At 43.5% G+C, this 71,773-nt stretch overlaps 1 protein-coding gene across 1 annotated transcript; it reads right to left on the reverse strand.

The window, feature by feature from the left end:
- Positions 1-5,940: 5,940 nt before the first annotated feature.
- Positions 5,941-23,816, reverse strand: LOC119739454 (syntaxin-16-like). Its single transcript, XM_038214417.1, has 9 exons — positions 23,578-23,816; positions 20,365-20,456; positions 18,836-18,888; positions 16,694-16,800; positions 16,292-16,454; positions 14,876-14,988; positions 13,072-13,215; positions 8,526-8,606; positions 5,941-6,377 (listed from the first exon to the last, which is right to left on the reverse strand). Exons 1-9 carry the CDS (start codon positions 23,656-23,658, stop codon positions 6,273-6,275), a joined length of 939 nt encoding a protein of 312 aa, XP_038070345.1. The 5' UTR covers positions 23,659-23,816; the 3' UTR covers positions 5,941-6,272.
- Between the last annotated feature and the right edge of the window lie 47,957 nt (positions 23,817-71,773).

Genomic DNA, 71,773 nt, shown 5'->3' on the forward strand with positions numbered 1-71,773 from the left:
AAGAAATGTACAAATGGGTATTTTAAATTTTGTAAAAAGTGTAAAAAGTGTATTTATAAACAACAGCTCTGCAGATGAATTGATGTGTACATGTATAATTTATTCACATTTCACAGAATTCACAATATATTATTTATATATCGTATTTACACATTATATTTAATTCAGTTAATTTTGACAAATCAAAACGAGCCAGTTTATTTAATGGAACACTGTATCATTATCCTGTACTGTTATAAAACAAAATCATTTTTAAACTATAAAATGAGTCTAAAACATAAAAAACCCTGGTGTGGACAAATTTCTATACAAAAAATAATGAAAACAAATTTAGTTTTATATTTGGTTATATCAGTCAACAATTTAGTGGATGCTGGATGTATTTTACACAAAATTCCTCTATTAGACCATTTGATGGAAATTATTCATTTTGACAGCCAAAAAGAAAACCCAAAATATGTCATTCATTTGCTCCAAGCCAAATATTTCTCATTAATTTTAGGCTTGTTCGGAGTAAACAGTACCTTTCATTTAAATTGTACCTTCTATAATAAAATTACAAACTACTAATCACAATTTCTTTGTCAAGTTTTTCATTATTTTGCTGGAAAAGCATTCATCGTTCAGCAGCACATACGTTCAACAGTTCTGACAAAGTTTTGGACAAGTCACATCTCTATAAGGTAAACTCTTCAGCACAAACTGTCCTGATATTCTCACAAGACAGTAAACGCTGTGTTCTCTTTTTAAGACATTATTCAAACATTTGAAACTAGTTATTGGTTAACTTCATATTTCATATAAAAATACATGAACATGCATTTTTTTACAATGTCAAATGATGGCCAATACAAGAAGTATTAACATGACATGTTTATAGGTGGGTTATGCAACGTGGCTGGTGGTTTTTAAGTTAACAAGCTGACATGGGGCTACGAACATGCAAAAAAATGACTTACTTGATCCGAAACTAAGCTAACATACATGTATGCACAACTTTTGCTCATTTTGAAGACTTGCCGAATCAGAGTTTTTCTAATTATTTCTAGCAGTGCCTGGGGATGATGTAAACACGGAGCTATATAGCCTATGATTAAAGGGCATTATGGCCTGAAATCACGAAAATGTCATGTTTTGTTTTTTTTATTTATAACTATTTCAAAGGTCTGGTTGAAAGGAAACAAACCTAATGTCTTACTGTTCCCAAGTAAAGACGGAAAACCCCGTTTTTGTACATCAGACGCAATGGACATTTTGTGGGATACCCATACGTATTTCAAGTCGTGTCTATTCAATGCAGCGTACACGGAGTATGTGTGGTGCAAAATCCACACATTACAAATTCACAGAGTGCATTGGGAACTACGGTGCGGCTGGATCACAACTAGCACCGAACAGCTTGATTTTTCTGGATCAAAAAAGTGACCCCCGAAAGTTGTTCTTGCATGGTTCTCGCAAGAATAACCCCCCAAAAAACGCTCAGTGTTTAAAGGATGGTTGTGTGGGCGTTTATATTCTACTTTTAAATACTCTTTCTATTTCATGTCATTTCATTTAAAACACATTTTGTAGCCCAATTGGGTGCATTCCAGGCCATAATGTCCCTTTAAATTAACTTAATGACCAATCAGCAAGGGTTATTCTTTTTAAATAAATACTGAACATCAAAGAAAAAAAAATCATGATTGGCAAATAACAAAACCCAAACCAGTGCATTAATTAGTACATACAGTTCCTTTGGAACTCCAATTACATGCAGGTTTACAGATGCTAAAATCAAGGTATTTAATTTACCGTACCCCTTGCTGTTAATTAAACTAAACTTACGTCTACACCCAAGTACAAACATATTTGCTGTTTGTATAGAACGCAACCAATTACATTTACAATTGTAACCAAAAGGGCAGCATTAGATAACCAATGACATTATTGCACAATTCTATGCCGCGGATCGTTTTAAAGGTCATGCACTGCCAATGTCCGAAGAGATTTGTACAATCGAATTTTGTGTCAGGAAGATGTGAATTTTAATACTTGTATTTTATCTTCATCTTTACATAGAGTTCCACCATGCGAGACAGTTATTGTGTTACCTAATGCTATTTAAGATTTGAATCAGCTAACTAATCCTGCCAGCTCAGGGCAAGTTCGCGCAAGAACTATTGTTGACCATTGGTTGACCATAGTTCGACTAAAGTTAGCCCGAACTCTGTCTAGTCGACGGTGGTTGACTACGCTAGGCGACTATTTGGAACCAACCTACTCGGGCTGGTTGCATCGCTGGTAACCAATAGCCGTACCTATTCATAACGTACAGCAGGGTGCCAGGGTCCAGAAGTTTTGCGATGACATTTTGACCAGCGTTTGACTAGAGTCGTTCGCACGTTGCTATTAGTGCGCATGCATAAGGTACGTCACAAATCAACCACTAGTCGGCTAATGGTCCTTGCCCGAACTTGGTCACTGTCGTGAAGTGGCCGAGACATCTGCACATTTGTAAGCAGAAGGATATGGGTTAAAAGTCCCACTCGAGTAAGCTTGTGATTTTTTTTTCTCACAAGACCTCACGTTTCAAGTGCACAACTGAATATTAACCCTAACTCTTTCGGCATTTTTTGCTAGGATGCAACTTCAATTCTGCAAAGCTCTCCATTTGCCTCCATGTAAAAATTGCATACAGCCTCAATCCTGCAAAATCCTTTATTTCTTGAATGTGGTCCTTGGAGGGGTGACCCCTGCCTCAATCCTGTCAAAACAGGCAGAGCCAGTGACATCCTGGAGCAGTGCGGAGGATGAACAGTATCGTCTAAGCCTAAATTTATGCACGGCTGAGCATAAACAACACAAGGTCTGGCCCAAGACCTTGACACAGTGCATCCTCCAAAATCAGCCACACCTTTTTGCCATATAGCCTCAATCCTGCAAAATCCTCCATTTTGCAAAGAGGATTTTGTAGGAATTGGGAAAGCTAGGGTTAACATGTACTGACAGAGTTGGGAATTTTTACAGTCGTCCAACTATAAATACCGATTTAAGGTGACTTTCTTTTGATAAATTTTAACCCCAAAGAATTCCTCGCCCGTCTCCATTTCATCCAAGACTTGAACTGTGTCTATTCCTCATCCACTTAAATTTTTCTGATACATAAAAATGTTTCAGAGACCCACTTTCTTGTAAAAAAATGTTTGTAGAAGTGCAGGTTCACTCGGTAAAACACTTTCTGTGTTAAGTCCCCAGGCAAAGCACTTAATCCCAGCTGCCTTTTTACACTCTGTAGTTAAAGCAGCCAACGGGACACACTTAAGATAACCTCTGATGGACTTGAATCTAATGGAGGAGCCAGATTCAATTACTTAATGCCATGGCAACCAGGAGCAAAGAGTTAGCTCAGACCATAGAGAATGGACACAGGTGCTCAGATATATGGCTTCGGGCACAGTTTACATGAATTTCTTTAAGAGTCCAAGAAATAACTATGGTAACATTTCATAACTGAATGTTTTAGTATAGACCTTTAGCGTGGCTGCCATCTTAGAGATGTAGTGCTGTTATATCACGGACATTTTCGTTCATTCACTGCGAGTGTGACTACTTATGGGTGCGTTTGATTAGCTGTTGCCACGGGTCAGCCCTGTGCCGTTAAATTAGCTCCGACGTCATTCTCCGGGCTCACCCGGGTCAGCCACCACAGACCCTGTTCGTGGAGCAGAGTCAGTGGTGGCAATACATCATACACACGTGTTGTTCATTTCTAGAAACGGACAGGGGAAATCTCAAGTGGACGTAAAAATTAGCTTTATTTGAAGTCTAAAGGTAATCATTCATTGAGTTCATTGTGTTTTTGAGGCTATAATTCCAGCCCAACTTTTTTTGAATTTTGCAATCGACTGAAAAGCAGTAAATCTCAAACTAAAACACAATCCGAAACGGGCGTTTTGTCAGTGGCTACGGCCGTTTCTACGAATACCACGTGAGGATCATGATGGCCCGCGGTTGAGCGTTCGATTAGCCCGGCTGTTGTTGCTAACCCGTCTGCCTTTACCCCAGTCAATCCGGGTGAGCTACTCGAACGCACCCTATGATATTAACAAGAAACCTCTATGAAGTATGATGGCTGGTCTCGGCAAAGAGTCTACATTATATACAATATAGGCAATGCGTTAAATTTCTATCGTGCAACATGCGACTGGGGTTTGCCTTCAATGAAGAAATACAGTAGTATATAGCGAACGTAAACGTTTGCTGTTTTTGAAGTGTTTTCTGTTTTGCACTTAAGTTGTTTAATGCATACATGTACATGTACAGTACGTATATTAATTAACCAGGTACAAGTCTGTATTAAAAAGGTTACATTCTAATTACAGTAAACTCCGGCTAAACTGACATTGTACAACGCTTCAAATCGCTAAAGTCGGCTGTCTGACTTAAGTCCCGATTGTCCGTAATGCATTTCCATTGAATTTTTTATTTCTAAGTCGGCTTTTATAAGTCGCCATTTCGCTCAAGTCGTCGTGGGGTTTGCCTTCAATGAAGAAAAGCATTACAAAATCCTTTGTGTAAGTCCGCATTCAACAAATCACGCATTGTCATCGACTTCCTGCACTGCGGTTGGCAAAGTGTCGAGTGGAAAGTGGTTTCGCACAGCCCATGATCGCTGTGTGCATCGGTGTCGAAAAAGGGTGTCCTACTGCATACATCGCATATGCATCGTGAGCATATCAATACCAGTACCCCCTCTAGGCTGTACGCATGCGCGCTGTCCATTTAGGGGGGTCGTCTTATTGAATGACTGGTGCTGTGCTGCAGTCAATGCGTGCGTACCGGACCACGCACACATTTAATTTGTTACTGTGCACGTACATATGTATCGTGGTCTCCACTATCAATACCCCAAACGTGATGATACAATTCGAGGATTAATTTGCTGGATTCAACTCAAGCATTAAGGAGATAATCCAGGGTAAATCGAAGCCAATTAGTGCAATGAATCATGTGTGCAAAGACCATTCATGTAAGTCGGCAAAATGATGACTTACAGCAGATATCGGCATTCGCGTTAAGTCGTCACCAATTCTCGGGTCCAGAGAGTGCCGACCTAGCCGGAGTTTACTTGTAGTGTAAAACGATGAACACTACACAAATTACATGTTGTGGGGTTCCCTTTTTCGAAGAAGTGATGGAAATGAATTAAAACACTGCTGTTCTTTCTGGAATGCATTAGGCAAGGAATGAAGTTTTGTTTAATGTTATTGAGGATGTTACATGGCGAGGCGTGGCAGATCTGAACATGCAGAGCTTAAACGAACATACCTCTTAAATTCTGCGCATCCTATTGGTCACGCTGCGAACCAGGGTTGGGGAAACGCTAAAGGAAAGTTGAAACAATCTCCATGGTAACCAAGATGGTCCAAGCTTGCATCCTTGAGTAAAACTGAGGAACAGTTTGTTGTAGCACGTCATCACGTCAGGGTCTTCTTAGAAAAGTTAACAGCTTTGGATCGCAGGACGAGTTCCAGGTGATTTTAATTTGGTGAGTTGATCTTGCATCACGATGATAATAAGAAGGTTCTCCAAATTTTGCGCAAAATCTCTGGGCGTGAAGCACGCGTTGCAGCATCAGACATCACTGAGAAAAAGCATCTTTCGAATTTTTAATACTGAGTATAATAACAATACAACAGAGGATCGGTGTCACTACGGATTCTGTTCCCACACAAAACGCAGTCAGGGGGCAGGATTTTTCCAAGAGACGTGCTGGTGTTCTTAATGTGAAATCCTCACGGGGATCACATAAATCCTTGTAGAATGAAGCACACAGGTAAACCACACAAAAAAATGGCGTGCATTTCATGTAGACTCTTTTCCAGGCGCACCTTGACAGAATGCAGCACCACCTCGTAGAGGAGTCTACAAAGGACCATCACACAGTAGACTGACCACTGAAAGTGTTAATCATGCTTGTCAGCAAGTTTACTCTAACAGCAGTTTGAAACTTTGAATTCCGGCAAAAATTTAGCGGGCCTGACGTTACGATCGTAGCTTAATCTTTATCCTCACGTGGAGTGCTGTTAAACATCTCAGCAAAACATATTTTAAACTACTCGACATATCCAGTTAACATGTTCTCAGAAAGAAATAATGTGCAGCTGACAGTTTAAATCTGATCACATCTTCATCATGCATTGTATCATCTTCGGAAGTTAAATGTTTTTAGCTGTAGACTTTGGCAAGACTGGTTCTCCTTGTTGATCTGAGCCGGGAGGGAGCAGGTATCACCTAAACTTGGTCGCAATGAGGATGATGATGAGAACGATGAGGATGACCGATAAGATCATGATGATCAACATCTTCCGATTCTTCTTTTGGTACTTCTCGGCCTGAAATACGGAGATAAAGAAAAGAAGTGGAGACAGTTTTGGCACAGTGGTACTTTCCTCACCTTCCACCTCTGTGACCCGGGTTAGATCTTTTCCTAGACAGACATGTGGCTTAGATTTTCGGCCCCTATCTTATAAAATGTGTTTCTAGTTTTTAATGACTTTAACCTTCACATTTTTTTTTTCTTTGTCAATTCTCAACGGGTCTCTTCTGGTTTGTGAGCAACACAGTGCCTTGGCGCTTTTAACAAATCCTGAAAAAACAACTGGAGACTTTGGTCTTTTAAGTGAATGATTAAATCATTTTAACACAGCGTCTTCATCAACCTGCAACAGGGGTTCAATTCCCCAAGTAACATATGGATTAGATTGATGTGGATTGGATCCCTACATGTTCCTGATTCCACTGGTTTCTCTTGAACATTTTTCTTTGGTTTTTCTTCCACCTCTCAAACTGTAAAAATGTGTCCATTTGTCTATAAGTTTTGTCAGGTCTCTGAGCTACAGTGCAATGTTGAGGCATTTGGTATCATTTAAAATAAAGAATTCAACAACAATAATTATTCAAATTAGGTTTTTGCCCTGCACCGACGTTTAAACACTGTATACTCAGTGTGTTACCTCCCGAGTGAAAGTTGGAAAAAATCACTCGGGTGGGACTCGAACCCACGACCTCCTGCTTTCTAGTGCAGATGTCTTACCACTCGACCACTGAGCTAACTGGATCGGTTGGCTGGTTCGAATCTGATGTACATAGCAGCAGGTACCGCGTAAACAATTATAAGATGGAATTTTGCGTCGGGGTGATATAAATCAAATTAGGTTTTTGCCCTGCACTGACGTTTAAACACTGTATACTCAGTGTGTTACCTCCCGAGTGGAAGTTTGAAAAAATCACTCGGTGGGACTCGAACCCACGACCTCCTGCTCCTCCTTTTTTCCCATCTTTCACTCGGGAGGTAACACACTGAGTATACAGTGTTTAAACGTCGGTGTAGGGCAAAAACCTAATTTGATTTATATCACCCCGACGCAAAATTCAATCTTATAACAATAATTATTACAACGATCTCCACAGTTAACAAAACCACTTCTAAATTTTTCAAATGAACCACACAGGGGAAATGACTTGGTGAACTATAACAATTGAAAAGTTGAACAAAGAAATTGACTGGAGCGGGGCTTGAACCTGCGAGTTCCCAATAACCGTTCCGGTGCTGTACCAACTGAGCTATCCAGCCCTATGTTGTCGGTTCCCCAATTAGTCCACATCTTTGTTCGAGGGGCGCTAGTCAGAAGCCATAAAGCAGTACACCATACAGCCAGGGATCAAGCCCAAAGTCACGATACAAACCTGGGAAATGGCAAAAGGGGCGTGATCCCTGGCTGTATGGTATACTGGCTGTATGAATCCCTGGCTAAATGGTATACTGGCTTATGGCTTCTGACAGCCCCCCTCGAACAAAGATATTGACTAATTGGGGGACCGCCAACATAGGGCTGGATAGCTCAGTTGGTAGAGCACCAGAACGGTAATCCGAGGGCGTTTTCGAATCCCTGTTCTTGACAACACTTGGGTTAACCCGACACGAGAACAGCGGTCTCGAACGTGACGAACAGACCCGAGAGGGCGTTCGCAGATCAATTTTTTCAGTCCCCGGTTGATGGAGGGTTCGGCGAGGTGCAGCTTGAACAAAATGGCGGACTGTGCAGATTCGTTTTTTTTTTTTTTTTGCTATAAATACCCTAATGATTGGAATAAGAATACCATTATAGTGCAGGTCTGCAATTTCATCCCAGCATTTCCGGTTTTGCAACAGTCGTCCTCGTTCATTTGGAATAGGCCTAAGTACAATTCAGACGATTGTCGGCCATTTTGCATTGCTTTATATCGATGCGACACGCACCCGCGCGTTCGTAACAACCAGCTCGAGAACACGTTCTCGTGTTACACGCGTGTTGTCAAGAACAGGGATTCGAAAACGCCCCAGAGGTCGCAGGTTCAAGCCCCGCTCCAGTCAATTTCTTTGTTCAACTTTTCAAAACCACTTCTAGTTCAACCACTGCTGAAGTTGGAGTGAGCATGGGTGATGTTTTCAATGACTTCATAACTGTAGTACCCAGAGCCGTGCAGCCGGTATATCCTACCTTTTGGAGTTGTTTTAAACCTTGCTCAACTTTGGTAGCTGTCTTCTCAATGTTGTAATCTATTCTATCTAGTACTGTGCCCTGGTCAAAACAACAAAAGAAAAATCAAGGTTTGTTTTCTGTCTCTGTACAATCACATATCAGTGAAACGGAAAAACATTTAATATCCCTGTTCAACAATGACCTCAAGCAAGTTACAGTCAAACACCAGTCAGTTAGGAACAGCATGCCTGCAATTATGTCAATGTACATACACTCAATATTTAACAACTGTTCACTGCTGTGATATTTTTTACAACCGAGGGAAACATGGCGCCTGAATCGGACCAGTGCCAACCCTCTTAAGACATACCTTGCCATTATGGTTTGTTGTAAAAGGACCAGTACTGACCTGACTCTGGCTCTGTACCGTCTTGCCGTTATGATTTGTTGTAAGAGGACAAGCACTGGTCCGATTCAGGCTCTGTAAAGTCTTGCCTATATGATTTGTTGTAAAAGGACCAGCACTGGCGCGATTCAGGCTCTCTGCAGTCTAGCCGTTATCGTTTGTTGTAAAAGGACCAGCACTGGCCCGATGCAGGCTCTGTACTGTCTTGCCTTTATGATTTGTTGTAAGAGGACAAGCACTGGTCCGATTCAGGCTCTGTACTGTCTTGCCTTTATGATTTGTTGTAAGAGGACAAGCACTGGTCCGATTCAGGCTCTGTACTGTCTTGCCTTTATGATTTGTTGTAAGAGGACAAGCACTGGCCCGATTCAGGCTCTGTACTGTCTTGCCTTTATGGTTTGTTGTAAGAGGACAAGCACTGGCCCGATTCAGGCTCTGTACTGTCTTGCCTTTATGGTTTGTTGTAAGAGGACAAGCACTGGCCCGATTCAGGCTCTGTACTGTCTTGCCTTTATGATTTGTTGTAAGAGGACAAGCACTGGTCCGATTCAGGCTCTGTACTGTCTTGCCTTTATGATTTGTTGTAAAAGGACCAGCACTGGCCCGATTCAGGCTCTGTACTGTCTTGCCTTTATGATTTGTTGTAAGAGGACCAGCACTGGCCCGATTCAGGCTCTGTACTGTCTTGCCTTTATGATTTGTTGTAAGAGGACCAGCACTGGCCCGATTCAGGCTCTGTACTGTCTTGCCTTTATGATTTGTTGTAAGAGGACCAGCACTGGCCTGATTCAGGCTCTCTGCAGTCTAGCCGTTATCGTTTGTTGTAAGAGGACCAGCACTGGCCCGATTCAGGCTCTGTACTGTCTTGCCTTTATGCTTTGTTGTAAGAGGACCAGCACTGGCCTGATTCAGGCTCTCTGCAGTCTAGCCGTTATCGTTTGTTGTAAGAGGACCAGCACTGGCCCGATTCAGGCTCTGTACTGTCTTGCCTTTATGATTTGTTGTAAGAGGACCAGCACTGGCCCGATTCAGGCTCTCTGCAGTCTAGCCGTTATAGTTTGTCGTAAGAGGGCAGGCACTGGCTTAAAGGGAATATACATCATTTGCTTTTGCTGTAATTTTCAGAAATGGATGGAATTGGGGGGTTGGAAATATATAGCAAATATAGTTACACTGACTTTTTGAGGTTTTGGGTTCGAAAATGCTATAAAAACCAAGAAAAACAATCATTTTCCTGTAGTCTGGTTCCCTGACTCCATATAAGAAGAAACAGAGCAGTTTACATACATTGGGGAATTGTAAGGTCAGGGAACCAGTCTAGCTGGCTTGTCACCCGTTCATAGGTGTGTAATCGATTGCAAACAAGTGCGATGGTCAATTGGGGCCAGTATTTGAAGAAAAAAACAGTTTTTTTCCAACACTGATCGGCCGATCAGCGTTGGAAATTGATACAAAAATAGCACTTTTCTTGAAAATGACAGTATACCAGGTGCCATGATTTTACAGGATGCTTTACACTGTCATTCACTAACAGTCCAGCAAGGTATTTCAAAATGATTTGGTAGTTTTATTTTTTGATGTTTGCAAATGTTGTATTTTCCCTTTAACTCAGCCTCTGTACCGTCTTGCCGTTATGGTTTGTCGTAAGAGGGCCGGCACTTGCCCGATTCAGGCTCTGTACTGTCTTGCCGTTAATTATGGCTTGTCGTAAGAGGGTTGGCACTTGCCCGATTCAGGCTCTGTACCGTCTTGCCATTATGGCTTGTTGTAAGAGGGCCGGCACTTGTCCGATTCAGGCTCTGTACTGTCTTGCCGTTATGGTTTGTTGTAAGAGGGCCGGCACTTGTCCTGTACCGACGTGCCGTTATGGTTTGTTGAAAGACGGCTGGCACTGGCCCGATTCAGCGATTCAGGCGCTGTACCGACATGCCACTATGGTTTGTTGTAAGAGGGCTGGCACTTGCCCGATTCAGGCTCTGTACCGTCTTGCCGTTATGGTTTGTCGTAAGAGGGCCGGCACTTGCCCTGTACTGACGTGCTGTTATGGTTTGTTGAAAGACGGCTGGCACTGGCCCGATTCAGCGATTCAGGCGCTGTACCGACATGCCACTATGGTTTGTTGTAAGAGGGCCGGCACTTGCCCGATTCAGGCCCTGTACAGTCTTGCCATTATGGTTTGTCGTAAGAGGGCCAGCACTGGCCAGACTCCGGCTCTGTACCGTCTTGCCATTATGGTTTGTCGTAAGAGGGCCGGCACTTGCCCTGTACCGACGTGCCATTATGGTTTGTTGTAAGAGGGCCGGCACTTGCCCTGTACCGACATGCCACTATGGTTTGTTGTAAGAGGGTCGGCACTTGCCCGATTCAGGCTCTGTACCGTCTTGCCATTATGGCTTGTTGTAAGAGGGCCGGCACTTGTCCGATTCAGGCTCTGTACTGTCTTGCCGTTATGGTTTGTTGTAAGAGGGCCGGCACTTGTCCTGTACCGACGTGCCGTTATGGTTTGTTGAAAGACGGCTGGCACTGGCCCGATTCAGCGATTCAGGCGCTGTACCGACATGCCACTATGGTTTGTTGTAAGAGGGCTGGCACTTGCCCGATTCAGGCTCTGTACCGTCTTGCCGTTATGGTTTGTCGTAAGAGGGCCGGCACTTGCCCTGTACTGACGTGCTGTTATGGTTTGTTGAAAGACGGCTGGCACTGGCCCGATTCAGCGATTCAGGCGCTGTACCGACATGCCACTATGGTTTGTTGTAAGAGGGCCGGCACTTGCCCGATTCAGGCCCTGTACAGTCTTGCCATTATGGTTTGTCGTAAGAGGGCCAGCACTGGCCAGACTCCGGCTCTGTACCGTCTTGCCATTATGGTTTGTCGTAAGAGGGCCGGCACTTGCCCTGTACCGACGTGCCATTATGGTTTGTTGTAAGAGGGCCGGCACTTGCCCTGTACCGACATGCCACTATGGTTTGTTGTAAGAGGGTCGGCACTTGCCCGATTCAGGCTCTGTACCGTCTTGCCATTATGGTTTGTCGTAAGAGGGCCGGCACTTGCCCTGTACCGACGTGCCGTTATGGTTTGTTGAAAGATGGCTGGCACTGGCCCGATTCAGCGATTCAGGCACTGTACCGACATGCCACTATGGTTTGTTGTAAGAGGGCCGGCACTGGCCCGATTCAGGCTCTGTACCGTCTTGCCGTTATGGCTTGTCCTAAGAGGGCCGACACTTGCCCTGTACCAACGTGCCGTTATGGTTTGTTGAAAGACGGCTGGCACTGGCCCGATTCAGCGATTCAGGCGCTGTACCGACATGCCACTACGGTTTGTTGTAAGAGGGCCGGCACTGGCCCGATTCAGGCTCTGTATCGTCTTGCCGTTATGGTTTGTCGTAAGAGGGCCAGCACTGGCAAGACTCGGGCTCTGTACCGTCTTGCCATTATGGTTTGTCGTAAAAGGGCCAGCACTGGCCTGATTCAGGCTGTGTGCCCTATTGCCGTTATTGTTTGCCGTAAAAGGACCAGCACTGACGGGGGTGTCATGCATCCTTAAGAATGTAAACACCATGTCCCAGATCACAGCAATCAACAATTGTTTTGTTCTTTCATGCCGCCAAGCCAGACAGAGTCATAGAGCTATATTAAATTACTAGAGCGCTAACTTCGTGTACAAAGCCTGCTGGGCGCATCCATGTTTGTGCACAAACCTATGGAGACCTAGAAATTTTGTACGGCTATTTGCATATCTGCGTTTGTATTCCATACCGGTGCGTTATCGAAGCCAATACGCCCAAACCCGAAACGCACGATCAGCAAATGAGCGTGTCATTTTGCTCTACGCAAACAGCGCAACGCGTGCGCGTATTCGCTGCAGATGCTTTTTGCCGTCATGTTTTTTTGAACCGCCAATGACGCGCTTAAGTTGTTTGCTTGTGTTCTACTTGCGCGTTGCATGTACACTTTCAAAATTCAATCCATCTAATTTCATTATGTTCTACAAACACGCACATGAATTCAAAATGTCTGCGCCCAGGACGGCTTCAAAGCGTCTCTGCGCGCAAGAATGAGGAGTTAGCGCTCTAGTAATTTAATATAGCTCTATGGACAGAGTCTAGTTGTGACTCATCCACAAAAGTCAAATTTTACGATTAAATCATCTGCTTACCTGCTCTACCACCATAGAGGCTAGGTCTCTAAAGATCTCATTCAAGTCTACGATGGACTGTACAATGTGCGTGATTTCCTTTTCCCTCTGTTGGACAAATGCCGAGTTCTCCTCGACCATCTGCATTTGTACATCGGTGAATCCCTGTGTAACACAATAAAAAACATTAGGCAGTTAAACACCTTTAGTTTCCAGACAGATTGTCTCTTTGGAAAAATACCTCCACAACGCTGAAAAAAACCAAGAGAGAGGCAAAAACAAATGTTGTGTCACAATTGACCTATCGCCGTTTGCAAGTTAGCCACGTCCCTTAGACGACCCTAGGGAGTTTTGAACACTAAAGTTGGTTCCGCGTCCATTTGTATATCATGTAATTTGAAAATATTTCACAAGCTGCGTTGGCACGATTCTCAGGCGATTCTACCGCGATAGGTCAATAGGTGGGGGCAGGCTGATGTCATTCGATGAAAACATCTATTCATTTGCACACCAGTTTTCATCGGTTGCTATGTGTTACCATTCAGCACTCCAGACTCAAGCACCATTGAGTTTCAAGAACATAGGTCTGGGAGCTAGATAAGCCAATGTAAAAAAATCCGGATGTCCGCACCCAACTATAGACACGATTTAATGTTCTGCACAAACCCCTCCTCTGCAGTCTGGTTCCCACCTCCATCAATTCAGTCTGTATTTACAGACTGAATGATAATAGAATGGCAGGGAACTAGTCTAGTTGCCTCATCTGCAACCTCGTTCCCATGGGTACGAGATCTTGCTGCGCCATGTTGTTTCCCATCATGCCTTGCGGGATCTCAACCCCGTGAATTGTGTAATTTAAATGTGTCAAAATATGGCACATTATAATTAGGCTGCAGTTTATCCGTTTTACGCGCCGACGCCATCTTTAAAATGTTGAAAGTTGTGTTTTTGAAGAATCAATGCTTTCAAACATAAGGTTTGGACGTTGCGTTATTTAGCAAAGATTTGTATTAAAGGTACGTACCCCTTTCGTCCCTTTACAACTGCAGATACAGGGTGTTTTTTTAGCGAAAAACGAGGCTGCCATAATCCATATCATACAGGCATCGCGCAGTTTTGAATATTCGTACGTGACGTGATGTGCAAAGCACCCGAGCGCATTATGGGCGCGCCCGGTGTGCAATCTTTGAAATGCCCGCGCAGTACGCTCTGAATAGCCAGTCAGCATCGTTTACGTGTACATCACGGCCAGGGGTTAGTGAAGGAACGTGCACGCGCCCATGGAGTCGAGGCTGCCTCATCTGGTAAATTATTTGAACAAGGAGTGTAACCTGGCAAAGTGCCAATATCAAGTGCTAAAGGTTCACACAGGATATCATTGGTAGGTGTCAAAGTGCCCTCTCTTGTCAAACACAGAGTCTACACAATATATTTCTGTAAGGCAATATAAGCCGTGTCCAAATTACTTGGCTACGGCTTGAAATTACACACGAGTCAATGGGAAGTGGCTGCAGCCGCTACCATAGACTCGTGTGTAAATTCAAGCCGCAGCCAAAATATTTTGGACATGGCCTAACCCATATCATGGAGGTTTGCAAAAAACTGGCTTTGTTCCAACTTCGGCTTCATCGCTGGCTTCAGGATCATTTAGAAGCTCTTAATGTCCAAACCAAATACTCAGAAACGCAGGCCTCATATTACAGAATTCAATATTCCTGAAGCACACTGTTGATCCACACTGCGCCAGAGTTGCCCCAGTCAGGGGATTAACTTTCCCGAGGCCAAAGCTGGAATTGTGCCTCGGTTTAAAAAACAGCAAACTCACCCTATCATACAACAGATCGTCCTCCATGATGTCCTCTTCTGTCATGATTGCACTGCCAGGAGAAAGGTTGGTGTCGAAGAAATGTTTGGATCGCTCCTCTCTACTCTTCATTCCTGCAAATAAACACCATAAAACAAGGTTAAAGGGAATGTACACGTACATAATTTGTTTTTACTGTAATTTCCAGAAATGAACTATTTGAGGGGTTATAATAGATCAAATATTAACTATGACACTGACATGTTTGAAGTTTTGTGTTCGAAAATGCTAGAAAAACAAAGAAAACACAAGTTTTCAAGTAGTCTGGTTCCCTGACTCCACAAAAAGATGAAATGGATCAATTTATAGATGCCGGAAAATTGTAAGGTAAGGGAACCAGTCTAGCTGGCCTGCAACTGTTCATGAACATGTAACCAATAGCAAACCAAATTTGGAATGAAAAAAATATGGTAAATTTGAAGCAGAAGTTGAACAATAGTTAGCAGGGGTGTGAGTGACCACTGAAAAAAATAGCTGAAAACGGCTGAAAAAAAGGTGTAAAAAAGCTGAACTTTTGAAATCTCTTATACTTTTGTACACAGCAAGTGAGAGAAAAAGCTGAAAAAATGCTGAAATCCAACACACAAAAAAGCTGAAATCAGCTTTAAAGCTGAAATTTCACACCCCTGAGTTAGGCTTTTCCAACGGTGGTCGGCCGACCATCGTTGGTAATTGATACAAAAATACCACTTTTCTTGAAAATGATTTCACACCATGTGCCATAATTTTACAGGATGCTTTAGACTGTCATTTACCAACATTCTAGTAAGGTATTTTATACAAATTTGGTAGTTTTGTTTTTTGATGTTTGCAAATGTTGTATATTCCCTTTAAAGTTTTATTTTTGGAGCTACATCATCAATTCTGAGATACTTCAACTCTTACTACACGACAGGTTCTTATAGACCAATCCAGGTTGCCATCTTTTTGTGATTACTGGCTTTCCACCATTACTGGGACTCTCCAACGAGTATAAATGGGCACCGGTGTCATATGAAAATCTGAATCCTATGAAAATCTGACTCCTTTTTCCTATTATTAATCCCTCGCACATGACAGGTCACTCTCCTATAAATAGGCCTAATAATAGGCTATTATCAGCTTACGCATGCGCAATACTACCAACAAGTCCATATTTCATGGAGTTGGATATTCACGCTACACCGGCATTAGCTGGTGAGTAACCTGTGATGGACTAGCATCCAGTCCAGGGGGAATAGAAATATTCTTAGTCGTTTCATTCGTTTTAACCAAAGATAGATGCCGGCCTGATAGGCCACGCTGGCCCTTGCCAGACATAACTTCTACCACTACATTGACAAACAGAAGCAGAACCAGTATTTGAAACAAAGAAAGTACAACCGAAACGGCACTCACGTTTTAGATAACTAGACTGTGATTTCCTAAAGTTGATGGAGAGTTCTTGTAGCCTGCCAGCTAACGATCCCATGATGTTCTTTGTGACTTTCTGCTCCTGACCCGACGCTGATCTGCTCTTGCCGCCGATGGCTTGAATAGCCCTTTGACACCTGTGGAACATCTGTGGACAGGACAAAGGATCGATTTAAAGGTCATGCGCAACATTTGCAAACATTTAAAAATGAAACTACCAATTATTATGAAATACCTTACTTGATTGTAAGTAAACAATAGTCCCAAGCATCCAGTGAAATCGTTGCACCCGGTATGTTGTCATTTTCAAGAAAAGTAGATTTTTTTAAAATTATTTTCCAACAATGGTCCGGCTGAACCATCATTGGACAAATATATGTGTTTTACCTGTGTGATTTCTTGAGTGGCAATTTCAATAGCATGTTCTTCCTCCATACTGTCATCTAACGTTGGTCTGGTTAGATGCTTGTCATGCAAGGCGGCTAGTTCCTTTACTGAAAACAAGAAAAATGGGGGAAAAAAATAACCTATTAATACATGTGAACCTTTGGTCGAATCCCACTCATCCTAAAGATATCCTGAAGTGAATAATAATGATCTACAGACTCTGTGCATGAACAGTATTGATGAGTAACTACTCACGGAAAACAGTCTGCATTACAAGGACTGTTTTGTGGGGAAGTTTCTTAAAGGGAATATACATCATTTGCTTTTACTGTAATTTTTTTCAGAAATGGATGGAATTGGGGGTTGGAAATATATAGCAAATATAGTTACACTGACTTTTTTGAGGTTTTGGGTTCGAAAATGCTATAAAACCAAGAAAAACAATCATTTTCCTGTAGTCTGGTTCCCTGACTCCATATAAGAAGAAACAAAGCAGTTAACATACATTGGGGAATTGTAAGGTCACGGAACCAGTCTAGCTGGCTTGTACCCGTTCATAGGTGTGTAATCGATTGCAAACAAGTACGATGGTCAATTGGGGCCAGTATTTGAAAAAAAGCCAATTTTTTCCAACGCTGGTCGGCCGACCAGCGTTGGAAATTGATACAAAAATACCACTTGTCTTGAAAATGACAGTATACCAGGTGCCATGATTTTACAGGATGCTTTACACTGTCATTCACTAACAGTCCAGCAAGGTATTTCAAAATGATTTGGTAGTTTTATTTTTTGATGTTTGCAAATGTTGTATTTTCCCTTTAATGTTTAGGAAACTTTTGTCCGAGTTGTGGACATTGCCACTGTCACTATTGCCTTGAATGCAAGGCTGTGTATGTGCTGTATCAGCTTGCGGGCATCTCTGGCCATAGCTTAACGGGCTCCATGTCCGCACACACGGCCAACCCGAATCCGTTGTACAAACAAAGCCCACAATGCATTCACACGCGCAGTACTGCCCCATATGGAGCCACAGCCTGTCTCCCCCAACAGCCTTGATTCGACTGTAACTTACTGGTTTTGCTGTTAGGTTAATGAGAATGAGCTGCTTGTGATCGAACAGGATCTGATTGGCCCTTGATTGGATATGCCGCGCTGTTTAAAAACATGGCCTGGGCCACGTCACGCGCGCACCGACGTTGGGTTTCCAAACCAACAATTATTGATCTGTGACGTGATTGGCCGTTGAGAAACGTACATTATTCATACCTGGATAATTTGCATACCCACTCACCCCTCCCCCCTAATTTTCATGAATTTCCGACGTAAAGTCAAGAAAAACATAAAACCTTCAGGTACTGAATAAGGCCAAAAAAAATAAGTCTCCGTTTTCTGGTATGCGCGCGCGTCGCCGTAGCCATGCGCGTCGGCAAAATGAAAAATTTTTTTTTTTCAATGAAAGATGATGTCTCAAAACCGCCAAACTCACTGATTTGACTGGAATCCTGCTGCTGCACAATTTTAACGTGTTTTTAGATTGGGTTATGGTCGAGAATAAACTTTATATGGCCTCTCTGGACTCCCATATATTTGCACTAAGTTTAGTCGGGCACCATTTGCAGTCATCAGCCGACATTTGAAGCAAAAAAATCAGGTAAAAAAAAAAAAAAAGCCGCGTCGCCGCACCACTTTTTGGGCAAGCTCCATACCAGAAACCGGAGACTTTTTTTTTTTGGCCCAAGCAAGGCTGTGATCCGAGGTGACTCGCACATGTACATGTACACCCAAGTTTGCACAGGCTGGGACTCTCACTATGGGGGCAGTGCATGTGCATGTACAGTACAGTCGACAGTGTATACATGTACCTACAATATGCACTGCAGGCTTTGTGCGTGCGATGGATCGGGGTTTCGCCGTGAATATGGAGTCGGCCGGGTAATAAGCTAGCTATGGCATTCGGTGCGCGCACCATGATACAGCTCATCTACAGCATTGCATTCAGGGCAACTGTCCCTACTGCATCTTTGGTCCCCACACTAACTATCACTTATTAGGTGTGTGGTCCCCACAAATACGGAACGAGCATCGGTGTGTAGATACAACATGCACAGACTAGTTCAGTGATTGGGTCCCCTTGTTACTTACTCTTCTGTTGTATTCTTGTTGTATCGTAAGAGATTTCTTCAACAGCATCAACCCTAAAACAGTGGGATAGAAAGGCAAAGGGAACTTTTAAAAAGGTCATCCTTCCAAGCTGTCTGCAAAAAATGCTTATGCTGAATCGTCACCGTTTTCACGAAGGGGCGAATTTCATGAAAATCGTCTGTTTTTCAAAATTTGTTTTTTGTGTGAAAATTAATAAAGATATCAATATCTAGAACCTGGTGAGGCTATACTTTCAAAAAATTAATTAAAATCTTAATTAACCTAATTAACGGATGGGCGAATTTGCCAAAAGTGCCGTTTTGCATTTTCACGAAGGGGCGAATTTCCGCACTCTAAGGTATTAATAAATTTTCAGTAAATAAATACATTGTAATACAATATATCACGAAACGGCGAATTCCATGCGCGTGCAATAAAACGTTTTCACGAAGGGGCGAATTTCAAGGCGCATGCGCAGTGGGGCAGAATCTGCGCGTACTGTACAAAAAATGCATTGACTCAGACCGCAGAAGGGCGAAATCTGCGCGTAGTCACTTTAGCGTTTTCACGAAGGGGCAAATTTGCTAACTGGTCTTTTTTTTCGTTTTCACGAACAGCCACTTCTCTTAAATGATTAATTCTGCAAAACTAATCACTTATTTTTCTTAAAGTTTGCTACATTTAGGAAGATTAGAAGCTCTTCTTTCCTCTGATACCAAAATCTTGCATATTTTATGCATCTTTAAGTTCAAATTGTCAAATGAAAAAGGACCAACTTTAAACGCGATTATCTCGAATGTTTGTTTAGACAGCGAAATACTAAATTCGCCTCTTCGTGAAAACGGTGACGGAATGGTGAAACTTAATCACCTGAATTTTACAAAAGATGATATATTTGGTGGGATTTTGATGGAAGTTAGTAAAGCGAGTTGGGTCTGCTTTTGTTGGGATTGGGGGGGGGGGCAATATATGGATCCTGCAGAAAACATATGGAGAGACAAAAAACAAAATTTAAACCATCCTTAAATTGACTTCAGAGGTGTATATTTCTATCAATGTAGAACACTTCCTGATATATACGATTCTTCACATGCGGTAACATTTAAAATACAATCGAACCGGTACAGTGCTTCAAGTTCTCAATTCCAGACAGGTTCCTGCCCCCTCCCTTGCCCCCTCCACTGTCCAGCGCACAAAGAAGGGACTGGGAACCAGCCTACTCAGCTGTATGGGTTTTACACCTACGAATGAACGAATAGCGCAGCCTATAATATGTTACTCGAACGTTCATCATGGGCGCATCAAACACACATGGAGATGGTTGTACGACACATGTTTTTCTTACGATCACAATGAGCATTTGCTCATTATTGAATATGGCATTTACAGGATGCAGCATTTTGTGGTCAGACACCCACAACGTAAAAGCATCTAGCTCGTTAGGTCTAGGTTTAATATATTTTAAGATGGCTATGGCGAGCCAAGTTGCTCTACTGCATAGCGCCCTCTATTGTCCACTGGATATTTACCATTCTGGCGGGATGGAGATCTTGGTAGCACCAATGACAGCATCCGGATCGCTGGAAAGGCCCGAGACTAAAGCCATCCGATCATCTGGAACCTACGAAAGTCAACAGGGAGAAAAAAAATCATTACAATACTGCCCACCGTATGTTTAAAATCAATAACAATTGCATCCTCAATGTACACATAAACGGAAGTTTGGTTAATCAGTAACTGAAATACATGTAGAGGAACAAGTGTGGGGTGGTTTTTTTTGGGGGGGGGGGTGGCAGTTGTAACGTTAGCAGCTGCCGCAAACATTGAATTTATTGATTGAAATAATAACATGAGCCAAAAGAAAATGCAGGAAGTGGGAATTTTAAGGAAAAGGAGGAATTTTTTTAAGAATCTCTGTGGGGGACGAAAATACACTTACAGGGTTTTATCAAAAAAAGGAAACCCAGGTGTAAATGTAAATTATATAAAATCTAATAAATATTTTCAAATAAGTTAACGATCATGTGAAACACCAATTTGTCCTCTTTCCAATGACACTTTGAATGTGTGTCTATGGCCACGGATGACCAAGCATTTGTTGTTATTGTGTCAAGGGTCAAAACCTGCACTGGGCCAAGTTTGAGCAAAAGGGTAACTGCTATTCTGGGCATGTGGAATGGCCTAATTCAAAGAAAGCAGACATCTTTTTTTTTCTTTAAAACAATTTGTTCAATTTTTACAGTGATTTAACCACTCTCATTGTTGAAGTTAACCCCTAATTGCCCAATGCCTTCAATGTGGCCTCCACCTCTTTCCACACAAAGCTCTCTGCACGAAGTCTAGTCCATTTCAACCTTTGCGTAACAAACCAGCCAGCAGTTTTAGCCAAGTCAAACTTGGACCAGTACAGGTTTTGACCCTTGACAGCATAACAACGAATCCTCAGGTCACCCATGGCCACAGACACACAATCAAGGTTTTATTGGAAAGAGGACACATTGACGTTTCATATTATCTTTATCTCATTTAAAAATATTTATTAGATTTTCTATAATTTACATTTACATCTGGGTTTCCTTTTGTTTTGATACACCCTGTATAATGTTGAGGTCAACATTTGCATTGTACGTTCAACGTTTACCCTCAACATTCTTCTAAAATGACACGTATAGGCCTACATCTTTTTTAATCGGATTTGACATACATATTCAACTCAAATCCCAAGGGGCATTTTCGAATAATTTAGTATGCGATTATTCCAACTTGGACTTGATTGAATATTTGAAATGCGCTGGCCAAGGTTTACTGGCCGACGTGTGGGATTTGCCTGCATCTGCGCTTGTCAAAAATTGACAAAGAGCTTATCAAATAAGGCCCAAAAAAATGGTTCTGCTTCCGATTACATGGCATTTAAAAATAGGGTAGGTAATTAGGGACTTTTTTTGGGGGGGGGGGCCAATTTTTGTGTGTACGATCATATGGAGGTGTTTGTGTGTAGTCAAGGGTAAAGGTACATGCAGTAATTGATGATTTAGGGGTATTTTCCCCAAAAACAAATTAGGGTAGGGGCTGTTAAAATAGGGTAGTAAAGCAGAACTATTAAAAAAAAAAATCGGCTAAATACAAAGAACATCATTTATGTATTTTTCGAGGTAGTGGAATTGCTGATATTTGACATATTTTAAATAAGAAATTTGAGCCAGTGTTTCTCACGGAAGCTTTGAAATCATGTGAGAAAAGTGGTTTTCTCCAAAAGTGTTGCATTTGAAAAAATATAAAAACATGCAACTAATATACGATTAAAATAATATTGTGGACACTTTTATCCATCTTCTTGAGACAAGTCGCATTTTGGAATATTTTAATTCAAAAACTGCTGTTCGTATATTTCAATATTCAGTACATATTTGGTACAGCCCTAGAGAGGCCCTTTTATCCCCAAAATATTTCAATGTGCAAGCACCCATGTTTTGTACTTTAACTTTCCAGGGAGAGCAGGTACCCCACGTATCAGTTTCCCATCCCCCCCCCCCCCCCCCCCCCCCCCCCCCCCTTCTTGCATTGCACCCAAGGAACATTTTGGGGTTTGGTCAGGTTTTTCATGTGGATTATGACTTTATTATTTTACACCATAGGTGGGGGTTGTGTCACTTCAAAACTGACAATCCCCACTTCTTGGGTGCGTCAGCCTGTTGGGGGGGGGGGGGGGTATAAAGGAGGTAGAAACAATTGATAGGCACATTACTTGCAAATGGTGCCAAGTACAAAAGACTTCGGAAAAAAAAATCCATACTGGAGTACCACTTTTTTTCAATTAATTTTCAAGCGCCAAAAAAGTTGCATCCTTTATGGTTATTGCCTCCACTTTCCCTCCTCTACTCTCATCTTCTCCTTTCCTTTATTCCTATTTATTAGTCAGTCACTTACTTCATCGAGATTCAAACCGCGGACACTTACTTGAAACACGAGACTCTTAACCGCTAGGCCGCGCATGATCGCTGTTGCAATAATCAATCTTTGGACATATTTGAAGTATCCATTGAAATAAACTAAATATTCATGAGAAAATGAATATTCATAATGACGTATTGCACTATCATTGGCCGGTTCATGCGTTGTCATGGTTGTCGATGTCATGCGTATAACGTAACGTACCGCTGTCTTCCAGACACTTCAATCAGTTTTGACCGGCTGCTTCAACTTAGTTCTGCACGACGTGTGCATCCAAAATGTGCTCTAAAAACATATTTTGCCTAATTTTTTTTCGCATTTACACAGCTTCCTGCAATCCTGGATTCTTCTTGGGTGAAATCACAAGCATGACAAGGTGAGGTGAAAATTGATGTGTTTGGTGGCAGGTAAAGTGGTGATCCAGTATGGATTTTTCCCCGCCCCTACAGGGAATAATGCCCCTATCAATTGTTTTCCGACATTGGACCTTTGGGCAGCGTGGGAGGGGGAGGAGGAGGGGGGAGGAAAATTGATAGGCGCATAACAAAAACACAGACAAGAAGACAAGATTTTAAGAAAGAGTATACACAGTAAGTCCACATGCTTGTCAAACACCACACAACACGCCACACGTCTAAGATAATACGAAAACAGTGCATGCGGCAGAAGCGAGTGTGGTGCTTGAGTAAAAGCACGGGACTTACCGTGCATTCGTCGGCGCATGCGGCCGTGTTGCCGCCGCTACATGACCCGCGGCCAACCCGGCCCGACCCCGCTTGATGAATACTCACATTCTCGGAAAAGATGTGCCGACTTTGGCTGGCATTGTTTCGCATCAAAATGAAGATTTCCGTCAAACTTCGCGTCGCCATTGTGACACAGGTTGTTCTCCTTTAAACTGAACGATGGCAACTGCCGATCTGTTGTGAAAATACCGATTTTTTTGAATGAAACTTTGATGCCAGCCGGTCAAAAATGGATGTTTTTGGTCGAAAATGTTTCTGCAGTGAATGTTGAGTCAGGAGCCGTCTTTCATAGGCAGGGACAGATACAATTTAAAGTCAGGGAACCAGTCCACGCGTCTCCGCATCACATTTTGATGAATAGACTTAAACCAGTCCTTTGTTTTCTGTAAATCAACTGTGCAGGTTTTAAATAAAAATGCCAGACAATCAAAAGTGATATTTAAGAGTTTTGTTTTTCATCCTGTAGATGGTGATTTTGGGTTTTGCTTTTTCACTGGTAGAATAGTGATAATGTTTTTGGTTTTACGAAATAGACAATATAATAGTGCAAAGAATATTATGCCTTTAATGCATGCGCCCAACGCAGTGAGGTGCAGTGCAGGGGGGGGGGGGCACCACCACCCCCAGATTTACCCAATTAAGTGCCCCTCTTGCGCACATAAATATGCCCCGTCGAGCATAAATGTGCCCAAAGGCTTGCGATGAAAACAAAATTAGCCCTAAAATTTCGGATAATTTGTTTGCAGTAACCATTTCCCAAATTGCTATATAGAGAGTTCTGATATGAACGAGGAATATGAAAACCAATCCCCGAAACCCTTATAACGAGACGGACCTGAAAATGGGCACATAATGCGTTTAGTTTGCAACTGCACCCTGTTGCCCGCCCCCCCCCCGGATCTGCCCTTGCACCAGAGAAACAATCGCTGGGCAATACTAGTCTTTTTATCCGTAATCAGATTGTGTTCATATATATATAAATGTTAGGAAATGTGCTAGCATTTTTTCATATAGTGTTTAGCGACTATTAGAATTACAGTTCACATTTAGCATCACCTTTTGCACTTATTTCTCAATTCACATTATAGGAAATCAACATAAATTATGTTGTTTTTGAAAATAGAACTGCTCACGTTAATTCTTCTCTAATATTATTAGAGAAGTTCTGTTTTCAAATTTATAACTAATATTTGGGATGAGATGAGTCGTATATCATATGTGTTTAAAGTGATTACAAAAACACTTAAGAACAAATTAAATAGTTTGTCTGGCTTGCATGGAGATATAGGACCGCTTTCATTATTGGAAATGCCTAAAAAATAATGGAGTTAGATAAATATCCATTTAACGACCTTTTTGTGGTTAATTATAAGATATTTTCGTTTATGAAACCTGAATGAACTGAAATGCTAGAGTAGAAGTTCCTTTAACATCACTTTTATTTGCACCGCCTTTTATCATTATCATACCAAATACAATATATACAAATTGCTTCAGAGAAAAAAGAAAACAAAGTAGTGAATTTCATCTCATAGAATATTAGTTATTACCCTTTGAAATGATCTAACATTTCTTCGTGCAGAAGATTGTCAACAAATAACATGAGATTCATGTTTCACAATTTGTATTGCCTTTCGCACCAACTTCAAACATTCCAATTTATAACATTTCAGGAAGAAATTGAACGTAGTGGAAGTAGCGTAGCCAGAATTGTTTTCAGTGGGGGGGGGGGGGGGGAGGGGGGGGCAGGACAGAGGGGTTACGAGCATATGAGGGGGCACCATCAACATGTTACCAAACTTTCCAGGCCACCACAAAAAAAGTGCTGCAAATTCGAAAGGGGGGGGGGGTCTGGACCTCTTTTGATGCTGAGGGCGCTCTTTTTCTTATCAAGTAATTCACATTTCATAAAGCCGTATGATTATTTTATATTTTTTAATTTTTTTTTTACATTTTATGTATTTAATTGTAATATCTTTGGGGGTTTTTTTGCTGCTGAGGAAGCGCATTAGATGATATGACGTCATCTCCGGCCGAATTTCGATTTACTCTTCTGATAATGACCTGAACTATCAGCACAAAAAAATATTTGAGGAATATATTAAAATTTTGTGTGATAACACACAGACTCGGTGTTAAATTTAGATCGATTTACCAATTATGTATTAAGTGCATATTCTTTTTGCACAAAAATGAAGCGGTAATTTTTTTTCTTGTAAACTTTAGAGAGAAAATTCGAAGTGTTGCACAAACAGTTCTTTTGTCATAAATGTTCTAATGTTCAAATCATTGTAAATCTGTATGAAGCAACAGTTTGATTTGATATTTTGGTCTTTTTTTCCAGCTCAATAATAAATATTCTTTTTGCACATTACAAGGGAAACATTAGTTCAGCGATGAAATTATGGAAAACATTTCAAGCACGTACTAAACTGTACATTATAAAGCACATGTGTTGTCTTGATTGCATTAATTTTTTTAAATCGGGAATGATCGCCCTGCCCCCCCCCCCCCCCACCCGTCTTTCCAAGGTGCCCCGCCCTTCTCCACTGACGCCACCAGTAGGTACTCGGTCTCCAAGGCCACCTCGCGCACTCTGATTGGTTGCTTGATGCTATTCATTCTGGTTGCGGGTAAAGCGATGCAAACTTGAGCAATATTTCTAGCGCAGTTTCTTTTCCTACAAAAACAAACAGGTTAGCTTTCTCAACATTGACCATGTACGACTGCTTTCTTTTTTTTCCTTCGAAAAAAAAATGAAAACGGCCATAATTTCTTCCACATCATTTATGGTCAGTTGCACGCCTAGACCGCGCAATTCTCTAACAATGAAATGACCTCATCGATACATTTTTTAATAACAATAAGACACGCGAGGTACCAACTCTGCCTCCGGTAATCGCGTCTCAAGGTGCCCGCGTATTCAACTGAATTGGTATACCGTGGATATTGGAGAAAATTGTGGCGATATCGATTACGTTCAAGGCGCACACTTACCCGAACCTGTTATTCAGTGCGGCGTTCTGATGAGATTCTCCATTTATATTTTAGTCGTCAGAGACGAAGCTATTGTCTAGTTTGACAGTCATTGTTCAAACGCAGCAGCGGATCGAGAGGGCAGATGTAATATAAGACACAGTCTCGAAACAAGCACTAGTTGATTATTGGACGACGATATTTAACGTCGTCTTGCAAAAGCTGAAAAATGACGCCTTTGATGGCATTTGCGATCGTTCTCGTCGGTGTTGGAGTAGATGCATTCTGTCCTGACTGGGAGTGGTTTAATGGTACAGGCTTCTGTCTGACAAACGAACTGATGGAGTGGGCAGAAGCTAAAATTGACTGCACTGGCACAGGAGGCGGTTTATGGGTCCCTGGTTCTGAGAGTGAGCAAGATTTCATCTATGACATGGTCAATGGAGAGGTTGGAGCCAATAACCATTTGTGGATCGACTGCTCCATGTCACCATCGGGCGAGTGGGTTCATTCTGATGGTACTCCGTGTGAGAACACTAATTGGTGTTATGGTTGTCCAAGAGGTTACAGCGAACATTGCTCGTGCTGGCGAATGTACGACCGCATGTGGGTTGATAACCCGTGTGGGAGTGTTTTTCACGCTCTTTGCGAATTCCATCAGTCGACGGCCAAGTCGATGCCGATTCTACTGTTAACCCAGCCCATACCCAGTCTACCGTCAACCCAGTCGACACCGAGTCTACTGTCAACCCAGTCGATACTGCGTCTACTGTCAACCCAGTCGATACCGAGTCTACCGTCAACTCAGTCGATACCGAGTCTACTGTAAACCCAGTCGACACCGAATCTACTGTCAACCCAGTCGACACCGAGTCTACTGTCAATCCATTCGACACCGAGTCTACTGTCAACCCAGCCCATACCCAGTCTACTGTCAACCCAGTCGATACTGAGTCTACCGTCGACCCAGTTGGTGTCAATAAGGTCGCTACCCCGTCGATGTTCTGCCTGGAGACCAACGCTGATGGCTGCCTCACATCCCAATGCCTGACCGGTCACGTCATCAAGGAGTTCTCCACCACCAAGGGTGTCATCGCGTGTGGTTCGGCGTGCCGGGATGAGCCTCGATGCCGCTCCTTTAATCTGCGACAGGTCAGCCGCGGAGAGAAGATATGTCAATTGAATGACATCACTCGCTATGAAGCGACCGAAAACGACATGGCATCTGACAAATATTGCTCTAATATCAACATCTAAATATTGCATTGTCTTAAGCACGGTTCATACTCGGCGCGAACGCGAATTCGTGACGTCATGGCAAGTATTCGCGCTGCGAATTCGTAAAAGTTGAACACATTTCGTCTCAAGGTGCCCGCGTATTCAACTAAATTGCTAGGTATACCGTGAATATTGGAGAAAATTGTGGCGATATCGATTACGTTCAAGGCGCACAATTACCCGAACCTGTTATTCAGTGCGGCGTTCTGATGAGATTTTCCATTTAAATTTTAGTCGTCAGAGACGAAGCTATGGTCTAGTTTGACAGTCATTGTTCAAACGCAGCAGCGGATCGAGAGGGCAGATGTAATATAAGACACAGTCTCGAAACAAGCACTAGTTGATTATTGACGACGATATTTAACGTCGTCTTACAAAAGCTGAAAAAAATGACGCCTTTGATGGCATTTGCGATCGTTCTTGTGGGTGTTGGAGTAGATGCATTCTGCCCTGACTGGGTGGGAGTGGTTTAATGGTACGGGATATTGCGTGACTTACGAAACAATGACATGGGCAAATGCTGAAACTACCTGCACTGGCACAGGAGGCGGTTTGTGGGCCCCTGCCTCTGAGAGAGTGAGCTAGATTCCATCCATGGTATGGTCACTGGAAAGGCCGGAGCCAACGAATTGTGGATCGACTGATTCAAGTCATCATCCGACGAGTAGGTTCATTCCGATGGTACTCCGTGTGAGAACCCTAACTGGTGTTATGGTTGTCCCACAGATTTCAATGACCATTGCGCATATTTGCGCATGTACGACGGAATCTGGTTTCCTTTCCAGTGCGCGCATGACCTTAAGGCTATTTTGTAAACTCGATACACAATCTACTGTCAACCCAGTCGATACCAAGTCTACTGTCAAACCACTAGATGCCGAGTCTACTGTCGACCCAGTCGATACCCAGTCTACTGTCGACCCAGTCGATACCCAGTCTACTGTCAACCCAGTCGATACCCAGTCTACTGTCATCCCAGTCGATACCGAGTCTACTGTCAACCCAGTCGATGATTTAAATGACCATTGCGCATATTTGCGCATGTACGACGGAATCTGGTTTCCTTTCCAGTGCGCGCATGACCTTAAGGCTATTTGTAAACTCGATACACAATCTACTGTCAACCCAGTCGATACCAAGTCTACTGTAAACCAGTAGATGCCGAGTCTACTGTCATCCCAGTCGATACCGAGTCTACTGTCAACCCAGTCGATACCCAGTCTACTGTCAACCCAGTCGATACCAAGTCTACTGTCAACCCAGTCGATACCGAATCTACTGCCAACCCAGTCGATATCGAGTCTACTGTTGACCCAGTCGATACCGAGTCTACTGTCAACCCAGTCGATACCCAGTCTACTGTCAACCCAGTCGATACCCAGTCTACTGTCGACCCAGTCGATACCCAGTCTACTGTCGACCCAGTCGAGTACCGAGTCTACTGTCGACCCAGTCGATACCCAGTCTACTGTTGACCCAGTTGGTGTCAATAAGTTCGGCGCCCCGCCGGTGTTCTGCCTGAAGACCGACGCTGATGACCGCCTCACATCCCAATGCCTGACCGGTCACGTCATCGAGGAGTTCTCCACCACCAAGGGTGTCATCGCGTGTGGTTCGGCGTGCTGGGATGAGCCTCGATGCCGCTCCTTCAGTCTGCGACAGGTCAACCGCGGAGAGAAGATCTGTCAATTGAATGACATCACTCGCAATGAAGCCGGCAAGAACGACATGGTGTTTGACAATTATTGCTGTAATATCAATATCTAAGTATTACATTATATCTAAACATTCTATGAGACTAATTTGGCGACAGCCATTTTCTGAGGTGGAACCAGGATCGAGCGAGTCGCTCTCAGGTAGTACGCATGCGCTCTAGTGCTCCTTCGACCAATAGGGTTACTAGTCTGGTTCTCAGACCAAAAGATTCTGACTATTCCCGATGAATCTTTAGGTCCGGTAGCCTCCGGTAATACATTGTATTACAATTTAGGTCACGTGACTAAAACGGGAGGAATTCCTCTTTTTTCCGAAAATTTCCGAATTTTACCGAATTCGTTTCGTCGACAATCGGATAGCGCCCGTCCCGCCCGAGTATTTCCGAATATAATATAGGTTTAATTAACTGCTAATTGCTTATTAAAAAATTTTTTAAAATGAGTTGATAATTAATATTCATTGCTTTCATTTAGAAAATTTGAAACTCAACGACGATTTTGTGCATCAAATATACTCGGATCGTATCCATGGGCGAACTTTTTGCTGCGTCATGTACAATTTTGAATTTGACGACCGTTACTGAGATTTTCCAAAACTCGGTCTTCATTCGGCTCCGCCTGCTAACAGTGCTTATTTGGGTGCCTAATTTTGAAGATTCCAGATCAACATTAGTCAATGTTATCTTACAGAAACATCAAACTGTATTATCATAACTGTATGATATTACGAAGCAAGTGATTTACTTAAAAATTTGATCAGATCGAACATTAAAAGCTAAAAGTGATAAAGCGAAATCGGAAACGAAGCCGAGCTTTGAGGAAGGGCCATCAATGTCGTCATGTTTATTTTTAGCCACGGAGGCTGCCTGACCTATTAAGATTCATCAGGAATAGTCAGAATCTTTTGGTCTGGGAACCAGACTCTAGGGTTACCAACATGAGCGCGCCATGCGCGTGGTTCGCTGGTACCCCCCCCCCCCCCGCCCTGCAAACAGGACGCTGGGATACTCTGATGAATTCACGCTCTGATTGGTTGGAGTTTTCGTCACCAGTGACCTGCGCGTCATCAAGGTCATGAATCTCTAAGGTTTGAAACGGCCGTTAAGACTGATTCATTACTCTTTTATTCCAGTTTAGAGATTTTTTTTTTCTCGTTGAAAACTTGATGAAATTCTGTAAAACCTGTGTTGTAAATTTACAATTCCCGTCACTCGCTCAGGCTCCGTTTCGAATCACGAACAAGGGCGGATCCAGGGGGGGGGCAAAGGGGGCCATGTCCCCCCCCCCCAAAAAAAAAAAACGAAACCAATTTTTTTTTTTTTTATGTGACATCGCAATAAAGGCAGGCAATGAGTACACCACCATCTTTTCCTCAAAAAAAACATTGGTTAAAGTGGTCAGAAATTGCCTCAGATCGCACCACAGAGCATCTAGAATCCAAAATTTTTCCGGGGCCCTTAAGCGGGCCCCGAACCCCACGCGGTAATTTTTTTGACCCACTTTTTTGGGGGACCAAAAAAATTTTTGGCCCCCCAAAAAATTGTGTTCTGGATCCGCCCTTGATCACGAACGGTCGGATTGCATTATGCGACGCTCAAAATGTTGTCCACATGGTCCGCAATGAAACAGAAATCACATCCGGTATGGAATGTGCGCAATTATGGGAAGTTTTCGGACAGCATTTGCGCACATTGTCTAACTGCGATCTTGAACAGCTGCAGCCAGATGCTTTATAGGTCATAGGCCACTTCCTTCCAAGGGCGGATCCAGAACACAATTTTTGGGGGGGCCAAAACATTTTTGGATTCTAGATGCTCTGTGGTGCGATCTGAGGCAATTTCTGACCACTTTAACCAATGTTTTTTTTGAGGAAAAGATGGCGGTGTACTCATTGCCTGGCTTTATTGCGATGTCACATAAAAAAAAAATGTTTTCGGTTTTTTTCGGGGGGGGGGGCATGGCCCCCTTTGCCCCCCCCCCCCCCCCCCGGATCCGCCCTTGCTTCCTTCACAAGATTCTGTGAAGCTCATCAGAGTATCCCAGCGTCATGTTTGCAGGGCGGGGGTACGAGCGAATGCGCTTGGCAGCCTCGACTCCGTGGGCGCGTGTGCATGGCGCAGCAAATCGTACCCATGGACACGAGGTGGTGCACGTGGGCGTGGTTCCACCGCAACAAAAAAATGACTTCTAATTTTGTTCGCCAATTAGTCCATCAGATAAGACATATTTGGCGAAAAACTCATTATTGAGACGCAACCCTGACGCCAAGTTAAAAATGCCGCGTCAATATAAAACACCTTCGGCGAAGCTTTTAATTTTGGTAATTATGGCCTAAGTACAATATAGCAAATGCTTCAAGGGCAATGCTGGGATGCAATTAAGCTAATTCAGATTCGTTGCCAAACGGTTTCCATATAACTGCAGTTTAATCGGTATTTTACCATGCAATGCACTTTCCTTGAGTTGGTATTAAATGTAGGCTTTCATGGCGACTTAATAATCAGTTAATTGAACAGGAAGATTAGAACGGAAAGGCTGCTGATATGACTTAAAAGAGGAAAGTAAATTGTTGCCTATGGTTTCCATTATGTTGCTATATACACGGTGAGAATTTGGCGATCAGCAGATCACTCCTAACACAGACGTTCGTCAAGACAGTATGGTCTTTTTAGTATTTGACACGCACGCCTAACAACGCCGCACACCAATTCACTGCTCAAAACATTTCTTCGATTGATTCCTGTTTTAAAAGCAAAGTGTCGTAAGACATTTAACAAACAATTAACTACGAACGATTTGCAACTCAAGCCAGTACATTGCATTCAACCTACAGTAATGGAAACACTGATGTCGCTTGTGATCGTACTCGTCGGTGTTGGAGCAGATGCATTCTGCCCTGACTGTGAGTGGTTTAATGGTACAGGCTATTGTGTGACCAACGAACGGATGGAGTGGGCAGAAGCTAAAATTGCCTGCACTGGCACAGGAGGCGGTTTGTGGGCCCCTGGTTCTGATAGCGAGCAAGATTTTATCTCTGACATGGTCTCTAAAGAGGGAGGCTCTGTCTACTACTGGATCGACTGCTCCAAGTTATCATCAGGCGGTTGGGTTCATTCCGATGGTACTCCGTGTGAGAACGCTAACTGGGATTCCGCCTTTCCACGGGGTTACCAATGTGCGTTTTGGTACTCATTTAACCGCAATTGGTATGATCAGCCGTGTTCTAGTGAATATAGGCCTAATGCTATTTGTTCGCTGTGTCAAGATGTCAACCCAGCCGATACTGAGTCTACTGTCAACCCAGTCGATACCGAGTCTACTACCAATCCCATCGATGCCGAGTCTACTGTCGACCCAGTCGATGCCAAATCTACTGTCAACCCAGTCGATAGCGAGTCTACCAATCCCATCGATACCGAATCTACTGTCAACCCAGTCAATACCCAGTCTACTGTCGACCCAGTCGATATCAAGTCTACTGTCAACCCAGTCGACACCGAGTCTGCTGTCGACCCAGTCGATATCAAGTCTACTGTCAACCAAGTTGGCGTCAATAAGGTCGCTGCCCCGTCGATGTTCTGCCTGAAGACCGACGCTGATGGCCGCCTCACATCCAAATGCCTGACCGGTCACGTCATCAAGGAGTTCACCACCACCAAGGGTGTCATCGCGTGTGGTTCGGCGTGCTGGGATGAGCCTCGGTGCCGCTCCTTCAATCTGCGCCAAGTCAGCCGCGGAGAGAAGATCTGTCAATTGAATGACATCACTCGCAATGAAGCCGGCAAAAACGACATGGTATCTGACAAATATTGCTCTAATTTCCAAATCTAAATACATTGTCTAATAATAAGTTGTTAGAAAAGTTGCTATATTAAGGTGGAAAACGCTAAGGACTTTTGTAGGGATTTTGTTCAGAAGAAAACAAAGTAACTGAAAGTTCAATTCTGCTGAGAAAAAAAAATAATATTAAATTTTTCTCACTTTCATTTGCGAGAGAAGTTAATCGATATATCTTGAACGCCTTTATTCGGTAGAAGTTCAATTCTGCTGAGAAAAAAAAAGTAATATCAAAATGTTCTCGCTTTTGCGAAACAAGTAAATCTTTCAACATATCTTGAACGGCATTCTAGAGAAACCTTTGAAGCAAGGTCGCTCGGGAATAGTGGATGAACTGGCAAACGCCAGGCGCTGGGAAAACAGTTTTAATTTTAATCATAAAATTGTTCATACATGTAAAAGTTTTGAAATTTGCTAGCATTTTTCCGTATTGTGTTAACCATTGTGAGAATTCACATTTTGCATCTCCTTTTTGCATTGTTCCGTATTGTGTTAACGATTGTGAGAATTCACGTTTTGCATCGCCTTTTTGCACTTATTTTTTTCAATTCACATTTTAGAAAATCAACTTATTAAAGTGATTTCAAAAACATTTAAGATTAAAATATAGTGTGTCTTGCTTGCATGGAGATATAGGACCGCTTTTATTTTGATAATGCCTAAAAAAACCCAGTAAGCTAAACATCCATTTAACAGCATTCATGTAGATAGTAATATTAGGTATGCTCGGATCGTTCAGGAAACCTGAATGAATTTGTGCTAGTGTAGACGACCTTTGAAATCACTTTAAATTGCAACGCCTTTTATTATACAGGGGTGAGTAAAAAAAAGCACGAAACCCAAATGTCAGGACAATTGTTTTGTAAAGTTCTGCATGTAACATGCGCTTCAAAATCTAGTATATAAAAGCCCAATTCATTAGCTTTTTTTAGTACAAGAATCATTCAAATCACGCATGTAATTTTCAAGTAGAGGAATTTTAAACACAACCACCGTTTTAAGGTTCTGTCCACAGATCACAACAGGGGTAAGCGGGTTTTTTTCTTCAGTTTTTCAGCAAAACGAAAACAATTCACACACATCCCTATGTGAAGTGTTTTCGTTTTGCTGAAAGAACACTTACTTTTTTGTGATCCGTGGACAGAGCTTTAAAACGGTGGTTGTGTTTAAAATTCCATAACTTAAAAATTACATAAGTGATTTGAATGATTCTTGTACTAAAAGAAAGCTGATGAATTGGGCTTTTATATACTAGATTTTGAAAGTGCCACATGCAGAACATCACTTAAACAGTGGTCCCGACATTTGGGTTTCGTTTTTTTTACTCACCCTGTATTAGATAAGATAATAAATGCCAATTACGATGCAATATAAACATTGCGTCTAAGAAAAAAACACGAGTATTACATCTCTCCGACAATAAAACTATCATTGTATATTATTGGCTATTATCGTTTGAAAGTATTTAACATCTCTTCGTAGGAGGATTTTCATGTGTTTCATCACTTTTCGCACCTACTTAAAGATTTGAAATTTTTAAATGTATGAAGAAATTTAACGTAGTGGTGACAGTAATTTTAAGCTGTTTTAATTCTTTAATGATAAAGTTACAGTTGGATACGAGGAGAGACATTAACCTTGACGATGTATCCCATTACATGTCGTACAACACCAAGTCAACATCGAGCTAGTTTTCATTGTTCAAACTCTGTGTTGCCTTTTTGCTTAATTAAACAATGTGAAGTTATAAGAAGATTTGAAATGAGGATTGATGTGAACGGTTCTATTGCATATGACGAGGGGCATTTCGCATTGACGCTGTGCCAAATTGCAGATGTTGTGCACTTAACTCCAACAAGTTCCTGGTCAAATTTTCACAGAAACCACACAGGGAAACTGACAAGTAGGTGCATTATAATTACAGGGTGAGTCAAAAAAAGCGGAACCCAAACCCCAACAAATATATTTCATATTTAAAAAAATATGTAGCACCAAAAATAATAAGGACTGGAAAGCCGATTTCATCAGCTACTTTTAGATGAAAAAAATACTGAAATTGCTCAATCCGTTCAAAGAATATCACCATTTAAACGCAATGACCCTGAAACATGTTTCGTCCAAAAAAACAATTTTTTTGTGTTTTGACTGTTTGGAACAACAAAGAAAATGACACAGAATACGTGTTTCAACAACTGTAGTACACAACTTGATTAGGCCTAACAACCCTGGTTAGGCAAACAATATGATTTATAAAATCTACTTTTTTTTCAAAAGACGGGTCTTCAAAAAAGGACTTTGTTGCATATTGTTAATGTTTAAACTGAGGTTTTATCGCTGGTGATGCGTGAAGACAATATTGTGACGACGATTCTTGAAATCGCAATTTTTTTGGACGAGACAGGTTTTATGGTCATGGTGATATTCTTTGAACGGAATGACCAATTTCACTAATTTTTTTTCATCTAAAAGTTGCTTATGAAATTGGCTTTCCAGTTATTATTATAATTGGTGCTTTATTTTTTTTTTTAATATGAAATGTAATTTTTGGCGTTTGGGTTCCGTTTTTTTTTTTTTTTTTTTACTCACCCTGCATGTAAAGGTTGAACAAAGAAATTGACTGGAGCGAGGTTTGAACCTGCGACCTCCGGATTGCCGTTCCGGTGCATTACCAACTGAGCTTTCCAGCCCTATGTTGACAGTTCCCCATTTAGTCAATGTCTTTGTTAAAGAGGCGCTAGTCATGCAAAAGCCATAAATCTGACGATGCAGGAACTTGGAATAAAGTGTTACTTCACATTACTCTTTGCACAAAATAACACTTAAATATTACTTTTTGTTAATAATATAGGAATGGAAAAAAATAGCAACGACGACTTTGCAGTTCTCGTCGAGGGCAGATCCAGAATACAATTTTTTGGGGGTCCAAATTTTTTTTGATCCACCCAAAAGTGGGTCCAAAAATTACGGGTGGGGTTCGGGGCCCGCTCAGATGCTCTGTGGTGCGATCTGAGGCAATTTCTGACCACTTTGACCATTTTTTTAAGGAAAAGATGGTAGGGTAAGCAGTGCCTGCCTTTATTGCGACTTCACTTTAAAAAAAAATGGGTTGGGGGGGGGGCATTGCCCCCGTTGGTCCCCCCCCCCCCCGATCCGCCCTTGGGTCTCGTGCAATAAATAAATTGTCAATAATTTATGGACAATATCAAACGCGCACGATGTTAAAAAGAGGAGAAATTTCCAAAGGTAATGGCAATTTGTCCCAAAGCTGTCAAATATCATCTTCAGGTCAATCTAAAGATAATCATGTGACAAATCACGTAATCCCCCATATTAATGTCTGCAAAAAAGTTGTAAAAGGGAGTATACAGGGCGAGTAAAAAACATGAAACCAAAATATCGGGACTATTGTTTTAGCGACGTTCTGCATGTAACACTTTCAAAATCTAGGGTATAAAAGCCCAATTCATAAGCTTTCTTTTAGTACAAGATTCATTCCAATCACTTGAGTATTTTTCAAGTTATGGAATTTTAAACACAACCACCGTTTTAAAGTTCTGTCCACGGATCACACAAAAGGTGTGCGTTCTTTCAGCAAAACGACAACAATTCACACGTATCCCTATGTGATTTGTTTTCGTTTTGCTGAAAGAACACTTACCGTTTTATGATCCGTGGACAGAACTTTAAAACGGTGGTTGTGTTTAAAATTCCGTAACTTGAAAAGTACATAAGTGATTTGGGTGATTATTGTCCTAAAAGAAAGCTGATGAACTGAGCTTTCATATCCTAGATTTTGAAAGTGCTACATTTAGAACTTCACTTAAACAATGGTCCCGACATTTGGGTTTCGGTTTTTTGGACTCACCCTGTATAGCTGTAGTATTTAAAATATCCTCGTGTGTATATATATCAGGAGTGTATGTTTAAAACATTGTGAAGTTTTAGCTAAATAAATTAGAATCGATATCCAGACGAAAGCTGCTTTTTCTATAGTCACTGAACATTGACTGATACTTTTACTGATTGTTTAGTTAGTTAGTTAGTTATTTGGGTTTTTTATGATAATTATTTTTTTATTTAATTATTTCGATTATCATTGTTTTTGCTGAGGACGCGCATTCAGGCGCGGTTCTAGAGCCTATATTTTAGGGGCGGGGGGGGGGGGGGGGGGCTAGCATGGATGGATTTTTTGCAGGGAGGCGAACTGAAATGTTGATAGGTTATTTTCTCCGGACGGCTTAGGCCTCCGAAAATCAATAGGGGGTGGGGGTACTTGTACCATATGTTCAATGGGGAGCGCTGATAAAATCTTACAATCATGCATTATAATAGTGTACAAATGCCCCTTCTCACGACTATTTTTTTAGGGGAGACAGATCGCATATGACGTCACCTAAACATGTTGCTACTGCCACTACTGGGGGACTAGACATATTTTTTTTGGGGGGGGGGTTAAAGCCATCCTTGCGCCCCCCCCCCCCTCCCCCCGTAGAACCGCGCCTGCGCGCATTAGATGATCTCCGTCTTCTTCTAAATGATAGAGGAAAATTTAAAGCGTTGCACAAACATTTATTTTTGTCGTAAATGTACGGACGTTCAAATAATTAAGTTTCAAAACGTATGTAGCAGCAGTTTGATTTTTTTTTGCCTCGAGGATAAAATATTCGTCTAGCACATTCTGAAGAAAAATTGTCTTGATGGCATTTTTTTTAAAACTTGGGAATAATCAACACCCCCTTCTACCCCGCTGCCCGCCCTTCTCCATTGACGTCATTATTAACAGATAGCTATATACTCGGTATCAATGGCCATCTCGCCCATTCTGATTGGTTGCTTGATTCTTTTCATTCTGGTTCTTATATTAAAGCGAAGCATCCTTGACCGATATTTCTATCGCAGTTTCTTTTCTTACAGAGACAACAGGCTAGCCCTGTCAATATAAGGACTCCATCATTTTTTTCTCCACAAAATGAAATCGGCCATTCATCATTTATTGTAAGTTCCACGCCCAGACCGCGCAGTTCTCTTACAGTGAAATGACTTTATCGATTATTATTTTATTTTAATTTAATTGAACGGGCAGGTATCGTGGCTGTTGGAGAAAATTGTGGTGATATCGGTCACATTGAAGGCGCACAATAACCTGAACGTCTTAGGCGCGTTCTGATGAATTTCTCCATTTCAACTCGATCGTCATAGACGAAATTATTCGTGTCTACTGTGACAGTCGTTATTCAAACGCAGCCGTGGCTCGAGAGGACATAAGACACAGTCTCGAACCGAGAATAGTTGATAATTGACGACGTTATTCTTGCAAAAGCTGAAAAATGGCGCCTTTGATGTCGCTTGCGATCGTACTCGTCGGTGTTGGAGCAGATGCATTCTGTCCTGACTGGGAATGGTTTAGTGGTGTAGGATATTGTGTGACCAACGAACGGATGGCGTGGGCAAATGCTAAAGCTACCTGCACTGGCATAGGAGGCGGTTTGTGGGCCCCTGGTTCTGAGAGTGAGCTAGATTTCATCTATGGCATGGTCACTGGAAAGGCTGGAGCCAACGAATTGTGGATCGACTGCTCCATGTCACCATCGCGCGAGTGGGTTCATTCCGATGGTACTCCGTGTGAGAACACTAACTGGTGTCATGTTTGTCCAAGAGATTACACTGACCATGATTGCGCATGTTGGCAAATGTACGACCGAATCTGGCATGATTTCCCGTGCGCTCATGACCTTAAGGCTATTTGTAAACTCGATACACAATCTACTGTCAACCCAGTCGATACGAAGTCTGCTGTCGATACCGAGTCTACTGTCAACCCAGACCCAGTCGATACCGAGTCTATTGTCAACCCAGTCGATACCGAGTCTACTGTCAACCCAGACGATACCAGGTCTACTGACAACTCAGTCGATACCGAGTCTACTGTCAACCCAGTCGATACCCAATCTACTGTCAACCCAGTCGATAGCGAGTCTACTGTCGACCCAGTTGGCGTCAATAAGGTCGCTGCCCCGTCGATGTTCTGCCTGAAGACCAACGCTGATGGCTGCCTCACATCCCAATGTCTGACCGGTCACGTCATCAAGGAGTTCTCCACCACCAAGGGTGTCATCGCGTGTGGTTCGGCGTGCCGGGATGAGCCTCGATGCCGCACCTTTAATCTGCGTCAAGTCAGCCGCGGAGAGAAGATCTGTCAATTGAATGACATCACTCGCTATGAAGCCGGCAAAAACGACGTGGTATTTGACAGATATTGCTCTAATTTCCAAATCTAAATACATTGTCTAATATAAGTTGTTAGAAAAGTTGCTATAGTAAGGTGGAAAACGCTAAGGGCTTTTGTTAAGATTTTGTTCAGAAGAAAAGAAAGTAACTGAAAGTTCAATTCTGCTGTCACAGTGAAAAAAAACCTAATATTAAATTTTTCTCACTTTCATTTGCGAGAGAAGTTAATCGTTATATCTTGAACGCCTTTATTCGGTAGAAAACGTTGAGGCAAGGTCGATCAAGACATTTTGGATGAACTTACGAACGCAACCAGAGCAAGAGAGGATCCAGAACACATTTTTTTTGGGGGGGGGGCTAAATAAATTTTGGTCACCTCAAAAAAAGTGGGTTAAAAAAATTACAGCGTGAGGTTCGTGGCCCGCTTAAAGGACCACGAAAAAAAATTTGATTCTAGTTGCTCTGTGGTGCGATCTGAGGCAATTTCTGACCACTTTAATTAACCCTTTTTGAGAAAAAGATGGTGGTGTACTCTTTGCCTGTCTTTATTGCGACGTCACTTAAAAAAACAATGGGTTCGGTTTTTTGGGGTGGGGGCATGGCCCCTGTTGCCCCCACCCCTGGATCCGCCCTTGCACCAGAGAAACAATCGCTGGGCAATACTAGTCTTTTAATCCGTAATCGGATTTTGTTCATATACATGTAAATGTTAGGAAATGTGCTAGCATTTTTTTCATATAGTGTTTAGCGACTATTAGAATTACAGTTCACATTTTGCATCACCTTTTGCACTTATTTTTCAATTCACATTACAGAAAATCAACATAAATTATGTTGTTTTTGAAAATAGAACTGCTCACGTTAATTCTTCTCTAATATTATTAGAGAAGTTCTGTTTTCAAATTTATAACTAATATTTGGGATGAGATGAGTCGTATATTATATGTGTTTAAAGTGATTACAAAAACACTTAAGAACAAAATAAATAGTTTGTCTTGCTTGCATGGATTATAGGACTGCTTTCATTATTGATAATGCCTAAAAAATAATGGAGTTAGATAAACATCCATTTAACGACCTTTTTGTGGTTAATAATATAAGATATGCTCGTTCATGAAACCTGAATGAACTGAAATGCTAGAGTAGAAGATCCTTTAACATCACTTTTTTTTGCACCGCCTTTTATCATATCACACCTAATACAATATATACAAATTGCTTCAGAGAAAAGAAAACAAAGTAGTGAATTTCATCTCATAGAATATTAGTTATTACCCTTTGAAATGATCTAACATTTCTTCGTGCAGAAGATTGTCAAAAAATAACATGAGATTCATGTTTCACAATTTGTATTGCCTTTCGCACCTACTTCAAACATTCCAATTTATAACATTTCAGGAAGAAATCGAACGTAGTGGAAGTAGCGTAGTCAGATTTTTTTCAGTGGGGGGGGGGGGGGGGCAGGGCAGAGGGGTTACGAGCGTATAAGGGGGCACCATCAACATGTTACCAAAATTTCCAGGCCACCACAAAAAAAGTGCTGCAAATTCGAAAGGGGGGGGGGAAGGGTCTGGACCTCTTTTGATGCTGAGGGCGCTCTTTTTCTTATCAAGTTATTCACATTTCATAAAGCCGTATGGTTATTTTATATTTATAATTAATTTTTTACATTTTATGTATTTAATTGTAATTTCTTCGGGTTTCTTCTTTTTTTTTGCTGCTGAGGAAGCGCATTAGATGATATGACGTCATCTCCGGCCGAATTTCGATTTACTTTTCTGATAATGACCTGAACTATCAGCACAGAAACAATATTTGCGAAATATATAAATATATTTGAGTGATTACACACAGACTCGGTGTTAAATTTAGATCGATTCACCAATAATGTATTAAGTGCATATTGTTTTGCACACAAATGCAGCGGTAATGTTTTTTCTTGTAAACTTTAGAGAGAAAATTCGAAGGTTCTTTTGTCATAAATGTTCTAATGTTAAAATCATTGTAAATCTGTATGAAGCAACAGTTTGACTTGATATTTCGGTCTTTTTTTCCAGCTCAATAATAAATATTCTTTTTGCAGATTACGAGGGAAACATTAGTTCAGCGATGAAATTATGGAAAACATTTCAAGCACGTACTTAACTGTACATTATAAAGCACATGTGTTGTCTTGATTGCATTTATTTTTTAAATCGGGAATGATCAGCCTGCCCCCCCCGTCTCTTCCCAGGTGCCCCGCCCTTCTCCATTGACGCCATCAGTAGGTACTCGGTCTCCATGGCCACCTCGCGCACTCTGATTGGTTGCTTGATGCTATTCATTCTGGTTGCGGGTAAAGCGAAGCAAACTTGAGCAATATTTCTAGCGCAGTTTCTTTTCCTACAAAACAAACAGGTTAGCTTTCTCAACATTGACCATGTACGACTGCTTTCTTTTTTTCCTTCGAAAAAAATTGAAAACGGCCATAATTTCTTCCACATCATTTATGGTAAGTTGCACGCCTAGACCGCGCAATTCTCTAACAATGAAATGACTTCATCGATATATTTTTTAACAACAATAAGACACGCGAGGTACCAACTCTGCCTCCGGTAATCGCGTCTCAAGGTGTCCGCGTATTCCACTGAATTGGTATACCGTGGATACTGGAGAAAATTGTGGCGATATTGATTACTTTCAAGGCGCACACTTACCCGAACCTGTTATTCAGTGCGGCGTTCTGATGAGATTCTCCATTTAAATTTTAGTCGTCAGAGACGAAGCTATTGTCTAGTTTGACAGACATTGTTCAAACGCAGCAGCGGATCGAGAGGGCAGATGTAATATAAGACACAGTCTCGAAACAAGCACTAGTTGATTATTGACGACGATTAACGTCGTCTAGCAAAAGCTGAAATATGACGCCTTTGATGGCATTTGCAATCGTTCTCGTCGGTGTTGGAGTAGATGCATTCTGTCCTGACTGGGAGTGGTTTAATGGTGTAGGCTATTGTACGACAAACGAACTGATGGAGTGGGCAGAAGCTAAACTTACCTGCACTGGCATAGGAGGCGGTTTGTGGGCCCCGGGTTCAGAGAGTGAGCAAGATTTCATCTATGACATGGTCAATGGAGAGGTTGGAGCCAATAACCATTTGTGGATCGACTGCTCCATGTCACCATCGGGCGAGTGGGTTCATTCTGATGGTACTCCGTGTGAGAACACTAATTGGTGTTATGGTTGTCCAAGAGGTTACAGCGAACATTGCTCGTGCTGGCGAATGTACGACCGCATGTGGGTTGATAACCCGTGTGGGAGTGTTTTTCACGCTCTTTGCGAATTCCCATCAGTCGACGGCCAAGTCGATGCCGATTCTACTGTTAACCCAGCCCATACCCAGTCTACCGTCAACCCAGTCGACACCGAGTCTACTGTCAACCCAGTCGATACTGCATCTACTGTCAACCTAGTCGATACCGAGTCTACCGTCAACTCAGTCGATACCGAGTCTACTGTAAACCCAGTCGACACCGAATCTACTGTCAACCCAGTCGACACCGAGTCTACTGTCAATCCATTCGACACCAAGTTTACTATCAACCCAGCCAATACCCAGTCTACTGTCAACCCAGTCGATACTGAGTCTACCGTCGACCCAGTTGGTGTCAATAAGGTCGCTGCCCCGTCGATGTTCTGCCTGAAGACCAACGCTGATGGCTGCCTCACATCCCAATGCCTGACCGGTCACGTCATCAAGGAGTTCTCCACCACCAAGGGTGTCATCGCGTGTGGTTCGGCGTGCCGGGATGAGCCTCGATGCCGCTCCTTTAATCTGCGACAGGTCAGCCGCGGAGAGAAGATATGTCAATTGAATGACATCACTCGCTATGAAGCGACCGAAAACGACATGGCATCTGACAAATATTGCTCTAATATCAACATCTAAATATTGCATTGTCTTAAGCCCGGTTCACACTCGGCGCGAACGCGAATTTGTGACGTCATGGCAAGTATTCGCGCTGCGAATTCGTAAAAGTTGAACACATTTCAACTCGGGAGAATTTCGCAGCGAACGTTTCATGACGTCAAATTCGCCTCTCATTCGCATTCGCGTGGAGTGTGACTACCAGGCTTATTCGGTGACAGCCATTTTCTGAGGTGTCACCAGGCTGGCGCGAGTCGAGCTCAGGTATCGCACGCCGTCCGGGTTCCTCCGATCAATAGGGTTACAAAAATGCACCGTAAACACCTTGTCTTTAAGAACAAGTGCGGCATAAACGCCGACGTGGTTCCACCACAAATATGGCTGCTAATATTATTCGCCGTATTAGTCCATTAGAGAAAATGGGCGAAAAAAACTTATTATCGAGACGTCACACTGACGCTGAGTTAATTTAGCTTCAGATGTAATATAAAACACCTTGAGGTTTTCATGATCGGTGAGGCTTAAAAATTTTTGTAATATGGCGGTCCTATAATCGCAATAAGCGCATTAGATAATGACGTCATCTCCGGCCGAATTTCGATGAGCTCTTCTGATAATGACCTGAACTATCAGCAAAAAAAAAATATTTGAGAAACTCTGAGTGATTACACACAGACTCGGTGTTAAATTTAGATTGATTCACCAATAATGTATTAAGTGCATATTGTTTTTGCGGAAAAATGCGGCGGTAATTGTGTTTCTTGTAAACTTTAGAGAGAAAATTCGAAGTGTTGCACAAAAAGTTCTTTTGTCATAAATGTTCTAATGTTAAAATCATTGTAAATCTGTATGAAGCAACAGTTTGATTTGATATTTTGGTCTTTTTTTTCCAGCTCAATAATAAATATTCTTTTTGCACATTACAAGGGAAACATTAGTTCAGCGATGAAATTATGGAAAACATTTCAAGCACGTACTAAACTGTACACTATAAAGCACATGTGTTGTCTTGATTGCATTTATTTTTTTAAATCGGGAATGATCAGCCCTACCCCCCCCCCCACCCGTCTTTCCAAGGTGCCCCGCCCTTCTCCACTGACGCCATCAGTAAGTACTCGGTCTCCATGGCCACCTCGCGCACTCTGATTGGTTGCTTGATGCTATTCATTCTGGTTGCGGGTAAAGCGAAGCAAACTTGAGCAATATTTCTAGCGCAGTTTCTTTTCCTACAAAAACAAATAGGTTAGCTTTCTCAACATTGACCATGTACGACTGCTTTCTTTTTTTCCTTCGAAAATTTTTGAAAACGGCCATAATTTCTTCCACATCATTTATGGTAAGTTGCACGCCTAGACCGCGCAATTCTCTAACAATTAAATGACTTCATCGATATATTTTTTAATAACAATAAGACACGCGAGGTACCAACTCTGCCTCCGGTAATCGCGTCTCAAGGTGTCCGCGTATTCAACTGAATTGGTATATACCGTGGATATTGGAGAAAATTGTGGCGATATCGATTACGTTCAAGGCGCACACTTACCCGAACCTGTTATTCAGTGCGGCGTTCTGATGAGATTCTCCATTTAAATTTTAGTCGTCAGAGACGAAGCTATTGTCTAGTTTGACAGTCATTGTTCAAACGCAGCCGCGGATCGCGAGGGCAGATGTAATATAAGACACAGTCTCGAAACAATCACTAGTTGATTATTGACGACGATATTTAACGTCGTCTTGCAAAAGCTGAAAAATGACGCCTTTGATGGCATTTGCGATCGTTCTCGTCGGTGTTGGAGTAGATGCATTCTGTCCTGACTGGGAGTGGTTTAATGGTACGGACTACTGTCTGACAAACAAACTGATGGAGTGGGCAGAAGCTAAACTTACCTGCACTGGCACAGGAGGCGGTTTGTGGGTCCCTGGTTCTGATAGCGAGCAAGATTTCATGTATGACATGGTTAATGGAGAGGTTGGAGCCAATAACCATTTGTGGATCGACTGCTCCATGTCACCATCGGGAGAGTGGGTTCGTTCTGATGGTACTCCGTGTGAGAACACTCATTGGTGTTATGGATGTCCAAGAGGTTACAGCGAACATTGCTCGTGCTGGCGAATGTACGACCGCATGTGGGTTGATAACCCGTGTGTGAATGTTTTTCACGCTCTTTGCGAATTCCCATCAGTCGACGGCCAAGACGATGCCGAGTCTACTGTTAACCAAGCCCATACCCAGTCTACCGTCAACCTAGTCGACACCGAGTCTACTGTCAACCCAGTCGATACTGCATCTACTGTCAACCCAGTCGATACCGAGTCTACTGTCAACCCAGTCGATACCGAGCCTACCGTCAACTCAGTCGATACCGAATCTACTGTCAACCCGGTCGACACCGAGTCTACTGTCAATCCATTCGACACCGAGAATACTGTCAACCCAGCCCATACCCAGTCTACTGTCAATCCAGTCGATACAGAGTCTACTGTCGACCCATTCGATACTGAGTCTACTGTCGACCAAGTTGGTGTCAATAAGGTCGCTGCCCCGTCGTTGTTCTGCCTGAAGACCGACTCTGATGGCCGCCTCACATCCCAATGCCTGACCGGTCACGTCATCAAGGAGTTCTCCACCACCAAGGGTGTCATCGCGTGTGGTTCGGCGTGCCGGGATGAGCCTCGATGCCGCTCCTTCAATCTGCGACAGGTCAGCCGCGGAAAGAAGATATGTCAATTGAATGACATCACTCGCTAAGAAGCGACCGAAAACGACATGGCATCTAACAAATATTGCTCTAATATCAACATCTAAATATTGCATTGTCTAAAGCCAGGTTCATACTCGGCGCGAACGCGAATTTGTGACGTCATGGCAAGTATTCGCGCTGCGAATTCGTAAAAGTTGAACACATTTCAACTCGGGCGAATTTCGCAGCGAATGTTTCATGACGTCAAATTCGCCTTGCATTCGCTTTCGCGTGGAGTATGACTACCAGGCTAATTCGGCGACAGCCATTTTCTGAGGTGTCACAGGGCCGGCGCGAGTCGAGCTCAGGTGTCGCACGCATTCCGGGTTCCTTCGATCAATAGGGTTACCAAAATGCACACACACCTTGTCTTTAATTAATCTCTTAATCTCTTTTTTCCGAAAATTTCCGAAGTTTACCGAATTCGTTTCGTCGACAATCGGATAGCGCCCGTCCCGCCCGAGTATTTCCAAATATAATATAGGTTTAATTAACTGCTAATTGCTTATTAAAATCTTTTTTTAAAATGAGTTGATAATTAATATTCATTGCTTTCATTTAGAAAACTTGAAATTTAACGACGATTTTGTGCATCAAATATACTCGGATCGTATGGGCGAACTTTTTGCTGCGTCATGTACAATTTTGAATTTGACGACCATTACTGAGATTTTCCAAAACTCGGTCTTCATTCGGCTCCGCCTGCTATCAGTGCTATTTGGGTGCCTAATTTTGAAGATTCCAGATCAACATTAGTCAAAGTTATCTTACAGAAACATCAAACTGTATTATCATAACTGTATGATACTACGAAGCAAGTGATTTACATAAAAATTTGATCAGATCGAACATTAAAAGCTAAAAGTGATAAAGCGAAATCGGAAACGAAGCCGAGCTTTGAAGAATGTCAAATGTTCCTGATAGCGAGCAAGATGTCGTCATGTTTATTTTTAGCCACGGAGGCTGCCTGACTTAAGATTCATCAGGAATAGTCAGAATCTTTTGGTCTGGGAACCAGACTCTAGGGTTACCAACATGAGCGCGCCATGCGCGTGGTTCGCTGGTACCCCCCGCCCTGCAAACAGGACGCTGGGATACTCTGATGAATTCACGCTCTGATTGGTTGGAGTTTTCGTCACCAGTGACCTGCGCGTCATCAAGGTCATGAATCTCTAAGGTTTGAAACGGCCGTTAAGACTGATTCATCACTCTTTTATTCCAGTTTAGAGATGTTTTTTTTCTCGTTGAAAACTTGATGAAATTCTGTAAAACCTGTGTTGTAAATTTACAATTCCCGTCCGACTCGCTCAGGCTCCGTTTCGAATCACGAACGGTCGGATTGCATTATGCGACGCTCAAAATGTTGTCCACATGGTCCGCAATGAAACAGAAATCACATCCGGTATGGAATGTTTTGGATTCTAGATGCTTTGTGGTGCGATCTGAGGCAATTTCTGACCACTTTAACCAATATTTTTTTGAGGAAAAGATGGTGGTGTACTCATTGCCTGCCTTTATTGCGATGTCACATAAAAAAAAAAAAATGGTTTCGTTTTTTTCGGGGGGGGGGGGGGGCTGACAGGTCCGCCCTTGCTTCCTTCACAAGATTCTGAGAAGCTCATCAGAGTATCCCAGCGTCATGCAGGGCGGGGGTATGAGCGAATGCGCGTGGCAGCCTCGACTCCGTGGGCGCGTGCGCATGGCGCAGCAAATCGTACCCATGGACACGAGGTTGTGCACGTGGGCGTGGTTCCACCGCAACAAAAAAATAGCTTCTAATTTTGTTCGCCAATTAGTCCTTCAGATAAGACATATTGGGCGAAAAACTCATTATCGAGACGCAACCCTGACGCCTAGTTAAAAATGTCGCGTCAATATAAAACACCTTCGGCGAAGCTTTTAATTTTGGTAATGATGGCCTAAGTACAATAATTATAGCAAATGATTCAAGGGCAATAAGCTAATTCAGCTTCATTGCCAAACGGTTTCCATATAACTGCAGTTTAATCGGTATTTTACCATGCAATGCACTTTCCTTGAATTGGTATTAAATGTAAGCTTTCATGGCGACTAAATAATCAGTTAATTGAACAGGAAGATTAGAACGGAAAGGCTGCTGATGACTTAGAAGAGGAAAGTAAATTGTTGCCTATGGTGTCCATTATGTTGCTACACGGTGAGAATTTGGCGATCAGCAGAGCACTCCTAACACAGATGTTCATCAAGACACGGTATGGTCTTTTTAGTATTTGACGCGCACGCCTAACAACGCCGCACACCAATTCACTGCTCAAAACATTTCTTCGATTGATTCCTGTTTTTAAAGCAAAGTGTCGTAAGACATTTAACAAACAATTAACTACGAACGATTTGCAACTCAAGCCAGTACATTGCATTCAACCTACAGTAATGGAAACACTGATGTCGCTTGTGATCGTACTCGTCGATGTTGGAGCAGATGCATTCTGCTCTGACTGGGAGTGGTTTAATGGTACAGGCTATTGTGTGACCAACGAACAGATGGAGTGGGCAGAAGCTAAAATTGCCTGCACTGGCACAGGAGGCGGTTTGTGGGCCCCTGGTTCTGATAGCGAGCAAGATTTCATCTCTGACATGTTCTCTAAAGAGGGCCGAGGCTCTTACTTGTTCTGGATCGACTGCTCCAAGTCATCACCAGGCGATTGGGTTCATTCCGATGGTACTCCGTGTGAGAACGCTAACTGGCATTCCACCTTTCCACGGGGTTACCAATGTGCGTTTTGGTACTTAACTAACCGCAATTGGTATGATCAGCTGTGTTCTAGTAAATTTAATGCTATTTGTTCGCTGTATCAAGATGTCAACCCAGCCGATACTGAGTCTACTGTCAACCCAGTCGATACCGAGTCTACTAACAGTCCCATCGATGCCGAGTCTACTGTCGACCCAGTCGATGCCAAATCTACTGTCAACCCAGTCGATAGCGAGTCTACCAATCCCATCGATACCGAATCTACTGTCAACCCAGTCAATACCCAGTCTACTGTCGACCCAGTCGATATCGAGTCTACTGTCAACCCAGTCGACACCGAGTCTACTGTCGACCCAGTCGATATCAAGTCTACTGTCAACCAAGTTGGCGTCAATAAGGTCGCTGCCCCGTCGATGTTCTGCCTAAAGACCGACGCTGATGGCCGCCTCACATCCCAATGCCTGACCGGTCACGTCATCAAGGAGTTCTCCACCACCAAGGGTGTCATCGCGTGTGGTTCGGCGTGCCGGGATGAGCCTCGATGCCGCTCCTTCAATCTGCGACAAGTCAGCCGCGGAGAGAAGATATGTCAATTGAATGACATCACTCGCTATGAAGCCGGCAAAAACGACATGGTATCTGACAAATATTGCTCTAATTTCCAAATCTAAATACATTGTCTAATAATAAGTTGTTAGAAAAGTTGCTATATTAAGGTGAAAAACGCTAAAGACTTTTGTAGAGATTTTGTTCAGAAGAAAAGAAAGTAACTGAAAGTTCAATTCTGCTGAGAAAAAAAGAACTAATATTAGATTTTTCTCACTTTCATTTGCGAGAGAAGTTACTCGTTATATCTTGAACGCTTTTATTCGGTAGAAGTTCAATTGTGCTGAGAATAAGAAACTAATATCAAAATGTTCTCACTTTTGCGAAACAAGTAAATCTTTAAACATATCTTGAACGGCATTCTAGAGAAACCTTTGAAGCAAGGTCGTTCAGGAATAGTGGATGAACTGGCAAACGCCACCAGAGAAACAGTCGCTGGGAAAACAATTTTAATTTTAATCATAAAATTGCTCATACATGTAAAAGTTTTGAAATTTGCTAGCATTTTTCCGTATTGTGTTAACCATTGTGAGAATTCACGTTTTGCATCGCCTTTTGCACTTACTTTTTTTCAATTCACATTTTAGAAAATCAACTTATTAAAGTGATTTCAAAAACATTTAAGATTAGAAAATAGTGTGTCTTGCTTGCATTGAGATATAGGACCGCTTTCATTATTGATAATGCCCCAAAAAACCAGTAAGCTAAACATCCATTTAACAGCATTCATGTAGATAGTAATATTAGGTATGCTCGGATCGTTCAGGAAACCTGAATGAACTTGTGCTAGTGTAGACGACCTTTGAAATCACTTTTAATTGCAACGCCTTTTATTATACAGGGGTGAGTAAAAAAAAAAAACAAAAAAAAAAACAGGACAATTGTTTTGTGAAGTTCTGCATGTAACATGCACTTTCAAAATCTAGTATATAAAAGCCCAATTCATAAGCTTTTTTTAGTACAAGAATCATTCAACTCACGCATGTAATTTTCAAGTAGAGGAATTTTAAACACAACCACCGTTTTAAAGTTCTGTCCACAGATCACAACAGGGTTAAACGGTTTTTTTCTTCAGTTTTTCAGCAAAACGAAAACAATTCACACACATCCCTTTGTGAATTGTTTTCGTCTGGCTGAAAGAACACTTACCTTTTTGTGATCCGTGGACAGAGCTTTAAAATGGTGGTTGTGTTTAAAATTCCGTTAATAAAAATTACATAAGTGCTTTGAATGATTCTTGTACTAAAAGAAAGCTGATGAATTGGGCTTTCATATACTAGATTTTGAAAGTGCTACAGAACTTCACTTAAACTTGGGTTTCGGGTTTTTTTTTTTACTCACCCTGAATTAGATAATATAATAAATGCCAATTACGATACAATATAAAAATTGCGTCTAAGAAAAAAAAACGAGTATAACATCTCTCCGACAATAAAAATATCATTGTATATTATTGGCTATTATCGTTTGAAAGTATTTAACATCTCTTCGTGGGAGGATTTTCATGGGTTTCATCACTTTTCGCACCTACTTAGAGATTTGAATTTTTAAAATTGTATGAAGAAATTTAACGTAGTGGTGACAGTAATTTTAAGCTGTTTTAATTCTTTAATGATAAAGTTACAGTTGGATACGAGGAGAGGCATTAACCTTGACGATGTACCCCCACTGCATGTCGTACAACATCAAGTCAACATCGAGCTGGTTTTCATTGTTCAAACTTTGTGTTGCCTTTTTGCTTAATTCAACAATTTGAAGTTATAAGAAGATTTGAAATGAGGATTGATGTGAACGGTTCTATTGCATAATACGAAGGGCGTTTTGCATTGACGTTGTGCCAAATTGCAGATGATGTTTGACCAGTTCCTTGTCAAATTTTCACAGAAACCACACAGGGAAACTAACAAGTAGGTGCATTATAATCACAGGATGAGTCAAAAATTGCGGAACCCAAACCCCAACAAATATATTTCATATTTACAAAAATATGTGGCACCAAAAATAATAATGACTGGAAAGCCAATTTCATCAGCTACTTTTAGATGAAAAAAATACTGAAATTGCTCATTCCGTTCAAAGAATATCACCATTTAAACGCAATGACCCTGAAACCTGTTTCGTCCAAAAAAGCAATTTATTCTGTGTTTTGACTGTTTGGAACAACAAAGAAAATGACACAGAATACGTGTTTCAACAACTGTAGTACACAACTTGATTAGGCCCTACAACCCTGGTTAGGCAAACAATATGATTTATAAAATCTACTTTTTTTAAAAGACGGGTCTTCAAAAGGACTTTGTTGCATATTGTTAATGTTTAAACTGAAGTTTTACCGCTGGTGATGTGTGCAGACAATTGTGACGACGATTCTTGAAATTGCATTTTTTTTTTGGACGAGACAGGTTTTATGGTCATTGTGTTTAAATGGTGATATTCTTTGAACGGATTGACCAATTTCAGTAATTTTTTTTCATCTAAAAGTTGCTTATGAAATTGGCTTTCCAGATATTATTATTATTGGTGCTTTATTTTTGTTTAAATATATGAAATGTAATTTTTGGCGTTTGGGTTCCGTTTTGTTTGTTTTTTGACTCACCCTGCATGTAAAGGTTGAACAAAGAAATTGACTGGAGCGAGGTTTGAACCTGCGACCTCCGGGTTGCCGTTCCGGTGCATTACTTACTGAGCTTTCCAGCCCTATGTTGACAGTTCCCCATTTAGTCAATGTCTTTGTTAAAGAGGCGCTAGTCATGCAAAAGCCATAAATCTGACGATGCAGGAACTTGGAATAAAGTGACAAGAATAAAAGTGTTACTTCACATTACGCTTTGCACAAAATAACATTTAAATATTACTTTTTGTTAATAATATAGGAATGGAAAAAATAGCAACAACGACTTTGCAGTTCTCATCAAGGGCGGATCCAGAACACATTTTTTGGGGGGCCCAGACATGTTTAGATCCACCCAAAAGTGGGTCCAAAAATTACGCGTGGGGTTCGGGGCCCGCTCAGATGCTCTGTGGTGCGATCTGAGGCAATTTTTGACCACTTTGACCATTTTTTTAAGGAAAAGATGGTAGGGTAAGCAGTGCCTGCCTTTATTGCGACGTCACTTTAAAAAAAAATGGGTTCGGTTTGGGGTTTTTTTTTTGGGGGGGGCATTGCCCCCGTTGGTCCCCCCCCCCCCATCCGCCCTTGGGTCTCGTGCAATAAATAAATTGTCAATACTTTATGAACAATACCAAACGCGCACGATGTTGAAAAGAGGAGAAATTCCCAAAGGTAATGGCAATTTGTCCCAAAGCTGTCAAATATCATCTTCAGGTCAATCTTAAGATAATCATGTGACAAATCACGTAATCCCCCATATTAATGTCTGCAAAAAAGTTTTAAAAGGGAGTATACAGGGTGAGTAAAAAAAATGAAACCAAAATATCGAGACTATTGTTTTAGCGAAGTTCTGCATGTAGCACTTTCAAAATTTAGGGTATAAAAGCCCAATACATAAGCTTTCTTTTAGTACAAGATTCATTCCAATCACTTGAGTACTTTTTAAGTTATGGAATTTTAAACACAACCACCGTTTTAAAGTTCTGTCCACGGATCACACAATTAAAGGTGTGCGTTCTTTCAGCAAAACGAAAACAATTCACACGTATCCCTATGTGATTTGCTTTCGTTTTGCTGAAAGAACACTTACCGTTTGTATTCCGTGGACAGAGCTTTAAAACGGTGGTTGTGTTTAAAAGTCCGTAATTTGAAAAGAACATAAGTGATTTGAATGAGTATTGTCCTAAAAGAAAGCTCAATATGAATTGAGCTTTCATATCCTAGATTTTGAAAGTGCTACATTTAGAACTTCACTTAAACAATGGTCCCGACATTTGGGTTTCGGTTTTTTGGACTCACCCTGTATAGCTGTAGTATGTATTTTAAATATCCTCGCGTGTATATATCAGGAGTGTATGTTTAAAACATTGTGAAGTTTTAGCTAAATAAATTAGAATCGATATCCAGACGAAAGCTGCTTTTTTTCTATAGTCACTGAACATTTTAGATACTTTGACTGATTGTTTAGTTAGTTAGTTATTTGTTTTTTAATAATTACTATTATAATAATTATTTTTTTATTTAATTATTTCGATTATCATTGTTTTTGCTGAGGACGCGCATTCAGGCGTGGTTCTAGAGCCTAAATTTTAGGGGCGGGGTGGGGGGGCTAGCAGGGATGGATCCAGATTTTTTTGCAAGGAGGCGAACTGAAATGTTGATAGGTTATTTTCTCCGGACACTTAGGCCTCCGAAAATCAATAGGGGGTGGGGGTACTTGTACCATATTTTCAATGGGGAGCGCTGATAAAATCACACAATCATGCATTATCATAGTGTTCAATTCAAATGCCCCTTCTCAAGACTATTTTTTTTTAGGGGAGACAGATCGCATGTGACGTCACCTAAACATGTTGCTACTGCTATTTTTTGATAGAATTTATTTTTAGGTGGGGCGGCTAGACCTAATTTTTTTTGGGGGGGGGGTTAAAGCCACCCTTGGCGACATCCATGGATGATATGACGTCATCTCCGTCTTCTTCTAAATGATAGAGGAAAATTTAAAGCGTTGCACAAACATTTATTTTTGTCGTAAATATTCGGACGTTCAAATAATTTTCATAACGTATGTGGCATCAGTTTGATTGGAAAATTTTGCCTCGAGGATAAAATATTCGTCTAGCACATTCTGAAGGAAAACTAATCATGAGAAAAGAAGTTAAACTGTACATTATAAAGTACATTTATAATGTCTTGATTGCATTTTTTTTTAAGTTTGGGAATCATCATCACCCCCTTCTACCCCGCTGCCCCGCCCTTCTCCATTGACGTCATTATTAACAGATAGCTATATACTCGGTATCAATGGCCACCTCGCCCATTCTGATTGGTTGCTTGATTCTATTCATTCTGGTTCTTATATTAAAGCGAAGCATCCTTGGCAATATTTCTAGCGCAGTTTCTTTTCTTACAGAGACAACAGGCTAGCACTGTCAATATAAGGACTCCATCATTTTTTCTCCACAAAATGAAATCGGCCATTCACCATTTATTGTAAGTTGCACGCCCAGACCATGCAGTTCTCTTACAGTGAAATGACTTTATCGATTATTATTTTATTTTTATTTTTTTTACAACCAACTCTACCTCTTGCAATTTCACGGCCATTGCGTCTCAAGATGTCCACGTATGAAATTGAACGGGCGGGTATCGTGGCTGTTAGAGAAAATTGTGGTGATATCGGTCACATTGCATGCGCACAATAACCTGAACGTCTTAGGCGCGTTCTGATGAATTTCTCCATTTCAACTCGATCGTCATAGACGAAATTATTCGTGTCTACTGTGACAGTCATTGTTCAAACGCAGCCGTGGCTCGAGAGGACATAAGACACAGTCTCGAACCGAGTATAGTTGATTATTGACGACGTTATTCTTGCAAAAGCTGAAAAATGGCGCCTTTGATGTCGCTTGCGATCGTACTCGTCGGTGTTGGAGCAGATGCATTCTGTCCTGACTGGGAATGGTTTAAAGGTATGGGATATTGTCTGACAAACGAACCGATGACGTGGACAGATGCACAAATTGCCTGCACTGGCATGATGGGAGGCGGTTTGTGGGCCCCTGGTTCTGAGAGCGAGCTAGATTTCATCTATGGCATGGTCACTGGAAAGGCTGGAGCCAACGAATTGTGGATCGATTGCTTCAAGTCACCATTAGACGAGTGGATTCATTCGGATGGTACTCCGTGTGAGAACCCTAACTGGTGTCCAGGTTGTCCAGATTACAATGGCCATGATTGCGCATATTGGAGCATGTACGACCGAATCTGGTTTGATTTCCCGTGTGCGCATATGTTGTACGCTATTTGTGAACTCGATACCCAATCTACTGTCAAACCAGTCGATAGCAAGTCTACTGTCAACCCAGTCGATACCGAGTCTACTGTCGACCCAGTCAATAGCGAGTCTACTGTCAACCCAGTCGATGCCGAGTCTACTGTCGACCCAGTCGATACTGAGTCTACTGTTGACCCAGTCGATACCGAGTCTACTGTCAACCCAGTCGATACTGAGTCTACTGTCGACCCAGTTGGTGTCAATAAGCTCGCTGCCTCGTCGACATTCTGCCTGAAAACCGACGCTGATGGCCGCCTCACATCCCGATGCCTGACCGGTCACGTCATCAAGGAGTTCTCCACCACGAAGGGTGTCATCGCGTGTGGTTCGGCGTGCCGGGATAAGCCTCGATGCCGCTCCTTCAATCTGCGACAGGTCAGCCGCGGAGAGAAGATATGTCAATTAAATGACATCACTCGCTATGAAGAGACCGAAAACGACATGGTATCTGACAAATATTGCTCTAATATCAACATCTAAATATTGCATTGTCTAAAGCCCGGTTCATGCTCGGCGCGAACGTGAATTTGTGACGTCATGGCAAGTATTCGCGCTGCGAATTCGTAAAGGTTGAACACATTTCAACTCGGGCGAATTTCGCAGCGAATGTTTCATGACGTCAAATTCGCCTTGCATTCGCTTTCGCGTGGAGTATAGCCTTTAGCCCAGGCCATCGTGGCTTAGAGCGGCAGAGTTGCGAAGAACCGAAGCGACTTGAGCACAGATTAAGTCAGCATGCACGAGTGGCAACGCCACGAGCCTCGTGGCTTTGCCACTTGCATGTGCGGTCTCCATCTCCAGTCGCTTCGCGTTTTCGCTGCTTTGAATGCTGGCAAGTTAGGCCACGATGGCCTTGGTGAAAGGCTACGTGGAGTATGACTACCAGGCTAATTCGGCGACAGCCATTTTCTGAGGTGTCACAGGGCCGGCGCGAGTCGAGCTCAGGTATCGCACGCATTCCGGGTTCCTTTGATCAATAGGGTTACCAAAATGCACACACACCTTGTCTTTAAGAACAGGTGCGGCTTGAGCGCGGACGTCATTCCACCATGGCTGCTAATATTGTTCGGCGAACTAGGCCATATAATAAGACTAAATGGGCGAAAAAAACTCATAATTTCTTCCACATTATTTATGGTAAGTTGCACGCCAAGACCGTGCAGTTCTCTAACAATGAAATGACTTCATCGATATATTTTTTGATAACAATAAGACACGTGAGGTACCAACTCTGCCTGCGGTAATCGCGTCTCAAGGTGTCCGCGTATTCAACTGAATTGGTATATACCGTGGATATTGGAGAAAATTGTGGCGATATTGATTACGTTCAAGGCGCACACTTACCCGAACCTGTTATTCAGTGCGGCGTTCTGATGAAATTCTCCATTTAAATTTTAGTCGTCAGAGACGAAGCTATTGTCTACTGTGACAGTCATTGTTCAAACGCAGCCGCGGATCGCGAAGGCAGATGTAATATAAGACACAGTCTCGAAACAGGCACAAGTTGATTATTGACGACGATATTTAACGTCGTCTTGCAAAAGCTGAAAAATGACGCCTTTGACGGCATTTGTGATCGTACTCGTCGGTGTTGGAGTAGATGCATTCTGTCCTGACTGGGAATGGTTTAATGGTACAGGCTATTGCATGACTTACGAAACAGCGGCATGGGCAAATGCTAAAACTACCTGCACTGTCATGATGGGAGGCGGTTTGTGGGCCCCGGCTGCCTCTGAGAGTGAGCTAGATTTCATCTTTGGCATGGTCACTGGAATGGCCGGTGCCATGATGGAGTTGTGGATCGATTGCTTCAAGTCACCATCCGACGAGTGGGTTCATTCCGATGGTACTCCGTGTGAGAACCCTAACTGGTGTCATCATGATTGTCCAAGAGATTACAATGGCCATGATTGCGCATGTTGGCAAATGTACACCCGAATCTGGTTTGATTTCCCATGCGCGCATGACTTACACGCTATTTGTGAACTCGATACCGAGTCTACTGTCAACCCAGTCGATACCGAGTCTACTGTCGACCCAGTTGATACAGAGTCTACTGCCAACCCAGTCGATACCGAGTCTACTGTCAACCCAGCCGATACCCAGTCTACTGTCAACCCAGTCGATACCGAGTCTACTGTCGACCCAGTTGATACCGAGTCTACTGTCAACCCAGTCGATACCCAGTCCACTGTCAACCCAGTCGATACCGAGTCTACTGTCAACCCAGTCGATACCGAGTCTACTGTCGACCCAGTTGATACAGAGTCTACTGTCAACCCATTCGATACCGAGTCTACTGTCAACCCAGCCGATACCCAGTCTACTGTCAACCCAGTCGATACGGAGTCTACTGCCAACCCAGTCCATACCGAGTCTACTGTCAACCCAGTCGATACCGAGTCTACTGTCAACCCAGTCGATACCGAGTCTACTGTCGACCCAGTTGATACAAAGTCTACTATCAACCCATTCGATACCGAGTCTACTGTCAACCCAGCCGATACCCAGTCTACTGTCAACCCAGTCGATACGGAGTCTACTGCCAACCCAGTCCATACCGAGTCTACTGTCGACCCAGTCGATACCGAGTCTACTGTCGACCCAGTTGGTGTCAATAAGGTCGCTGCCCCGTCGATGTTCTGCCTGAAGTCCGACGCTGATGGCCGCCTCACATCCCGATGCCTGACCGGTCACGTCATCAAGGAGTTCTCCACCACCACGGGTGTCATCGCGTGTGGTTCGGCGTGCCGGGACGAGCCTCGATGCCGCTCCTTCAATCTGCGACAGGTCAGCCGCGGAGAGAAGATCTGTCAATTGAATGACATCACTCGCTATGAAGCGACCGAAAACGACATGGCATCTGACAATTTTTGCTCTAATATCAACATCTAAATATTGCATTGTCTAAAGCCCGGTTCATACTCGGCGCGAACGTGAATTTGTGACGTCATGGCAAGTATTCGCGCTGCGAATTCGTAAAGGTTGAACACATTTCAACACGGGCGAATTTCGCAGCGAATGTTTCATGACGTCAAATTCGCCTTGCATTCGCTTTCGCGTGGAGTATAGCCTTTAGCCCAGGCCATCGTGGCTTAGAGCGGCGGAGTTGCGAAGAGCCGAAGCGACTTGAGCACAAATTAGGTCAGCATGCACGTGTGGCAACGCCACGAGGCCTTTTGCAACTTGATTTTGTTGAATTATTCATAGTTTTTATGCTAATAAGAAGCGTGCTGAAGGTTAACCCATCACAACGCAGATTTTTGCCTAGTCGCTTCCATTTTTAAAGAAGGGTGAGTAAGGAAAACGTAAGAGCAAAGTACTGTAAGTTCAGATGAAAAATAAGTTCATACCCTCAAATAATATTCTTGAAATACCTTTATAAGTAAAGTTAAAGTAAGATAATGCAAGAACAATTACGCAGTCATGATCTCGTGGAAAACTAGACTCGCAATTTTTGTTTTTAAATTTTGTGCAAGCATCCCGGCGCGTCGACGCGCGCGTCCGGGTAGTAGCCACGCACGCACGAAAAGGCTGGTGATTGGTTGGAATTTTGCTACCCTTTTGGGGTAGCAAAAATGGAGATTATCAAGAAAAACATAACAATTTCTCGACAAGTTGCAAAAGGCCCTTGTGGCTTTGCCACTCGCATGTGCGGTCTCCATCTCCAGTCGCTTCGCGTTTTCGCTGCTTTGAATGCTGGCAAGTTAAGCCATGATGGCTTTGGTGAAAGGCTACGTGGAGAATGACTACCAGGCTAATTCGGCGACAGCCATTTTCTGAGGTGTCACAGGGCCGGCGCGAGTCGAGCTCAGGTATCGCACGCATTCCGGGTTCCTTTGATCAATAGGGTTACCAAAATGCACACACACCTTGTCTTTAAGAACAGGTGCGGCTTGAGCGCGGACGTGATTCCACCACACATAATGGCTGCTAATATTGTTCGCCGAATTAGTCCATAAGACTAAATGGGCGACAAAAAAACTCATAATTTCTTCCACATCATTTATGGTAAGTTGCACGCCAAGACCGTGCAGTTCTCTAACAATGAAATGACTTCATCGATATATTTTTTAATAACAATAAGACACGCGAGGTGCTAACTCTGCCTGCGGTAATCGCGTCTCAAGGTGTCCGCGTATTCAACTGAATTGGTATATACCGCGGATATTGGAGAAAATTGTGGCGATATTGATTACGTTCAAGGCGCACACCTACCCGAACCTGTTATTCAGTGCGGCGTTCTGATGAGATTCTCCATTTAAATTTTAGTCGTCCGAGACGAAGCTATTGTCTACTGTGACAGTCATTGTTCAAACGCAGCCGCGGATCGCGAAGGCAGATGTAATATAAGACACAGTCTCGAAACAAGCACTAGTTGATTATTGACGACGATATTTAACGTCGTCTTGCAAAAACTGAAAAATGACGCCTTTGATGGCATTTGCGATCGTTCTCGTCGGTGTTGGAGTAGATGCATTCTGTCCTGACTGGGAGTGGTTTAATGGTACGGGCTACTGTCTGACAAACAAACTGATGGAGTGGGCAGAAGCTAAACTTACCTGCCCCAACACAGGAGGCGGTTTGTGGGTCCCTGGTTCTGATAGCGAGCAAGATTTCATCTATGACATGTTCAATGGAGAGGTTGGAGCCAATAACCATTTGTGGATCGACTGCTCCATGTCACCATCGGGCGAGTGGGTTCATTCCGATGGTACTCCGTGTGAGAACACTAATTGGTGTTATGGTTGTCCAAGAGGTTACAGCGAACATTGCTCGTGCTGGCGAATGTAAGACCGCATGTGGGTTGATAACCCGTGTGTGAATGTTTTTCACGCTCTTTGCGAACTCCCATCAGTCGACGGCCAAGTTGATACCGAGTCTACTGTTAACCCAGCCCATACCCAGTCTAGGCTAGTCGACACCGAGTCTACTGTCAACCCAGTCGATACTGTGTCTACTGTCGACCCAGTCGATACCGAGTCTACTGTCAACCAAGTCGATACCGAGTCTACCGTCAACTCAGTCGATACCGAATCTACTGTCAACCCAGTCGACACCGAGTCTACTGTCAATCCATTCGACACCGAGAATACTGTCAACCCTGCCCATACCCAGTCTACTGTCAACCCAGTCGATACCGAGTCTACTGTCAACCCGGTCGATACTGCGTCTACTGTCGACCCAGTCGATACCGAGTCTACTGTCAACCCAGTCGATACCGAGTCTACCGTCAACTCAGTCGATACCGAATCTACTGTCAACCCAGTCGACACCGAGTCTACTGTCAATCCATTCGACACCGAGAATACTGTCAACCCAGCCCATACCCAGTCTACTGTCAACCCAGTCGATACCGAGTCTACTGTCAACCCAGCCCATACCCAGTCTACTGCCAACCCAGTCGATACCGAGTCTACTGTCAACCAAGTCAATACCCAGTCTACTGTCAACCCAGTCGATACCGAGTCTACTGTCAACCCAGTCGATACTGCGTCTACTGTCAACCCAGTCGATACCGAGTCTACTGTCAACCCAGTCGATACTGAGCCTGTCGACCCAATTGGTGTCAATAAGTTTGCTGCCCCGTCGTTGTTCTGCCTGAAGACCGACTCTGATGGCCGCTTCACATCCCAATGCCTGATCGGTCACGTCATCAAGGAGTTCTCCACCACCAAGGGTGTCATCGCGTGTGGTTCGGTGTGCCGGGATGAGCCTCGATGCCGCTCCTTCAATCTGCGACAGGTCAGCCGCGGAGAGAAGATATGTCAATTGAATGACATCACTCGCTATGAAGCGACCGAAAACGACATGTCATCTGACTAATGTTGTTCTAATATCAACATCTAAATATTGCACTGTCTAAAGCCCGGTTCACACTCGGCGCCAACGCGAATTTGTGACGTCACGGCAAGTATTCGCGCTTCGAATTCGTAAAAGTTGAACACATTTCAGCTCGGGCGAATTTCGCAGCGAATGCTTCATGACGTCAAATTCGTCTTGCATTCGCTTTCGCGTGGAGTATGACTACCACGCTAATTCGGCGACAGCCATTTTCTGAGCCGTGTCACCAGGCTGGCGCGAGTCGAGCTCAGGTATCGCACGCATTCCGGGTTCCTTCGATCAATAGGGTTACCAAAATGCACAGACACCTTGTCTTTAAGAATAGGGGCGGCTTGAGCGCGGACGTGATTCCACCACACATAATGGCTGCTAATATTGTTCGCCGAATTAGTCCATAAGACTAAATGGGCGACAAAAAAACTCATAATTTCTTCCACATCATTTATGGTAAGTTGCACGCCAAGACCGTGCAGTTCTCTAACAATGAAATGACTTCATCGATATATTTTTTAATAACAATAAGACACGCGAGGTGCTAACTCTGCCTGCGGTAATCGCGTCTCAAGGTGTCCGCGTATTCAACTGAATTGGTATATACCGCGGATATTGGAGAAAATTGTGGCGATATTGATTACGTTCAAGGCGCACACCTACCCGAACCTGTTATTCAGTGCGGCGTTCTGATGAGATTCTCCATTTAAATTTTAGTCGTCCGAGACGAAGCTATTGTCTACTGTGACAGTCATTGTTCAAACGCAGCCGCGGATCGCGAAGGCAGATGTAATATAAGACACAGTCTCGAAACAAGCACTAGTTGATTATTGACGACGATATTTAACGTCGTCTTGCAAAAACTGAAAAATGACGCCTTTGATGGCATTTGCGATCGTTCTCGTCGGTGTTGGAGTAGATGCATTCTGTCCTGACTGGGAGTGGTTTAATGGTACGGGCTACTGTCTGACAAACAAACTGATGGAGTGGGCAGAAGCTAAACTTACCTGCCCCAACACAGGAGGCGGTTTGTGGGTCCCTGGTTCTGATAGCGAGCAAGATTTCATCTATGACATGTTCAATGGAGAGGTTGGAGCCAATAACCATTTGTGGATCGACTGCTCCATGTCACCATCGGGCGAGTGGGTTCATTCCGATGGTACTCCGTGTGAGAACACTAATTGGTGTTATGGTTGTCCAAGAGGTTACAGCGAACATTGCTCGTGCTGGCGAATGTAAGACCGCATGTGGGTTGATAACCCGTGTGTGAATGTTTTTCACGCTCTTTGCGAACTCCCATCAGTCGACGGCCAAGTTGATACCGAGTCTACTGTTAACCCAGCCCATACCCAGTCTAGGCTAGTCGACACCGAGTCTACTGTCAACCCAGTCGATACTGTGTCTACTGTCGACCCAGTCGATACCGAGTCTACTGTCAACCAAGTCGATACCGAGTCTACCGTCAACTCAGTCGATACCGAATCTACTGTCAACCCAGTCGACACCGAGTCTACTGTCAATCCATTCGACACCGAGAATACTGTCAACCCTGCCCATACCCAGTCTACTGTCAACCCAGTCGATACCGAGTCTACTGTCAACCCGGTCGATACTGCGTCTACTGTCGACCCAGTCGATACCGAGTCTACTGTCAACCCAGTCGATACCGAGTCTACCGTCAACTCAGTCGATACCGAATCTACTGTCAACCCAGTCGACACCGAGTCTACTGTCAATCCATTCGACACCGAGAATACTGTCAACCCAGCCCATACCCAGTCTACTGTCAACCCAGTCGATACCGAGTCTACTGTCAACCCAGCCCATACCCAGTCTACTGCCAACCCAGTCGATACCGAGTCTACTGTCAACCAAGTCAATACCCAGTCTACTGTCAACCCAGTCGATACCGAGTCTACTGTCAACCCAGTCGATACTGCGTCTACTGTCAACCCAGTCGATACCGAGTCTACTGTCAACCCAGTCGATACTGAGCCTGTCGACCCAATTGGTGTCAATAAGTTTGCTGCCCCGTCGTTGTTCTGCCTGAAGACCGACTCTGATGGCCGCTTCACATCCCAATGCCTGATCGGTCACGTCATCAAGGAGTTCTCCACCACCAAGGGTGTCATCGCGTGTGGTTCGGTGTGCCGGGATGAGCCTCGATGCCGCTCCTTCAATCTGCGACAGGTCAGCCGCGGAGAGAAGATATGTCAATTGAATGACATCACTCGCTATGAAGCGACCGAAAACGACATGTCATCTGACTAATGTTGTTCTAATATCAACATCTAAATATTGCACTGTCTAAAGCCCGGTTCACACTCGGCGCCAACGCGAATTTGTGACGTCACGGCAAGTATTCGCGCTTCGAATTCGTAAAAGTTGAACACATTTCAGCTCGGGCGAATTTCGCAGCGAATGCTTCATGACGTCAAATTCGTCTTGCATTCGCTTTCGCGTGGAGTATGACTACCACGCTAATTCGGCGACAGCCATTTTCTGAGCCGTGTCACCAGGCTGGCGCGAGTCGAGCTCAGGTATCGCACGCATTCCGGGTTCCTTCGATCAATAGGGTTACCAAAATGCACAGACACCTTGTCTTTAAGAATAGGGGCGGCTTGAGCGCGGACGTGATTCCACCACACATAATGGCTGCTAATATTGTTCGCCGAATTAGTCCATAAGACTAAATGGGCGACAAAAAAACTCATAATTTCTTCCACATCATTTATGGTAAGTTGCACGCCAAGACCGTGCAGTTCTCTAACAATGAAATGACTTCATCGATATATTTTTTAATAACAATAAGACACGCGAGGTGCTAACTCTGCCTGCGGTAATCGCGTCTCAAGGTGTCCGCGTATTCAACTGAATTGGTATATACCGCGGATATTGGAGAAAATTGTGGCGATATTGATTACGTTCAAGGCGCACACCTACCCGAACCTGTTATTCAGTGCGGCGTTCTGATGAGATTCTCCATTTAAATTTTAGTCGTCCGAGACGAAGCTATTGTCTACTGTGACAGTCATTGTTCAAACGCAGCCGCGGATCGCGAAGGCAGATGTAATATAAGACACAGTCTCGAAACAAGCACTAGTTGATTATTGACGACGATATTTAACGTCGTCTTGCAAAAACTGAAAAATGACGCCTTTGATGGCATTTGCGATCGTTCTCGTCGGTGTTGGAGTAGATGCATTCTGTCCTGACTGGGAGTGGTTTAATGGTACGGGCTACTGTCTGACAAACAAACTGATGGAGTGGGCAGAAGCTAAACTTACCTGCCCCAACACAGGAGGCGGTTTGTGGGTCCCTGGTTCTGATAGCGAGCAAGATTTCATCTATGACATGTTCAATGGAGAGGTTGGAGCCAATAACCATTTGTGGATCGACTGCTCCATGTCACCATCGGGCGAGTGGGTTCATTCCGATGGTACTCCGTGTGAGAACACTAATTGGTGTTATGGTTGTCCAAGAGGTTACAGCGAACATTGCTCGTGCTGGCGAATGTAAGACCGCATGTGGGTTGATAACCCGTGTGTGAATGTTTTTCACGCTCTTTGCGAACTCCCATCAGTCGACGGCCAAGTTGATACCGAGTCTACTGTTAACCCAGCCCATACCCAGTCTAGGCTAGTCGACACCGAGTCTACTGTCAACCCAGTCGATACTGTGTCTACTGTCGACCCAGTCGATACCGAGTCTACTGTCAACCAAGTCGATACCGAGTCTACCGTCAACTCAGTCGATACCGAATCTACTGTCAACCCAGTCGACACCGAGTCTACTGTCAATCCATTCGACACCGAGAATACTGTCAACCCTGCCCATACCCAGTCTACTGTCAACCCAGTCGATACCGAGTCTACTGTCAACCCGGTCGATACTGCGTCTACTGTCGACCCAGTCGATACCGAGTCTACTGTCAACCCAGTCGATACCGAGTCTACCGTCAACTCAGTCGATACCGAATCTACTGTCAACCCAGTCGACACCGAGTCTACTGTCAATCCATTCGACACCGAGAATACTGTCAACCCAGCCCATACCCAGTCTACTGTCAACCCAGTCGATACCGAGTCTACTGTCAACCCAGCCCATACCCAGTCTACTGCCAACCCAGTCGATACCGAGTCTACTGTCAACCAAGTCAATACCCAGTCTACTGTCAACCCAGTCGATACCGAGTCTACTGTCAACCCAGTCGATACTGCGTCTACTGTCAACCCAGTCGATACCGAGTCTACTGTCAACCCAGTCGATACTGAGCCTGTCGACCCAATTGGTGTCAATAAGTTTGCTGCCCCGTCGTTGTTCTGCCTGAAGACCGACTCTGATGGCCGCTTCACATCCCAATGCCTGATCGGTCACGTCATCAAGGAGTTCTCCACCACCAAGGGTGTCATCGCGTGTGGTTCGGTGTGCCGGGATGAGCCTCGATGCCGCTCCTTCAATCTGCGACAGGTCAGCCGCGGAGAGAAGATATGTCAATTGAATGACATCACTCGCTATGAAGCGACCGAAAACGACATGTCATCTGACTAATGTTGTTCTAATATCAACATCTAAATATTGCACTGTCTAAAGCCCGGTTCACACTCGGCGCCAACGCGAATTTGTGACGTCACGGCAAGTATTCGCGCTTCGAATTCGTAAAAGTTGAACACATTTCAGCTCGGGCGAATTTCGCAGCGAATGCTTCATGACGTCAAATTCGTCTTGCATTCGCTTTCGCGTGGAGTATGACTACCACGCTAATTCGGCGACAGCCATTTTCTGAGCCGTGTCACCAGGCTGGCGCGAGTCGAGCTCAGGTATCGCACGCATTCCGGGTTCCTTCGATCAATAGGGTTACCAAAATGCACAGACACCTTGTCTTTAAGAATAGGGGCGGCTTGAGCGCGGACGTGATTCCACCACACATAATGGCTGCTAATATTGTTCGCCGAATTAGTCCATAAGACTAAATGGGCGACAAAAAAACTCATAATTTCTTCCACATCATTTATGGTAAGTTGCACGCCAAGACCGTGCAGTTCTCTAACAATGAAATGACTTCATCGATATATTTTTTAATAACAATAAGACACGCGAGGTGCTAACTCTGCCTGCGGTAATCGCGTCTCAAGGTGTCCGCGTATTCAACTGAATTGGTATATACCGCGGATATTGGAGAAAATTGTGGCGATATTGATTACGTTCAAGGCGCACACCTACCCGAACCTGTTATTCAGTGCGGCGTTCTGATGAGATTCTCCATTTAAATTTTAGTCGTCCGAGACGAAGCTATTGTCTACTGTGACAGTCATTGTTCAAACGCAGCCGCGGATCGCGAAGGCAGATGTAATATAAGACACAGTCTCGAAACAAGCACTAGTTGATTATTGACGACGATATTTAACGTCGTCTTGCAAAAACTGAAAAATGACGCCTTTGATGGCATTTGCGATCGTTCTCGTCGGTGTTGGAGTAGATGCATTCTGTCCTGACTGGGAGTGGTTTAATGGTACGGGCTACTGTCTGACAAACAAACTGATGGAGTGGGCAGAAGCTAAACTTACCTGCCCCAACACAGGAGGCGGTTTGTGGGTCCCTGGTTCTGATAGCGAGCAAGATTTCATCTATGACATGTTCAATGGAGAGGTTGGAGCCAATAACCATTTGTGGATCGACTGCTCCATGTCACCATCGGGCGAGTGGGTTCATTCCGATGGTACTCCGTGTGAGAACACTAATTGGTGTTATGGTTGTCCAAGAGGTTACAGCGAACATTGCTCGTGCTGGCGAATGTAAGACCGCATGTGGGTTGATAACCCGTGTGTGAATGTTTTTCACGCTCTTTGCGAACTCCCATCAGTCGACGGCCAAGTTGATACCGAGTCTACTGTTAACCCAGCCCATACCCAGTCTAGGCTAGTCGACACCGAGTCTACTGTCAACCCAGTCGATACTGTGTCTACTGTCGACCCAGTCGATACCGAGTCTACTGTCAACCAAGTCGATACCGAGTCTACCGTCAACTCAGTCGATACCGAATCTACTGTCAACCCAGTCGACACCGAGTCTACTGTCAATCCATTCGACACCGAGAATACTGTCAACCCTGCCCATACCCAGTCTACTGTCAACCCAGTCGATACCGAGTCTACTGTCAACCCGGTCGATACTGCGTCTACTGTCGACCCAGTCGATACCGAGTCTACTGTCAACCCAGTCGATACCGAGTCTACCGTCAACTCAGTCGATACCGAATCTACTGTCAACCCAGTCGACACCGAGTCTACTGTCAATCCATTCGACACCGAGAATACTGTCAACCCAGCCCATACCCAGTCTACTGTCAACCCAGTCGATACCGAGTCTACTGTCAACCCAGCCCATACCCAGTCTACTGCCAACCCAGTCGATACCGAGTCTACTGTCAACCAAGTCAATACCCAGTCTACTGTCAACCCAGTCGATACCGAGTCTACTGTCAACCCAGTCGATACTGCGTCTACTGTCAACCCAGTCGATACCGAGTCTACTGTCAACCCAGTCGATACTGAGCCTGTCGACCCAATTGGTGTCAATAAGTTTGCTGCCCCGTCGTTGTTCTGCCTGAAGACCGACTCTGATGGCCGCTTCACATCCCAATGCCTGATCGGTCACGTCATCAAGGAGTTCTCCACCACCAAGGGTGTCATCGCGTGTGGTTCGGTGTGCCGGGATGAGCCTCGATGCCGCTCCTTCAATCTGCGACAGGTCAGCCGCGGAGAGAAGATATGTCAATTGAATGACATCACTCGCTATGAAGCGACCGAAAACGACATGTCATCTGACTAATGTTGTTCTAATATCAACATCTAAATATTGCACTGTCTAAAGCCCGGTTCACACTCGGCGCCAACGCGAATTTGTGACGTCACGGCAAGTATTCGCGCTTCGAATTCGTAAAAGTTGAACACATTTCAGCTCGGGCGAATTTCGCAGCGAATGCTTCATGACGTCAAATTCGTCTTGCATTCGCTTTCGCGTGGAGTATGACTACCACGCTAATTCGGCGACAGCCATTTTCTGAGCCGTGTCACCAGGCTGGCGCGAGTCGAGCTCAGGTATCGCACGCATTCCGGGTTCCTTCGATCAATAGGGTTACCAAAATGCACAGACACCTTGTCTTTAAGAATAGGGGCGGCATGAACGCGGACGTGATTCTACCACACATAATGGCTGCTAATATTGTTCGCCGAATTAGGCCATAAGACTAAATGGGTGAAAAAACTCATAATTTCTTCCACATCATTTATAGTAAGTTGCACGCCAAGACCGCGCAGTTCTCTTACAATGAAATGACTTCATCGATATATTTTTTGATAACAATAAGACACGCGAGGTACCAACTCTGCCTCCGGTAATTGCGTCTCAAGGTGTCCGCGTATTCAACTAAATTGGTATACCGTGGATATTGGAGAAAATTGTGGCGATATTGATTACTTTCAAGGCGCACACTTACCCGAACCTGTTATTCAGTGCGGCGTTCTGATGAAATTCTCCATTTAAATTTTAGTCGTCAGAGACGAAGCTGTTGTCTAGTTTGACAGTCATTGTTCAAACGCAGCAGCGGATCGCGAAGGCAGATGTTATATAAGACACAGTCTCGAAACAAGCACTAGTTGATTATTGACGACGATATTTAACGTCGTCTTGCAAAAGTTGAAAAATGACGCCTTTGATGGCATTTGCGATCGTTCTCGTCGGTGTTGGAGTAGATGCATTCTGTCCTGACTGGGAGTGGTTTAATGGTACGGGCTACTGTCTGACAAACAAACTGATGGAGTGGGCAGATGCACAAATTGCCTGCACTGGCATGATGGGAGGCGGTTTGTGGGCCCCTGGTTCTGAGAGCGAGCTAGATTTCATCTATGGCATGGTCACTGGAAAGGCTGGAGCCAACGAATTGTGGATCGATTGCTTCAAGTCACCATTAGACGAGTGGATTCATTCGGATGGTACTCCGTGTGAGAACCGTAACTGGTGTCCAGGTTGTCCAGATTACAATGGCCATGATTGCGCATATTGGAGCATGTACGACCGAATCTGGTTTGATTTCCCGTGTGCGCATATGTTGTACGCTATTTGTGAACTCGATACCCAATCTACTGTCAAACCAGTCGATAGCGAGTCTACTGTCAACCCAGTCGATACCGAGTCTACTGTCGACCCAGTCAATAGCGAGTCTACTGTCAACCCAGTCGATGCCGAGTCTACTGTCGACCCAGTCGATACTGAGTCTACTGTTGACCGAGTTGGTGTCAATAAGCTCGCTGCCCCGTCGACATTCTGCCTGAAAACCGACGCTGATGGCCGCCTCACATCCCGATGCCTGACCGGTCACGTCATCAAGGAGTTCTCCACCACCAAGGGTGTCATCGCGTGTGGTTCGGCGTGCCGGGATAAGCCTCGATGCCGCTCCTTCAATCTGCGACAGGTCAGCCGTGGAGAGAAGATATGTCAATTGAATGACATCACTCGCTATGAAGCGACCGAAAACGACATGGTATCTGACAAATATTGCTCTAATATCAACATCTAAATATTGCATTGTCTAAAGCCCGGTTCATACTCGGCGCGAACGTGAATTTGTGACGTCATGGCAAGTATTCGCGCTGCGAATTCGTAAAGGTTGAACACATTTCAACTCGGGCGAATTTCGCAGCGAATGTTTCATGACGTCAAATTCGCCTTGCATTCGCTTTCGCGTGGAGTATAGCCTTTAGCCCAGGCCATCGTGGCTTAGAGCGGCGGAGTTGCGAAGAACCGAAGCGACTTGAGCACAGATTAAGTCAGCATGCACAAGTGGCAACGCCACGAGCCTCGTGGCTTTGCCACTCGCATGTGCGGTCTCCATCTCCAGTCGCTTCGCGCCTTCGCTGCTTTGAATGCTGGCAAGTTAGGTCACGATGGCCTTGGCGAAAGGCTACGTGGAGTATGACTACCAGGCTAATTCGGCGACAGCCATTTTCTGAGGTGTCACAGGGCCGGCGCGAGTCGAGCTCAGGTATCGCACGCATTCCGGGTTCCTTTGATCAATAGGGTTACCAAAATGCACACACACCTTGTCTTTAAGAACAGGTGCGGCTTGAGCGCGGACGTGATTCCACCATGGCTGCTAATATTGTTCGGCGAATTAGGCCATATAATAAGACTAAATGGGCGAAAAAAACTCATAATTTCTTCCACATCATTTATGGTAAGTTGCACGCCAAGACCGCGCAGTTCTCTTACAATGAAATGACTTCATCGATATATTTTTTGATAACAATAAGAAACGCGAGGTACCAACTCTGCCTCCGGTAATCGCGTCTCAAGGTGTCCGCGTATTCAACTAAATTGGTATACCGTGGATATTGGAGAAAATTGTGGCGATACTGATTACTTTCAAGGCGCACACTTACCCGAACCTGTTATTCAGTGCGGCGTTCTGATGAAATTCTCCATTTAAATTTTAGTCGTCAGAGACGAAGCTATTGTCTAGTTTGACAGTCATTGTTCAAACGCAGCAGCGGATCGCGAAGGCAGATGTTATATAAGACACAGTCTCGAAACAAGCACTAGTTGATTATTGACGACGATATTTAACGTCGTCTTGCAAAAGTTGAAAATGACGCCTTTGATGGCATTTGCGATCGTTCTCGTCGGTGTTGGAGTAGATGCATTCTGTCCTGACTGGGAGTGGTTTAATGGTACGGGCTACTGTCTGACAAACGAACTGATGGAGTGGGCAGAAGCTAAACTTACCTGCACTAGCACAGGAGGCGGTTTGTGGGTCCCTGGTTCTGATAGCGAGCAAGATTTCATCTATGACATGGTCAATGGAGAGGTTGGAGCCAATAACCATTTGTGGATCGACTGCTCCATGTCACCATCGGGCGAGTGGGTTCATTCCGATGGTACTTCGTGTGAGAACACTAATTGGTGTTATGGTTGTCAAAGAGGTTACAGCGAACATTGCTCGTGTTGGCGAATGTACGACCGAATGTGGGTTGAAAACCCGTGTGTGAATGTTTTTCACGTTCTTTGCGAACTCCCATCAGTCGACGGCCAAGTTGATACCGAGTCTACTGTTAACCCAGCCCATACCCAGTCTACCGTCAACCCAGTCGATACCGAGTCTACTGTCAACCCAGTCGATACTGCGTCTACTGTCAACCCAGTCGATACCGAATCTACTGTCAACCCAGTCGACACCGAGTCTACTGTCAATCCATTCGACACCGAGTCTACTGTCAACCTAGCCCATACCCAGTCTACTGTTAACCTAGTTGAAACCGAGTCTACTGTCGACCCAGCTGGTGTCAACAAGTTTTCTGCCCCGTCGTTGTTCTGCCTGAAGACCGACGCTGATGGCCGCCTCACATCCCAATGCCTGACCGGTCACGTCATCAAGGAGTTC

The sequence above is a fragment of the Patiria miniata genome, unplaced genomic scaffold (genome assembly GCF_015706575.1).
Source record: "Patiria miniata isolate m_02_andy unplaced genomic scaffold, ASM1570657v1 HiC_scaffold_30, whole genome shotgun sequence".
In the NCBI taxonomy this organism is placed as follows: Eukaryota; Metazoa; Echinodermata; class Asteroidea; order Valvatida; family Asterinidae; genus Patiria; species Patiria miniata.

What these genes read in the sequence shown, in the direction of transcription:
- LOC119739454 (XM_038214417.1), bottom strand. Translation starts at nt 23,658, where the DNA reads ATGGCGACGCGAAGTTTGACGGAAATCTTCATTTTGATGCGAAACAAT. An exon ending in CCACTCAAGAAATCACACAG is followed by an intron (nt 16,455 to 16,693) that starts GTAAAACACATA and finishes TCCTGTCCACAG; the next exon opens with ATGTTCCACAGGTGTCAAAG. An exon ending in ACAGTCTAGTTATCTAAAAC is followed by an intron (nt 14,989 to 16,291) that starts GTGAGTGCCGTT and finishes GTTTATTTGCAG; the next exon opens with GAATGAAGAGTAGAGAGGAG.